Source organism: Diplotaxodon limnothrissa, linkage group LG4 (genome assembly GCF_057381915.1).
Source record: "Diplotaxodon limnothrissa isolate DT_005_m linkage group LG4, D_limnothrissa_male_GT1.1, whole genome shotgun sequence".
In the NCBI taxonomy this organism is placed as follows: domain Eukaryota; kingdom Metazoa; phylum Chordata; class Actinopteri; order Cichliformes; family Cichlidae; genus Diplotaxodon; species Diplotaxodon limnothrissa.
In genome coordinates this window covers 7306238-7378326 of record NC_140599.1, presented here as the reverse complement: position 1 = coordinate 7378326, position 72089 = coordinate 7306238, and the positions used below count along the sequence as shown (strand labels likewise).

Below are 72089 nucleotides of genomic sequence, written 5' to 3'. Positions count from 1 at the left end.
AAACTGATATTAATCTTTTTTTTTTTTTTTTTTTTTTTTGCCTGTCCCGTTTGGCTCTTTTGCCATCAGAATTGTTGTCTAAAGGCAAAGAAAGATGCCCAACGGATTTACTTTACCAAACTGACCATCCCAGCCTTGCCGTAATGGTCCATTTGATTCACCTTTTATTGTTTATTTTATTTTCACTTACTGAATACGGGACAGACTTGACTGGGGGAAAGAAGGGGAGAAAGAAAGAGGGAAAGAGAAACAGCTGAGAAGAGGGACGGGGGAGAAGGGCAAAAGACAAAAACCAACAGAACGGGCAGAGAAAAAAAAATGCATATATCAATCACCTGGATCACCTGCTGAGAAAGAAAAAAGAAAGCAAGCAGAAGAGAACAAGAGTAATAGAATAAACAACATCACAATGATATATGGGAATATGACAGTAAATACTAAATGTTAAACATTATTGTGCAGCACATAAGATCAACAGAACACAGTGTGCTTTGAGGTAGGAGCCAAAAAGGGTGTAGTTTGTGGGTGTGATCACCCGTGTGTACACCTGTGAGCATGGACGCGCTTGTTTTTTGTTTTTTTAAAAGGTTCCTTCATGTAATAATCTGCTAGAGGGTGTGGGGGGGCCACAGCCCCGTCCTCCAGGGCGTGAAGCAGGTGTGGAGGAGATCAAAACTCCAGACATCCAGAGGCCCCCAGAACACAAGAGACCAAGGAAGACCAACAGAGGGGCAGCTGCGCCACTGTCCCGGAAAGAGCTGAGGAGAGTCCCAGATGAGGGCTCACTCAGCAGCCGCGGAGCAGAAGCCAGGGGGAGTTGCAGTGACGCGCCCGTGAGCTCCGCCGGCAGCCAGCTGCGCCTGAGTGACCGAGCCTCAGGCCGAGAGGCCGGGGGCACCCCACCTCCGAAGTGGCCCGAGCGAGCCCCAGGCTCCAGGCCCCGATAAGCGGCCGCCAAGGAGTGAGCCGGTGTGTACCTGGACGCCCATCCCCGGACATAAAGAACCACCAACGCACCGATGTCTGAGGGGGTCCGCCACTGGCAGGGGAAGTGGTGGTAGGGGGAGATAGGCCTCCAAACCTTGGAGGGCCTGAGATGTCCCCAGAGAGGTGGCGCCTGACACCCAACCTGACATATAGACACAGACATACAGGCACACACAGATACAAACATCCATTCCCACCCTCATGCTCTCATATGCACTTACTCCACACTCAACCAACGTGGAGACACGATCACACTCCCCAAGCGTACTCTACAAACCGGGTCTAGGTGCCCCCGCCCCTGGAGGGGGGAACTGCACCCAGACCCAGGTGGTGTTTCCCTTTTCCCTGCAGTGGGGGGAGGCAGACCGCCCCGACTCCGCAGCAGCAGGAAGGCTCCACACTCCAGACCGCAGTCGGACGGCCAACTCCTCCTCCTAGTCCTAGCCCCCCTGCTCCAGCAGGTCGCAGAGAACGGGGGTGAGAGAAGACTCCAAACCTCCCTCCACCCGCTCATTGTAGTGTTGATGCATGTGTGTTCTAAGGTGCATTTAAAACCCAGGAGGGTTTTTAATCTTTAATAGGGCTGTCAAACAAACCAACTGCTGTATAATGCCCTCTGCTATCTTGGTTTAATTGGTCATATGACTGCACGTTGGAGTCTATTAGATAGACTGAACTAAAAACCTTTGCTAATTCTGTGTTATTTGCCATAAGGTTTTCAGAGTCATTCATACCAGAGTAACTTGTTAGGGTAATATATATCTTCAATATATACTTTGCTTAACTTTCTACAGGAATGACTATACCATGATTATGTAAAGGTCCAGAGCCTCTCTACATTATCTGAAAAGGATACAGTGCTTCTAACGTCACACAAAACAAAGGTCACTGTTACTGAGGGAGCCGCTGGTGAAGACTGTGAATCCTGTTTGATCCCTGTCATGAGCTTCAGTCCTCCTGATGTTTCTGAGCTGATGTCAACAAAACATCTGGCACAAGACAGCTGTGATGGTCTGAAATAACAGTGTCTGAAATATTCACACCAGCCTGTCTGACATCATCAACCATGCTATGTGTCATTCTTGAGCTTTCATTCTTTGTGCCTTGAGGGGACTGTTGTTGTGATGTGGCGCTATATAAATAAAATAAAATTGAACTGAATTGAAATTCTTACTCTGATACTCCGTTTGAACTTAAGCAAGCTGTCTTGATTATGTCTATATGGCTGTCTATGCATATAGACTTGCAATTTCTATATGCCTAAATTGCTGATGTGAAAGGTTAATTTGATATTTGGGTTACTGTAACAAGTTATGGAATAGGTGAGCCTAATAAAGTGGTTGCTAGACGTATATAGCGTGACTTAACTGGACTATACAGCAGCGGTCCCCAACCTTTTTTGAGCCACGGACCGGTTTATGCCCGACAATATTTTCATGGACCAGCCTTTAAGGTGTTGCGGATAAATACAACAAAATAAAACTAGTACCGGTACCGAAAAAAAGAAGATTTATTTATAACACACGTGAAAAGACCCAGGAAAACCAAGTTAACGATAAAAACGATGACAAAATAACGCTGAAAACCATACATTTCAGACCTGAGCCTCAACTCTCAACGACTCACGGACCGGTACCGGTCCGAGGCCCGGGGGTTGGGGACCGCTGCTATACAGTATTTGATGTTCTCAGATTGTATATAGCGTCTTTGTCTGTTTTCTGATGCTGAGTTTAAAAGTATAATTTTAGCTTTTCTCAATTTCAGCTGTTTGATAAATTTTCCATAAAATCCACCACTTTTCATTTTTGTTTCTGAACATTTTTACTCTAACTTAGACCTACCTTGTTGCAGAACTCTCCAAAGTCAGTTAGGTTTTGAGGAAAAAAACTAAACATTTTGATGACTTCGTCTTTAAAAGGGGGGTGAAAAATATTTAGTCGTTGAGTGAATTAAAGTCTGAATGTATAGAATGAGAAGTGAATATACTGAGTAAAGTCTGAATATATTGAATAAATCTTGAATATACTGAACCAAAGGCTAAATATTTTACATGAAACTTGAATATATTGAATATATTACATATTGAATACACATTGATGTCACTAAGGCTCTTGCACCATCTAGTGTTTTTACTGTTTAAGTCATATAATGTAGTTGCAAGAAGTTGCACTATGAGCCATTCCCCATAGGATCACTTCCTGAAATCCACAGTAATGAGGAACTAATCAACACCCTGGCAAATGTATGTTCTGGCCAGTAACAATGTCCCATATCACACTAACGATGAAGAAATCTTTTCACTGTTTTGTTGTGGAAGACTAAAAAAACCTCTCAGGTTCATGCAACTCCTGCTTTTCAATCTAACATGCCTTCGACATCACAGGCATCCCCCACAATAGTTCCTATTTATAATCTCTGAACTTTTACTCAATAGGGCAAAAGAGATACGAACAGAAATGCATTGAAATTATTGGTGGAAAATTTTCAACTGCTGGAATAAGCGAAGTAAACAAAATATCATGGAGAGGGTTAGTGTGTGCTAGACTGAAAGCATGTGTTTGTGGAGACTAAACTGTAAACAACAATTACTCATTTTTAATTGTGGAAATGGGCTATTTATTAATACTTGAAACTCCGTAAGCTTCATCCGCTAACATTGCATAAAAGCAAAGCACATCATTCAACTGTTACAATACATCTTTCTTCCATCCATCCATCCATTTTCTTCAACGTATCCAGATCAGGGTTGTGGGGGGGCTAGAGCACACCCCAGCTAGGGAGAGAAGCTGTTAGGTTTGTGTTTATACAAACTGGAGCTCTGTATTTTTTTTAATTACATTTAAATAAATGAATTATTATCTCAATATACTTGGCTTAATTCTCACATCATAAAAACCATTCTCACCACTTTTAATGCAGGTCTCAAAGCAGTTAAGGCATTTTTCAATGTGATGTCATGTGTACTACAGACATTACAAAAATCAAAATGTGTTTTCACATTTCTCAAAAGATGAATAATCAGTCAATAAAACTCTGTGATGAATGAATAAAACCTTCCCACCATCTTTAAAAACTTAGTCATTAAAAACATTTTGATTTTTTCCTCAAATATCTAATCAACCTTTCACATTAGCATCAACTCAAAGCATTTAGGCATGTAGACATGTAGTGACATGTGGTGTCCTGTAGCTCAGGAGGTAAAGTGAGCTACAGGACACCACATGTCCTGTAGCCCACCAACCTTCTATTAATCAGAAGGTTGGTGGTTTCCAGTCTTCATGCCAAATATCTTTGGGCAAGATACCAGTCCCAGGGACTAGAAAGAGAGAGCAGATTTCTCCTGTATTGGCTTCCCTTCATTGGCTCCCTGTTAAATCCAGAATAGAATTCAAAATCCTGCTCCTCACATACAAGGTCTTAAATAATCAGGCCCCATCTTATCTTAATGACCTTGTAGTACCATATCACCCTATTAGAGCACTTCGCTCTCACACTGCAGGCTTACTTGTTGTTCCTAGAGTATTTAAAAGTAGAATGGAAGGGAGAGCCTTCAGTTTTCAGGCCCCTCTTCTGTGTTTGGATTCAGGAGACAGACACTATCTCTACTTTTAAGATTAGGCTTCAAACTTTTCTTTTTGCTAAAGCATATAGTTAGGGCTGGACCAGGTGACCCTGAATCCTCCCTTAGTCATGCTGCAATAGACGGAGTCTTCCCGGGGATTCCCATGATGCATTGAGTTTTTTCTTTCCAGTCACCTTTCTCACTCACTATGTGTTAATCGACCTCTCTGCATTGAATCATACCTGTTATTAACCTCCTGTCTCTCTTCCACAGCATGTCTTTATCCTGTCTTCTTTCTTTCACCCCAACCGGTAGCAGCAGATGGCCCTGTCCCTCCCTGAGCCTGGTTCTGCCGGAGGTTCCTTCCTGTTAAAAGGGAGTTTTTCCTTCCCACTGTCGCCACAGTGCTTGCTCATAGGGGGTCTGTAACTGCTCCTGAAGGTTTTTCATGTTTGAAGTAGAATAAAGAGCCACGCTCGCACTGATGTTCAGCCAGTATTTTAATCTTCTTTTCACCAGCAAACACCGTGAAAAACTATGGTGAAATGATCAATGAAAAACACAGATATTACATCAGCAGAACAAAAATTACAATTCAAATAAAACGTACACACAAAGTAAATGCACCGACATACCGTGTGCGCCTTTCTACTGAACATTCATGAGCAATTGTAGTCCATATCGTCCATATTTCCACCTTTACACAAGCCAGCCTTCTCTTTCTGACTCAATCCTTCAGTCTCTGGTGACATGTGCGCTTAATTGAGCATCACCCCAAAGCATGCGCACCACAAAGCGCCACACTCAGGTCCACCAGTAGGCGGCGACAACACAACATGAATCCAGATTAAACACCAAATTTTGAACATTGCAATCACATAATAATTACATTTCAATGCGACGGCTACAGGGTCTAATGATTGCTGGGTTTTTCTCTGTATCTATTATTGTAGAATCTACCTTACAATATAAAGCGTGTTGAGGCGACTGTTGTTGGCGCTATATAAATAAATTGAATTGAATTGAAGTTGCTATGCAATACATCCATCATAGTATGAATGTGTGTGAATGTTAGATCGAAAGCACTTAAGCATAGAAAATAGTACTTGTATGAATGGGTGAATGAGTTATGTTGTATAAAGTGCTTTAAGTGCTCCGGGAGAGTAGAAAAACGCAATATAAGAATCAGGCAATCCATCAGACATGGTCAAGACAGTCTGCTGAAGTTTAAACAGGCATCAGAATTAGGAACAAAATAATTGAAAATTATATTATAGTGTCTAAAATATTCACACCAGTCCAACACTGTGACATCACACATCGCACACCACACCACATTGTTGATGTCAGGTGGACTGGAATATTTTACACACTTGGGTTTACAGGGAATGATCTGAAATGAGAAAATATAAAATATAGCACAGATCCCCGTGGAAGTCGATAATTAACCTATGATTCAAACCAATGTAAGCACAGTACCTTTAATACCTACGATATGCTATAATCTCTCTAATAAAGTATTATGGTCAAAATTATGGAACGCTGCACTGAGGTCTACTGGAACAAGCACAGAGATGACACAGACTAAAAGTATGTATTTCTATTTGTTGAAAGAAAACCTTTGGCAGGGTGTTACTGTATTTGATTAATATTTAATTGTAAGATGTTACCAAAAAGTTAAACTACTGTTAGTTTTGTTCTTACAGTTGTAATTTCTAAAGAAGTTATCTCAACCATTCCCACTGATAAGACGCAGCTCCATGAATGTTGGTGATGAGATTATCTGGTGTGTTGTTACCCAAGATGTTTACAAAGTTGAATGTTCCATCTCTGGGGACACCCTCACAATGTTGTTGTCACTATTGATTAAAAGGAGTCTTTCTCGAGTGGAACATCTGCCAGTGCCAGTGGCAACATACATGGCTTGTCAATTAGTTCCTCTGCCAGTGTGACACAAATGCCTTCTCTGCTAATAACACCTCCATTTTGTTTAATGGTCCTAGCCAACCCAGTGTATCCATCAGGTCCTACAGGTCTCTCTTTTGTGCATTTTTGTATTATTTTTTTTTTTGAGCTACCCTTCCGCTCTTCATATTTTGCTGTGCCCCTAATGCCTTCCTTAAATAGGGTAAAAAACAAAAAAATGTGTGCCCCCTGGAGCCCAAGTGATGGTAAGGTGGGCCATTTATATGGATACGGATATGGAGCGGTGTGGTTCTCATCTTCTCCACCCCCAGCCGCCGGCAGATCTCCCCGAAGACCTTCGATTCAAAGTTACGCCCCTGGTCACTGTGGAGCTCAGCCGGGACCCCAAAACGGGTGAACATCTCCTCCACCAGCTTCTTGGCCGTCGTCGCTGCGCTCTGGTCCGGCACCGCCTAGGCCTCTGGCCACTTCGTGAAATAGTCCATAGCCACCAACACATACCGGTTCCCTGACTCTGTGACAGGGAAAGGCCCTAGGACGGCCACTCCCACTCTTTCCATTGGGGCCCCCACCAGATACTGCTGAAGGGGGGCAGTGGAGCATTGAGTTGGGCCCTTCTGTGCCGTGCAGGTGTCACAGCAGTGCACATGAAGTTCCACATCCCGTCGACAGCCAGGCCAGTAGAACCGTCCCCTGAGACGGCGGAGAGTTTTGGCATTCCCATAGTGGCCGACCCCCACCGAGCCGTGGACAAGCTCGAGCACCTGCAACCGCAGCGACCGAGGCACCAACAGCTGCAGGAGATCTCTGCCCTGACCGGGGGCCCGCCATCTCCGGTACAGGAGGCCGTCGTGGGTCTCCAGGTTGTTGTACTGGGAGTAGTAGGCCTTCACTTCGGGCTCCTGTCCCGACACCCCCGTCCAGTCTGGGCGTTGCGCCGCCTCCAGCCAGGCCCCCACCTGAACCAACGTCACAGTGGCCTCCTGCTCCCGCTTCAGCTGCTGCGTGGTCAATGTGAGCCATCCCCCTCCGCTGACCGCGGCCTGAGCAGTAGCCACCCCCAGCGCTTCCTGGGCCCGCTCCTCCTGTCGCAGACAGTAGCGGCACTCGACGGCCATGCAGGGCCGTCTGGAGAGGGCATCAGCGTTGCCATGCTGTCGACCTGCCCGATGCTGGATCTCAAAGTCGTAGCCCTGAAGGACCTGCAACCAGCGGGCCATCTGACCTTCTGGGTGTTTGAAGTTCAGGAGCCAAGTCAGAGATGCATGGTCAGTGCGCAGGAGAAACTGGCAGCCGTGCAGGTATGGCCGGAAGTGCCGCACCGCCAGCACTACGGCCAGCAGCTCCCGCCGAGTCATGCAGTAGTTCCTCTCGGCTCGCCCCAGAGCACGACTGAAGTACGCCACCACCCGTTCTCCAGCCTCGTCCTGCTGGGAAAGGACCGCCCCGACTCCTACATTGCTAGCATCAGTGTCCACAATGAAAGGTTGCCGGGCGTCGGGATAGGCCAGGACTGGGGCTCTGGTGAGAGCCTCCTTCAGCTGTGCAAAAGCCGCAGCACAGGCATCCCCCCAGCCAAACAGCTGTCCCTTGTCAGTCAGGCGGTGGAGGGGGCTGGCCATCGTCGCGAACCCCTTGATGAACCGACGATAGTAGGAGGCTAGGCCCAGGAAGTTCTTTGACGTTCGAGGGAGTCGGCCAGTCCCGGACCGCAGCCACCTTTGCGGGGTCGGTGGCGATACCTTGAGCGCTGATCACATGGCCCACGAACGTGGTCTCTCTCGCCAACAGCCGGCACTTCGCAGGGTTGAGCCGCAGCCCAGCTCGTCGGATGGCACTGAAGACCTCGCTCAGGTGAGACAGTGCACTGTCGAAGTCACCACCGTGCACCAACAGGTCATCCAGGTACACAACACAGCGGCTGCGAAGGATGTTCACGAGCACCCTCTCCATCAGCCTCTCAAACGTCGCTGGCGCATTGCAGAGCCCAAATGGCATGACCCTGAACTGTTACAGCCCCTGTCCAATGGTGAATGCAGTCTTAGGCCTTGCTTCGGGGGCTAGCTCCACCTGCCAGTAACCGCTGCGTAGGTCGAGGGAGCTGAACCAGCTGGAGCCGGTAACGTAATCTAGGGCCTCGTCGATCCGCGGAAGCGGGTACGAGTCCTTCTTGGTGACTGCATTGAGACAGCGAAAGTCCACGCAGAACCTCGGGCTGCCATCCTTCTTCCCCACCAGAACCACGGGTGCCGCCCATGGGCTATTGGACGGCTCGATCAACCCAGCCGCAGCCATCTCATGGATCTTCTCTTCCGCTACCTGCCATTTTGTGAGGGGCAGCCGGTGTGGGCTTAGACGGATGGGCTGAGCAGAGCCGGTGTCGATGGTGTGCTGGACCAGACTCGTCTGCCTACAGTCTTTGTCACTGGCGGCAAAGATGTCCACATTCTCGTCCATGAGGCACCTCAACCGCTGGCGCTGGTCGACGTTGAGACCTACGCTGCTGCGCTGCCAAAGGTCATCAACAGCCTCGATGGTCTCGGTCGAGTGAGGTTTGTTGGGCTGAGAGGCTGAGGCTGAGGCGAGTGGAGATGACCCGGAGCCACCAGCATCCGAAATCTGCTGAGCGGCAGCTGCCCGACGCCTGTCTCGTGTGGTCCCCTTCGCTCCTTGCTTTTGGCTGTGCTGGAGGGCAAAAGTCTCTGCGCCAAGAGTGATAGCCAGCTTTGCGGTGTCAACGCAGGCCCCCCAGCGGGTCAGCAGATCAAGGCCGATGATGCACTGGTCCTGAATGTCAGCAAGCCAGAAGTTGTGCACCAGCTCCAGATCCTTCACTCGGATCCGCAACGGTTTCTTCCCCCGCATGTCAGTTCTCTCTCCCGTCACTGTCATCAGCTGGGTGTCGGTGGGTGACCAACCCTTCACAAGCAGCCCGGACGTTCCAGGGAGCACACCAGGTCGTATTAGGGAAATGGTAGACCCCGTGTCCACCAGGGCCCAGCATGGCTGTTCCTCAACACAGCAGCTCAGGTAGAGTCCCTTGAGGTGCCCGACTCGGCCCACCACCGTGCATTGTCCTTGGAGGGGGGCAGGAAGCTGGAGCGGTGGTCCCCTCGCTACACCGGTCCCTCCCCGTTTCCCTGAGGCTGCGTAGTTCTGGTCTTCGGGGCAGGTGCTGGGCAGTCACGCGCCACATGGCCAGGCTCATCGCACCGGTAGCAGCGGTTGGTCGGTCGACGAGGACGCCTCCGGGGCACCGAGGGTTGCAGCTGGCATATCTCCGCGACCTCCCCCTCCCCGTCGCAGTCTGCAGCTCTGATTTGGGGGTAATTTGGGGGGGCACCTGCTGGTTAGGTCGCGAGGTGAGCACCAGCTCGGTCCTTTCAGCCTCAAGGAGCACCTCACGGAGAGTTTGAGGCATGGCCAGGCGGACGTGTTGGCGTAGTCGCTCTGGAAATGAAGCGCCTTGAGGCGACTTTTGTTGTGATTTGGCGCTATATAAATAAAATTGAATTTAATTGAATTGAAAAAGTCCTCGCAGAAAAGCATGCAAGCTAAGCTCCTCATGGGCTGCTGCTGGGAACTCCAGGTAGCCACGACGAGCATACAGCAAGCAAAGGCGCCCAGGCTCTCCCCCGGCCGACGGCTCCGGTTGGTCAGCTGCTCCCTGCTTTGATCAGTGGAGTGCCGCTGCCCGAATCGCCTCTCGAGTGCCATGGTGAGGGCCTGGAGCTCATGCTGCTCTGCCGGGGCTAGGTCAAGGAGTACCTGCAGTGCATCTCCTTCCAATGCTAGTGCTAGGTGTGTGGCAGCCTCTTCATCGCTCCAGCCACTATGCCTCACGGCTAGCCGGACTTGTGAGAGGTAGGGCTCTAGCGGGGTTAGCCCGTTGTATAGCCCGGTACCTTAGCTGGTGTGGTAGGCATAACTGCTCGCGGTTGGGGACACGGTGTGTGGGTCGACAGAGGTAGCCCATGAAGTATTGCCCTAGCATCTGTCCCCTGTCGGGGGATTTACATGGCCGCTCGCTTCCTCTCTCTTCAATCACCAGCTTCCCAAGCAGTGAATGCTCTCCTCGAATGCTTGCTCCAGTCTCGGAATGTCTCTCTCCATTACGGCGAGGGTGAGCAATCCCACTTCTGACACCAATGTGGCGAGCTCAGACAAGGAGGAGACGGAGGTATCGTTTGGTCTTGCTTCCCGTGAGCTAGCCAGGGAGCACAGCCGTTTATTAACACAGGCAGACCAGCACACCACAACAACAACAAAAAAAGGCGCTCTCTCACCCGGAAACACACAGTCGCAGAGAGAGCGTCACCTGTAACCATGACAACAGAACAACAAAACATAACTGTCAAAACAAAACCCCGAACAGCCCTGACCCGCTACAGTATTTAGAAAAAAAGCATGGCTTATATACAGTGTTGGGGAGTAACGGAATACATGTACCGCCGTTACGTATTTAAAATACTAAATATGAGTAACTGTATTCCGTTATAGGTACCGTTTAAAAAGGTGGTATTTAGAATACATTTACTTTGTTGAAATAAATGGATTACACGGCGGTACATTCCTGTTTCATATTGTGGCGGGTCATCACTTGCTACTGAAAACAAGAAGGGGCGGGTCTGGCAAAGTTTTGCCAGGGGGGCCAGGTAGGGCATTAACAGGGAAAGGGGGGCACAAAGAAATACTTTTCTTTCTTATTCTCATTTAAAATGTCTAGCTTTTAAAAAATACTTATCTGAATCTTACAACAAACAATTGATAGACTGTTTTGATGGCATATATACCATCAAAACAGTGTACATCACTGTCACAACAGCATTTGTTTTCATTCAAAGGCTTTATGATTTTTCCTATAATGGCGGGCCGGTCTCTAATCAAAATGCCCGGGCCGATTTTTTGTCCCAGTCCAGCCCTGTATGCAGTTCATCTGCAGTCTAGTGTTACCTACATCTTCCTACTCGGAAGGCAGAATTTCCGAGTTCTGAGTACAATTGAAAGCACCACGACTGCAGTTTTCATTTTGGATGTTTTTCTTTCCCCAAGCCTTGTCTGTCCTGTGTGTAGCAAGTGAAAATAAAATTTTAAAAAAAAAGAAGAAGAAGACGAAACAATGCCCATGTTTCGAAAAAAAAAAAGTGGTCCTAACGGTGCGTTCACACTGATAGACGTGACCAGAGCGTCAGGTTTACATGTAAAGTCAATGGAGAAGCGCGATGACACGCAACTGGGGGTCCCGCGAAAATTCAGAAGCAGATTTGCGTCACGAAAACGTGCGAATAAAAATATGCGCGTCAGTTTGTGTGGTGAATTTTGTGCATTCGCACGTATCGCATCTACCGCTTGAGTTGGAAACATTTGAACTCCAGCGTCAATTCGCGCAGCGACAACCAATCAGGAGCCTGGTGACGTGGCTCTGACCTAGTTCAAAGGGGCAGGTCCAGCCAAAGCCCTTCATTCTTCATTCAATATGGAGGAAAGGCTAATAAACGCGGTTGCAGACCACCCGGAGCTGTACGACACTGTTACGGCCCGGCTCTGCTAGGCGACAGAGGATATAACATAAATGAGCTCAGAGGCAGGAGGGTTAGATAAAAAGAAAAACAGAAGATTTATTACTACAACTGAAAACCGTTAGTGAAACAACTCACTAGGCAATGGGGTGTTTTAAACAAACGAAAAAACCTCATATATTCAAATAACACTAGTGGAACACAAATCATCTAAAAATCAGTAACTAATTACTGATTACTTCCCCAAAAAAGTAATCCCGTTACTTTACTGATTACTTATTTTCAAAAGTAATTAATTGCTTAGTTACTTAGTTGCTTTTTAAAAACACGATTTACAACCTGAAGAGGTGATAAAGCGATAGATCTTTCAGCCCAATTCTACTTTTTCTACATAATCCATCATACAAAATGTAATCAAATGGAAAAGTCACTTTTTTTTAACTTGTTTTATCAGTTTTAATCTTTTAACTTTATGCATCAAGCAAAAATTTAATTATATGCAACATTCTCTGACTTGAATAAATTAGTTTAACATTTAAACCTATTTTCTACACATTCCAGCACATAAAATAAAATATTTTTTGTGTTTACACTCAGTCTTTCAAATAGATGCAAGTAAAACACAGCAGAAAATAAATAAAGTCAAAGACTCAGCGGCCCTGTTGCTCTATTTTCACCTGTAAAGCAGGACTGCGGTAGGCGGAGGTTTACCCTGGTGCAGGTGTGCCGTGGTCAGTTGAAGAATCCGCAAGTTTCTCTATGAATTTCCCATTACGTGGTAGCGCACTCAGTGCTTGCTTGGAAGTTTAGGGGTTTTTTTCGCTGTAAAAAGAAGTTTTCTTCCCATGCACGATGGACGCTAATGTTTTTAGTCAGTACTTCCACGCTTTAAACGCTGCACGCTCATACTCTCTCCCACAATCGATATGTGATCCATTATTGATCTGCACACAGCTGTTGTCACTAACGGCGCACTCGCTTACGTCACTGTCGTGAGACATTCTCGCAAAAAATCACGGTTTTAGTAACGCAGTAACGCAGCGTTAGTAACGGTAATCTAATTACCGTTTTTGCAATAGTAATCCCTTACTTTACTCGTTACTTGAAAAAAGCAATCAGATTACAGTAACGCGTTACTTGTAACGCGTTACTGCCCATCTCTGCTGGTGACCCCTGTTATAGAGTCTGACAGCTGCAGGGATTATATACAAATATTCAACTGATTCTATACCAGAATTAAACCAGGTCTAAATAAAAAAAAAATTAATGTCTTTATAAGATAGACCTTCTCAGTATCACTACAAAGATTACCAACAGTGGTCCTCACACCACAGTTTGATATCAGCAAACACCGAGAAAATACATTGATATGACACCACAGCCATGCTATCATTGCAAACACTGATAACATAGCATAAATCGAATTAAATCAGGACTTGATGAGACCTTCTGAGTATCACTAGAAAAATTATAAACAGTCGTCTCCATACCACAGTTTGCTATCAGTAAACACCGACGGCATTTACTGATAGCATACCACAGCCATGTTTTCAGTGTATAAACGGATAGTTTCACATATATTAGCACAGGCATCAATAAAGGACTACTGTATTAAACACTTTTACTAACCTCAGGCAGACGGACAGGTGCTCTGCAGGTGGGATTGAGCTCCTGTAGTTGGTGTCTAGGCAGGCGATGCTTGGACCAACGCGGGACAGCAGTTCCTTAAATTGGGCGAGGGAAAGTGGCCGTCATCCAGATGCAGCTCCAGGAGCAAGTGGTGAAACTCACCAAACTGCTCACGCTTCTGGAGGACCTGATGGACCCAGGTACGGCGAGGACGTCCTTTACGCCGCTGCTCTGCTCTCCACAGTAAATAGAGAAGGGAGACTCTCTCTTCCAACGCTAGATCGACAGCTGCCATCTTGCAAACATACCGTCTGGCACTACTTCCTCCCACATTTCCGCTTGTAATAATTCGCGTTGGACGCGCATCGAGGTGCGAATGTGCACGCGTCAAGCTAGGGGCATCTGGCGCGTTTTGGTCGCGTCTATCACGTTTGGTGTGAACACACCGTTATAGTTCTTGTTACATGTGCTAACATGGAGGAGGCAAAGTTTGTGACCTGTACAGCCAGAAACCAATGGGTGATAAAAAAATGTTGGGCACCCATGTTTTCTACAGTCATTGCAAAAGACTTTAATCCTGGACCCTCAGATTCAACCTGATGTTCTAACATCTGAGCTACCCAAGACCTGCAAATCAGTTCATAGGTGTAATTTGCTAAGAACATTCCTTAAAAAAGGCAGTTTCTGTGAGATTGCAAGCCTTGATGCTCTGGAAGTTTCATTTGTATGAATTCATCACATCAATATTTATGTTGTAAATGTTTTTTACCTTTTACAGGTTAGGAAATATTGCAAAGTGACTGGTAACATTATTTTATTCACACAAAACATCATCATACCTGAATATTCTTTCCTGCACAGGACATCTATGGCTATATGCAAAGAATAAGTTAAAAAATCGAGTAAACACAGGTGTTTTCAGTGGATAGTTCTACCTTTGAATGAACTAAGACATTATGGAGATCCTTTACTTTTACGAACTTCTGTGATTTGGTTTTTCCTTGACAAAAAAGATGGTGTTGGAGTCCAAACTCGAGTTATGTAAGAAAACAGGGAGTTCACATCTAACCACATTCATTAAAACAATAAAATAAAACCAAATTTAGGGAACAACAACAAAAAAGACCAGTCATATGCATCAGGACTGAACAGCACTTTATTCTATGCTTTTCCAACACTTCTGCACAATATCACCATGCTCAAGACCTGTTGTGAATCCAGGCATTTTTGAACCACAAAAAACACTTTAAGCACAGCACAAGCAAACAAGGATATAATCCCTGTTGTTCCTTTCAGGGCATGTTGAATTGAACATTTTGGCAATCACAAAACTTTGCTAGAAGCAGCTTCTCATAACCATTCGATAACAAAAAGGAATGCCCTATGTTAGAAATGCCATTATGGCAATCAAACAAGAGTCTGACACAAAGCTGAGGGCAGAAACTGACTCCATCAACACTGCAATTAAACACAAACTCTGTAGGACAATGGAAGGCAGAAGATAGTCAAAACACTATAATGTTTTAGTCTAGAGAGATGAATATGAGAGAATGGCCATATGATTTTCTTTCTCCTTGATGATGAGACTTGATCATGAATGTCTGTTAGCTTAGCACAAGCTAGGAAACATGTAGCATAGCTCTGTCCCAATATCATATCCAGTATACTCAGAGCTATTAATGCCCAGATAAATCATGAATGGATTTTATGAAAGTTAGATATTCTCTTAATGGGTGAACTTGTTTTTTCTTCCTTATGATTACAAGCTAAATATCCTACCTACCACCATTCTGTATGATGAAAATGTACAAATGCAGTCTGGTTTGGGGATTCCAATCACAACATTTTAGTTGCTCAGACAGTAAGATGCTTAGCAAGCTGCATCCATAACCTGTGCAAGTGCAATGCTTATTAGTACCAAATAAGAGCCCGAGAAAACAAAGTTTTAAAGAAAATACTAGAATTTCAAACACCCACTTCTTGGATGGCCTGTCCCACAAAGCAGGTGATATTATTTGTCAGATAAATTTCAAGCCCTAAAAGACAAATGCAGGGGAAAGTTCCAATTCAATTCAATTTTATTTATATAGTGCCAAATCACAACAAAAGTCGCCTCAAGGCCTCCAGTGACTAGCATTAGCAGAGGTGATGCCTCAGAGATGCCCTTAACTTCATGCTTCTACAGAATCCAGCACTTTGCCACAGCTCCAAGTTGTGTTCATTTTTAAAACCTGAAGGCTGCAGCTTGATTGTGACAAATAGTTCCACCTACATTTTATGTAGGTTTATGTAGCAATTAAATTAGAAAACACAGTTTTTTTAGTTACAGAAGTGCTGATAACCTTTTAGTCATTACATCTCCACTCGAAGAAAGTGTGACTTGCAACTTTTCCGTTAAGCTAAGCTGCAGGTGGCTTAAGTGTAAGTGATTTTTAATTCTTGTGGATGTGTTGTATTTGACACATTAATGCATGTTCATGTATTGCATGTGAATTTCACCCTAACATTGGAATTTAACTATAACATTACATTTTAACCAGTAGTTGCTGCCTCCACAGTGACAAAAATGGTCAGTATCGTTGGGAAAAAGAAAAAAAAACTTGATTAAAGCAAATATTGCTTTATTGAACAATGGAAATGGCTATCAAAGGAAAGGTTTTGGTAAGAATTTGAGCAATGAAATGAAACAGCATCTTTGTAGCAATCGTGTTGATGTAAAAGTACACATTTACCACAGTCAGAAAAACAACTTCACAAGTTTACTCATGGGACAGCTTAAGAGCACAATGCACCTTCTCATTCAACTCAAAGAACTTTCAAAAATCGCATTTTATTTTTTTTAGTGCCATCAACTTATATGCAGCAGGCACAATGACAAAGGATATCAATATCATTCCTCTTCTTCAGAGCAGATCTTAAAGAGTTAAACTGAAGCTATTACAAGCTGCAGTCATTGAAGTGAAAAACAACTGGGTATCGTTAATGTTACAATAGTTTGTTTTCTTGCCAAGTTGTAATGTGGGTCTAAGTCCTGATACAAACATGGCCTACAGAAAAACACCAATAAACTGTTTACCAGGATGAAGGTGCTCATCTGAAGCATCATTACATTGACCTAATGATGTCCTGAAATGAAGGCTTTTCCGCCACCACACACACATTTCTTTCAGTGCAAATATGAGTATTGTATAAAGACAGAAGGAAAAATCTCAGCATGTCAACCAAGCATTTTCCTCCTCTCTCTGTGCCCCTTTGTTTCCCCAAGAGAAAACCCTCTCGTTGAGTTCAGAGCATAAGCAGCAACACCTGTCACTTTAGTACCTTGTGATTGTGTAACTCCAATGGTGCCGTGACTGTCATTTATTGGTGAAAAGCAGAAACCTGAAATAACAAATGAATATTAGTTCACTGCGACAGCTACCTTCAAGGGTTGGATAATGGAGAAACAACTACCAAAGCATAGAAAAAGCCTGAGAAGAACAAACTGGTTGGGTTAATTCACTGTCCATACAAGAACAGAGTTTTGTATTCCTTCCATTAATTTCCCTGAATTAAAGTTAATCTAGTGAAAGTGTGAGACAATTTGGTTTGAAAAATTGACTGATTAAAAACAAAAAAAACCAAACCCCAGCTAGGATTACAAATAATGCATCGTACATATTTTAAGGTATTGTTAGTCTGATGTCTGATTACAGCAAAGAAAAATAACAAAAAGGCATAATGATGTTAATGAAATTAAAATGTCTCCTTCTCTAAGCACCAATTCAACAGGACAATTAGAGCTGAAAGCTAAACAGAACTTTTTGTAGAGGCTAATACACAAGAAATATTGTAGAAATCCAGAGCTGCTGAATTTTATTTTATTTTATTTTTTTTTATTTATTTTTTTTGTGGCCTGACTGAAGAAACAATTGATGTTAAGTCTGGAAGAGGTCTGGCATGGCTTTACACTTAGAGGAGACAAGGCACTGACTCACAAATCCACTGCAGTCACTTTCTCCATCTTCCGCGTTACACAGGATAACTTTGCCTTCCCTCTTGAAATCAAAGACGGGGAGCACCTTCTTTGATCTTACCCTGCTTCAACCAAATCAGGCCAATCATCCTGACATTCCCAGGATAAGGTCCTTTGATTTTGCTTAAACCAGCTCCAAGCTTCAGGCCTCCTCTTCACAGGTCCCTAACAGACAGTATTTCATTGGTGTGGAAAAGATAGAAAACATGTTTGTGCTTGGGGATCAAAGTGGAACATCATAGAAGGTTCAAGCCGTCACTATAACCTTTTCTTTTCACAAGTATCCAGAATGTCAAATTGAGCTTTTAGAGTCGCAGATCAAAATGTAACTGGCTAGCTACAAGTAGCACAAATCCAAAGCTGCAGGTCAAGCTTTCCAGCACTTGGCTTGCAGATTGCTGTTTTTTTTTTTTTTTTTTATTATTTTCAGCAAAAAGGAACCACCTCTTCTTTAGTTTTCTGTATTATTTATACAATAGATACTCGATTCCAATCGTATTCCCAAGAAAGACTCACATCGTCTTCCGTGATGTTGCTCCGATGCAGCAAAAGAAACAAAGATACACAAAAAAAACAGTTCTCTTGTCTTTAGTTTTCGGCTACAAGTCTAGCACTGTCCAAGAAGTCAGGGCTGTGAGCTGCCCTGACTGTCGGGGTCTGTCCCTGAAGAGCTGGTGTCTGAGTCCGAGTCGTTGTCATTGTGGTTATCCTCTGCCAGGTTTTTCTCTCGCAGTCGTCTGTGGGTTGCGCCGAGACGAGCCAACAAGCCCTGGTAGTCGAAACGGCCACGCTTCTCCCCAAATGGGTCCTGGAAAAAGGCAACGTCATGTTTGGAAGAGGAAAAGATTGCCATTTATAATCTTTACTTTCCCGGCTCACACAGTGCTGTCACAAAGTCATGTGATATTGCATTATTGACATTAAGAATGATTTTATACTGAAAGCACTGTTTGATTAGACAAAAATAATCCAACAGAAAAAAAAAAAAAATACTCACCTGCATGTTCTGCCCCTGCAGATGCAATCTCTCTTTGCAAACGCCCTCGTAGAAATCATAGTATTCAAGGAAGGACTTCTCCATCACACTCCTAAAAATAAACACATTCACACGCTTGATACATTTAGTTAACAGCTAGAAAACAAAGATGGAATGCAAGTGATAAAGGAAAATAGAAAGAAGAAAAATAAAAATAAGGATCTCACAACAAAGCTTCAGGACAAAGAACTTTTCCCTCCAGCATGTCACACACAGCCACTCTCATGGTTTCATGGCGGATGCACTCATTGTAATTCTTACTGTCCCCTGGGTGACGCTCCTGTGAAACAGAATGACAAGGTGTGATGGATTGGTGGCGACATAAAACTCTCATATATCTATATCTCTTTGTTGACTGTACCTGTTCAAAGCCAGGTTCATTGTGATAGGGGTTCTCCGTCATCAGAGACTGGATTGAGATGAGCACAGATGAGATACTCTGAGCTGGACTCCATGCCGGCCCTGTCCATGTCCTACACGCAAAGATCACAGAAACAGTTTGTTGCATTCTTACAATGGGTTCTTACATAATTTAAAAAAAATAATCTAAATCATTGATGTAAAATGACTTATTTTAAGACCTAAAAATTATGAATCACAAATAAAGTTGTAAATTTTTGATAACATATATTTACAAACAAACCGTGGACATCTGACTAGTTTTAAATTAATAACATGTATTCCTCACTGTGAGGATCTATTTCTTTTTATTATTAATGTGTAAAGGTCAGTGTTCTAATTATGTTCACCATGTCTGGTGAACATAATTAGAGTGAAATTGCATGACCAATAGTGGGAGAGAGAGAAAGCATTTCCTTTGTAGGATCTTTTCAGTTTTCAGTCACACTTTAAAAGAAAGAGAAAAAGTCCATCTAATGCAGGGGTGGGCAACTCCAGGCCTCGAGGGCCGGTGTCCTGCAGGTTTTAGCTGTATCCTTGATCCAACACAGCTGATTCAAATGGCTAAATTACGTCCACAACATGTTTTGTAGTTCTTTAGAGGCCTGGTAATGAACTAATCATTTGATTCAGGTGTGTTGACCCAGAGTGAGATCTAAAACCTGCAGGACACCGGCCCTCGAGGCCTGGAGTTGCCCATCCATGATCTAATGGCTCAGACCAAGGATTTGTCCACTGTCACAAACAGACAATATCCAGCTTTTTGTCTCAAGTGTCTGACCAATAATATTGGACTAGCACATGCCTAATGTACGAGTATTCGACAGACAACAATCCCTACAAATAAGTATTTTGGGTTGCTAGTTAGACAAAACAAGGCATTCTGAGATATTACTTTGAACATCGAGTTTTAACTATAACTAATTCGAGGTTTTGCTAGTTTACTCACTGATCACTTGCTGGTCTAAAAATAACCTCTGCATTGGGCAATGTTTTTGTTTGAGGAAAATAAGCAAAAATGCCCAATCTTTTAAAAAAAAAAAAAAAAAAAAAAAAAAGGAAAAAGTCTGGGTCAACATATTCAATTTGCACTCTACATGGGATACAATTTTTTTTTTTTTTTTTTTTTTTTTTTTTTTTTTTTTTTTTTTTTTTAAAAATAGGCTGCTTATGGCCCAGCTGATGAACAGAAACGTATGCAGTGAACATGGTAATTCTTCATGAGTTCCCTTGGAGACTAAAGTTAGAAACCATGACTCACCCCAGGATGCTGAGGCATACTTTGCCATTGCGGTAGAAGTTGGGATTGAAACGGACAGTGTTGTGCCCAGTGGTGATGAGCTTGACCCGTGGTGGATGAATTGGATAGTCAGGGGGACAGCGGAACAGGAAGAGGAAGAAGCCACCCTCATATGGCGTGTCAAATGGCCCTGTGATCAGGGCATGGATCTGAAGTCATGAGGCACAGGAGTGGGATTAAAGGATGAGAGAAAGACAGGATGGGGATTCATAAGGTGGTCTAAAACGATGTCTATAGGCAGAGAGGAATGCTAGGAAAGAACAGACCAATTAGCAAAGAAATTTAATCTAGAAAACAAATGACTCGTGCTGAGTCATTATCAATTTTTTTGACTCTGATCTAAAGGTTTTTCTCCATTAGTAAATGGTTGCTGTCAGCACCGGTACAACTCCAGTTGAATGGAAAACACCACTGAGGTAGTCACAGTTTAAAGGACTCTTCACTTCGCTGTTTTGCACTTTTTACAGCTATACCACTTCTTTCATTTTTTATTTTTTTATATACAGCGCCAAATCACAACAACAGTCGTCTCAATGTGCTTTCAGTACTCCAGAGGAAGTCCAGTGCTGATCCTGATTTCCATCAAGCCCAGGAATAAGAAGCCTAGTGAAATCTGATTGGCTATCAAGTTAACATGTTAATGATGTCAAAGGTTGGTAAATCTTTCAGACTGTACTTTGCCTTTTACCTTGGTCATGTCCTGAGGATCAGGGACCACGAACATCCCTGGTGGAGGTTCCTTGTAGATGGACATGATATCCCTACAGACAAAATAAACAGATGAGGTTTGTGAAACACTGAAAACTGGAGAGAGAACCCACAAAGAAATATGCCCCTAAACATTCCAGCAATCCACTAGTAAAACAGTATGTCCTGGAGGTGAAGGATCTTAATATTTTCAGAAATCTATTATAAAAAATACATTTAAGTACAGTACTGAACTCTAAAGTTGCTCTAATGTGAATTTTTCGAACATACTAACGCAGTCATTAAAAAAAAAAACCCAAAAAACTACCATAGTCAAGTTGGCAATTACATGCAGTGTGTTTCTGATAATACAGCAATTAACAGCGATAAACTGCATCATACAACCAGCTGAGTCGAGTCCTCTCGACTTGTAACAAAGACTCATTCAGACTGATACCAACATGTTGGCAATCTGTTTGCATTTATATATTAGACAGGAATTATTTACCAGAGTTGTCATGATACTAGAATTTCCAGAAAAAGACTCAAAGGAAACAAGAATGTTCAAGCTATCCAGCTGCTTAAACAGGTAAATTAAGTGAAATAGTACATTTCATTAATTTGGGTCAAGTGATTCCTCAATAACTTTATTTTTTGTTTATTAAGCAACAAATTAATGACATGTTAAAAATCAAAGAAGTGTGTTCATGTATGTGTGGGTCAAACTAAAGCAACATCTTTAAACATAGGCTGAGTGCACTATCGTCTAAAATACTGCTCAAAGGGATTTCAACATACCCAGGGTATCTCTCAGTTTTCTGGATTTGTTTACCGTAAGATTGGTAATCGCAATAAGCCGTCTCAAAAATCAGGTTATCAACTTGCAAAGTTAAGCCAAAGTTTTCCCTGCATGTTTGTGTAAACCAGGTGGTGTTGGCAACATCTTATCTAAAACAGGAGTTTCAAAGGCCATATGACTCTTATTCCACAGAAAACAATCCCTATAAATGCCACCAATTCAATCAACAATATTATTAGATGATGATAAAATTGTGATAACAAAAATATATAAAAAGCATTGAAATTATACCAGTAACCAACAACTGCGAAGAAGACACATGGTTAATGCTGCAGAAAATTATTAATCTGGTTATTTAACACACAAAGCCCTATAAATAAACTTTTAAATTACAGTTAATTATTTATCACTGAGTGCACTCTCAGTGCTGGTGTTTATTTCTGAGGTGATGGCTACACATTAGAGCTCTGAAACTTTGAACTAGTCCCACTTAAAAACCCAGGCTTAGTTTAAAACGGCAAAACATGCCACAAATAAAAGACTGAGTGAAAATGTGGTGGTTTCAGAAAGTTTTAGTTTTTATTCTTTCAGCTACAGACACAGGGGTGTTGAAGGGTTTGAAGCAGAGCAGTTTAAGTAGTGTTAAGATCATTAATCCTTCTAGAACAATAAAATTGCTGTAAAACTCTCTGCTTCTAACATAAAAAAATAAAATAAAATAAAACCATGGAATAAAGCTGTATCTAAGAATCTATATTTATTACTGATGCTCATCAGTGAAAGCCAAAGACTTTACACGCTATTAAAACAAAACAACAACAACTTCAGACCCTCTGTGTGACCTTCTAGGGAATGGTCAATTTTCTCGATAACAGATTCCTCAGAAGGCAACGATTTAACACCTGCTGGTCTCTAATCTCGAACTTGACCTGCTCTGGGGGAGGTTAAATTCACATCATAAATTACCATGGCGACAAATTCTGGTACGAAGTTAACCCGAAAACAGATAGTGAACAGAAGAGCCAAGGTTAACCCTGTAGTTACCTGGGTCAGACGAAATCTCGCTTCTTATTACAGACCTCTAGTTTCCCAAATGTCTCCGTCAAATGTGACGTTTTAGATGCTGTTAAAAACTTTACGGAAAGATTTCACTTTCGATTGCAGGTCTAGATTACGTAAATATGCCCACCTCCGTCAGAGTTCTGTGTTTCCTAGAATTACCTCTTTATCCTCAGGATGCACTGCTGGGAAGCTTTTTCGTTGTCCCAATCCGTGCTAAGAGTTGGGTCCCAGGAAGTGGCATTGATTTGAGATAGGAGGCCCGCTCCTGCCGCCCCTAGCCCAACACCGGGGAGAGGCGAGGAGGCATGCAATGTGGGAGACACGGCCACGACTGGTGGTGAAGAGCCGGGAGTCAATGTGTTCCCAAAACTGACCGGGGTAGCAGTGACAGCGGACATAGGGGCCACCACAGCTGTTAGGCCACTCTGCGCGGCGACAGCAAGAGGCGGAGAGGTCGGGTTGGAGCTGGAGTGCACACCGCCAGTTGCCGACATTCCCACCGACAGAGAGTTAGACAAAATCGGAAGCTGTGAGGCTCCGCTCCCCTGTCCCGTAGTAACGTCTAAGCCTAGGGCACTGCTGCTGGACTCATCTCCAAAGCTGTCCGCCATGGCCCACAAGCTAACAAGCTACAGTAAACCCGTTGGTGTTGAGTAATTTATATTTTTCTCCCGCGCAGCATTGACAGTAGAGTTTCAAGTTACCTGCTTCCTTTGTTGCCCAACGCAGATCAGACAGCAAAGAAACCGGGCAGAGGCGAGGCCAGAAAGCAAGGCAATTCTTCCCAAGACATAATGGATATTTATCGTTAGCTTGACTGTTAGCTTTACCCCCAGGCCTCCAAAAAACTGCTCGGTCTTCAGCAAAATTGCCACGTCACAGTGTTACGGTTACTACTGCCCTCTGGATACTGGTTCAAACCATTAAATCCCCAGAACATTTGGTTTATTACCAACCACATCCCTACTAGTCTTTTACCATCGCAACTTTAGGAGCTTGTATTTGTCACCAGTTAAGAACACGGAAATAATAAAGCCACGGCACATCCGGGCAAAAGTTTTCAAAGTAAAATTCCTGAAAACAATAATACAAAAACAACAACAACAACCCACCATCATTTCAGCTTTTGCAGCTAGCGTTTAAGCAAGGCCCAGCTCAAAACTTCCAAAACAATGGGAAGTTATTGTGCCCTCACAATCAACTGACCGCGGTAAAGTGAGCCGTCATTTGTGAGCCGCGGTCAAGCCAGCCGCCTCCTATCCGCCGCATAAATTTCCTTGCGCTTTTACACCAGTCTTTACGGTAGCGCCTTTTCGCTTTATATCCTGATTGAAAGCCTAGACTCGCGCACACACGCACGCGCGTGAACAGTCACACGCACTCGCGCACACAAATTACAATGGAACAGCCCAATACAGCCATCGTGACAGTCTGGTTGCATATTCAAAAATTCATTAAAAATCATTCTTAAAAGTTGATGCCAAGCTTTCAACACAATCCTCTTCTCGGACACCTACTTTACCTCTGGGCCAGTTTTTACCCAGATTTACTGTAATATTACTCAGAAATCACAGTAAACTCATATTCAGTGCAATACAGTCAATGCACTACAATTATGTTTATTTCAAAAATTCATTAAAAGTCATCCTGAATAGTTGAGGTCCAACTTTCAACACATCCCTCCTCTGGGACACCTACTGTACCTGTGTGCCAAGTTTCATCCAGATTTACTGTAGAATTCCTCAGAAATTAAAGGGTACTTGTATTCAATGCAATACAGTCAATACAATAGAATTATGTCAATTTTCAGAAATTCATTAAAAATCATCCTGAGTAGTTGATGTCCAACTTTCAACACATCCCCCCTCTGGGACACCTACTGTACCTGTGTGCCAAGTTTCATCCAGATTTACTGTAGAATTCCTCAGAAATTAATGGAAACATTTATTCAAGCTAATACAGCCAATACACTACAATTGTGTCAATTTTCAAAAATTCATTAAAAATCATCCTGAGTAGTTGATGTCCAACTTTCAACACATCCCTCCTCTAGGACACCTACTGTACCTGTGTGCCAAGTTTCATCCAGATTTACTGTAGAATTCCTCAGAAATTAAAGGGTACTTGTATTCAATGCAGTCGGCCAATACACTACAATTATGTCAATTTTCAAGAATTCATTAAAAATCATCCTGAGTAGTTGATGTCCAACTTTCAACACATCCCTCCTCTAGGACACCTACTGTACCTGTGTGCCAGGTTTCAGCCAGATTTACTGTAGAATTCCTCAGAAATGAAAGGGTACTTGTATCCAATGCAGTCGGCCAATACAGTAGAATTATGTCAATTTTCAAAAATTCATTAAAAATCATCCTGAGTAGTTGATGTACAACTTTCAACACATCCCCCCTCTGGGACACCTACTGTACCTGTGTGCCAGGTTTCAGCCCGATTTACTGTAGAATTCATCAGAAATTAAAGGGTACTTGTATCCAATGCAGTCAGCCAATACAATATAATTATGTCAATTTTCAAAAATTCATGAAAAATCATCCTGAGTAGTTGATGTCCAACTTTCAACACATCCCTCCTCTGGGACACCTACTGTACCTGTGTGCCAAGTTTCATCCAGATTTACTGTAGAATTCCTCAGAAATTAATGGAAACATTTATTCAATCTAATACAGCCAATACACTACAATTGTGTCAATTTTCAAAAATTCATTAAAAATCATCCTGAGTAGTTGATGTCCAACTTTCAACACATCCCCCATCTGGGACACCTACTGTACCTGTGTGCCAAGTTTCATCCAGATTTACTGTAGAATTCCTCAGAAATTAATGGAAACATTTATTCAATCTAATACAGCCAATACACTACAATTGTGTCAATTTTCAAAAATTCATTAAAAATCATCCTGAGTAGTTGATGTCCAACTTTCAACACATCCCTCCTCTAGGACACCTACTGTACCTGTGTGACAAGTTTCATCCAGATTTACTGTAGAATTCCTCAGAAATTAATGGAAACATTTATTCAATCTAATACAGCCAATGCACTACAATTATGTCAATTTTCAAAAATTCATTAAAAATCATCCTGAGTAGTTGATGTCCAACTTTCAACAGATTCCTTCTCTGGGACACCTACTGTACCTGTGTGCCAGGTTTCAGCCAGATTTACTGTAGAATTCCTCAGAAATTAAAGGGTACTTGTATTCAATGCAATACAGCCAATACACTATAATTATGTCAATTTTCAAAAATTCATTAAAAATCATCCTGAGTAGTTGATGTCCAACTTTCAACACATCCCCCCTCTGGGACACCTACTGTACCTGTGTGCCAGGTTTCAGCCCGATTTACTGTAGAATTCCTCAGAAATTAATGGAAACATTTATTCAATCTAATACAGTCAGTACAATAGAATTATGTCAATTTTCAGAAATTCATTAAAAATCATCCTGAGTAGTTGAGGTCCAACTTTCAACACATTCCTTCTCTGGGACACCTACTGTACCTGTGTGCCAGGTTTCATCCAGATTCACTGTAAAATTCCTCAGAAATTAAAGGATATTTATATGCAATTCAATACAGCCAATACACTACAATTATGGAAATTTCAAAAATTCATTAAAAATCATCCATAATAGTTGAGGTCCAACTTTCAACACTTTCTTACTCTGGGCGTCCTACCGTACCTCTGGGCCAAGTTACATCTCAATTCACTGTAATCTTTATCAAAAATTGAAAGAACAATTATATGTCAATGCTGGATGTGTGTCCTTTCAAAGTGACACTAAATAACAGAACTCAGGCACATCAGGGAATAATCCAAAAGGCGGATTTATTAAACAAAAACAACATACAAAATATCTCTAACCCATACTACATAACCTAAAAAGAAACAAAGGGACACTTAGAAGCACAAGGAAACAATACTGAAAGGGCAAGAGACACAGTCCAAACATAATCCACAACTAAAATGCCAAAAGAACAAGTCATCCCACATAGCAGACGGGTCTTGCCTGGATCTGGTGTCAAGCCGGCACTGCTGGCTGACTTCTGGCATGGTAAGATGGAACTGTTTATGTGATGGCATGCCACATTTGGCCTGATTGGGTGAATGTGACATGTTGTATAGAGCACTTTGAGTAATATGGGTGAGTAAAAAAGTGTTGTATAAGAATCAGTCCATTCACTGTCTGAACAGAGTTTCGTCATGTTACTTTTGCACTATTATGTTCCAGCACATGTTGTTATTACATGGCTTACATGGCTAAGGTACACATTAGGCTGACATCTGGGGCCAGAGCTGAAACTGTTCTGGGCCAGCACAGGGCCAGCAGTGTGTCTGCAACTGGCCTTGTGCTGGCTCATGTGTGGGCCACCTCTGGTAAACCAGATCTGGGCCACCATAGGGCCGTCATTCTTTGCGGTACGCAGGCCATGTGTAAGCACATTGTGTGTGACAGATCCAGGCCATACCAATTTTGCTATGTGGGAGGAATTATGTAAAAATAGAAACATCATAAAAATGAAAATGAACATAAAGTAAAATGTACTGAAAAGAACATCAGTATGGCCATCATTATTTGCTTGGAAAGTCTAAAGTTCCATGGCTTTGAACAGCCAGAGAACGCAATGCCCAGCTTAGAATGACTAAAAGTAACTTCTTTTAACATTCTGTCATTCTGCTTCTATATCAAAAATCCACTAAAAATAGTCATTTGAAAAAAAATATTCGCCACTTTTCATCAGTTTGGGTTCCTCTGTTTATAGCAATTTTTAGAAAAGAACCCAATACCTTTGTCACTATACAGTTGTACAGTGAGATACAGAGCATCTCCTACTCATTGCAAACATGCTGGGAGGGTGGCTCTATCCGCCTTAGTGCAGCTGCTGTACCATACTGTGATGCAGTAAGTTAGTAGGCTCTCAATGGGCGAGTGGTGGAAGGGTGAGCTGTAGTCCACAAAGAGCATTCTGGCGTAGCTCTGCCGCTGTTCTAGGTGACTCAGCACCGAGTGGAGGGTGATGGCATCTTCTGTGAATCTGTTTGCACGGTATGCAAACTGGTGGGGGTCGAATTCTGGGGGGGGGGGGGGGGGGGGGGGGGGGGGGGGTAATCCTTGGTGTGCTGAAGGACTAGTCTCTCAAAGCATTTCATGATTACCGGTGTGAGGGCCACAGGCTGGTGATGGGAGACTTCTTTGGTACTGGGATGATTGTGGCTGATTTTAGACAGGATGGGATGGCTGCTTCATCCAGTGAGAGGTTGAAGATTCTGGTGGAGATGAGGGTGAGCTGGTGGGCACATGGTCTTAGCACTTTACCACGTATTCCGTCTGGACGCCTTCCTGGGGTTCACTGCTAGGAACACTCATCTGACATCGTGCTCCGTTACAGTGAATGGAGCGGTGCAGGAACCAGGTGAGGATGAGGATGGGAGCAGGGCTGAGGCAGATGAATGCTGCTGTTGTGGTGTTTCAAAGCGGGCAAAGAAGCTGTTTATGTCCTCTGCTAGCTGCACACTCAGGTTTTCTGTTTTCACAGTTCTGCCTCTGTGGTTTATGATGTCTATTATTCCATGCCATGTGTTGTTGCTGGACAGGTGGGACCCCTTTTCAGGTCAGCTCGAGCAGACCTGTACAGAGCTCTGTCAACAGACCTACAGGGAGTGCAGAATTATTAGGCAAGTTGTATTTTTGAGGAATAATTTTATTATTGAACAACAACCATGTTCTCAATGAACCCAAAAAACTCATTAATATCAAAGCTGAATGTTTTTGGAAGTAGTTTTTAGTTTGTTTTTAGTTTTAGTTATTTTAGGGGGATATCTGTGTGTGCAGGTGACTATTACTGTGCATAATTATTAGGCAACTTAACAAAAAACAAATATATACCCATTTCAATTATTTATTTTTACCAGTGAAACCAATATAACATCTCCACATTCACAAATATACATCTCAGAATCAGAATCAGAATCAGAATCGTGTTTATTGGCCAAGTATATGTGCAGACACATACAGGGAATTTGGTTCCGGTAGATGGTGGCTCTCAAGCACAGCAATGTAAATCTTACACACACACACACACAAGTGTCTATATATACACATTACACATACATACACAAAGCTATGTAAACCAACTATAAATAACGAATCTAAACTTATATACATAAAATACAGAAATGAATGAGGTGGAATGAATACTACAAAATGTACATAAGGTGCAGTTGCAGTCTGGCAGTGGGAGCAGTGTGACAGGTCAACTGTTAAGAAGGGAGATGGCGAGGGGAAAGAAACTGTTCCTGTGTCGGGTGGTCCTGGTCTGCAGGCTTCTGTACCGTCTGCCAGAGGGCAGCAGATCAAAAAGTCTGTGTGCAGGGTGTGAGGGGTCTGCGATGATTTTCCCTGCCCGTTTCCTGGTTCTTGAGAGGTACAGATCCTGGATGGAGGGCAGGGGGGCGCTGATGATCCTTTCTGCTGCCCGTACAGTCCGCTGCAGTCTGCTCCTGTCCTGTTTAGTGGCTGCTCCATACCAGACTGTGATGGAGGAGCACAGGACAGACTCAATGACCGCAGTGTAGAACTGGATCAGCAGCTCCTGTGGAAGACTGTACTTCCCCAGTTGTCTCAGGAAGTACATCCTCTGCTGGGTCTTTTTGAGGATGGAGTTGATGTTGGTCTCCCACTTCAGGGCCTGGGAGATGGTTGTACCCAGGAACTTGAAGATCTTCACAGTCGACACAGGGCTGTCTGATATGGTGAGGAGGAGCAGAGTTGAGGGATGTCTCCTGAAGTCCACTGTCATCTCTACAGTCTTAAGAGTGTTCAGCTCCAGATTGTGCTGACTGCACCAGAGTACCAGCCGCTCAACTTCCTGCCGGTATGCAGACTCATCACCATCTTGAATGAGGCCAATGACAGTGGTGTCATCTGCAAACTTTAGGAGTTTGACAGCAGAGTTATTGGAGGTGCAGTCGTTAGTGTAGAGGGAGAACAGTAGTGGTGAGAGGACACATCCTTGAGGGGCACCAATACTGAGGGACTGGGTTTCAGAGGTGATCTCCCCCAGCCTCACTTGTTGCTTTCTGTCTGTCAGGAAGCTGGTGATCCACTGACAGGTAGCTGGTGACACGCTGAGCTGGGAGAGTTTGGAGGAAAGAAGTTCAGGCACAATGGTGTTAAAAGCCGAACTAAAGTCCACAAACAGGACCCTGGCATAAGTTCCCGGGCGGTCAAGGTGTTGCAGGATGTAATGCAGCCCCATGTTCACTGCATCATCCACTGACCTGTTTGCCCGGTAGGCAAACTGCAGAGGGTCCAGCTGGTGGCCTGTAATGTCTTTCAGATGGGCTAACACCAGTCGTTCGAAGGATTTCATGACCACAGACGTCAAGGCGACAGGTCTGTAGTCATCCAGTCCTGTGATGGTGGGTTTCTTGGGAACAGGGATGATGGTGGAGCGTTTGAAGCAGGAGGGAACTTCACACAGCTCCAGGGATCTGTTGAAGATGCGAGTAAAGATGGGAGCCAGCTGTTCAGCACAGGTTTTGAGGCAGGAGGGTGAGACGCCATCTGGTCCGGGGGCTTTCCTGGGCTTCTGTTTCTGGAATAGTCGGCTCACATCCTGAGTGTGTATTCTTAGTTTCAGGGAGGAGGAAAGGGGGGTGAGAGGTGTGGTGGAGGTCGTTGAGTCTGGGTTGGAGAGGGTGGTGGTGGTCGTTGAGTCTGGATTGGGGAGGGTGGGGGTGGTCGTTGAGTCTTGATTGGGGAGGGGCAGGGTGAAGGGGGGAGAGGTGGAAGGTGTGTTGGGGGTCAATGTCTGAAGCAATGTCCCTGGGGAGGGGAGGGTGGGGCGTGGGAGTCTGTCCGTCTCAAACCTGCAATAGAAAGTGTTTAACTCGTTGGCCAGGTCTTTGTTTGCTTCAATAGTGGGTGGGGGGCGTCTGTAGCTGGTGATTTCCTGCAGGCCCCTCCACACTGATGCAGGGTCGTTGGCTGAGAGCCGTTCTTCCAGCTTCTGGGAGTAGATCCTTTTAGCTGCTTTGATCTCCTTGGTCAGTGTGTTCCTGGCTTGCTTGTACAGGACCCTGTCACCACTTCTGTAGGCGTCCTCCTTGGCCTTGCGAAGATGTTGGAGTTTAGGAGTGAACCATGGTTTATTGTTGTTGTATGTGCAAAAGGTCTTTGTTGGCACACACACGTCTTCACAGAAACTGATGTATGATGTCACAGTGTCCGTGAGCTCATCTAGGTTCTCAGATGCAGCTTCAAAAACAGTCCAATCAGTGGAGTCAAAACAGTCCTGCAGTTCATGCTTTGCTGCGTTAGTCCACTTCTTCACAGTTTTGACTACAGGCTTGGCACGTTTGAGTTTTTGCCTATAAACTGGAATAAGATGGACCATGCAGTGATCAGAATGTCCCAAAGCTACCCGAGGCACAGAGCGATAGGCATCTTTTAGAGTGGTGTAGCAGTGATCCAGTATGATGTTGTCCCTGGTGGGGCAGTCTATATGCTGTCTGTATTTAGGGAGTTCGTAGTTTAGGTTTGCTCTGTTAAAATCCCCAAGAATAATTGTAAAGGAATCCGGGAATTTCCTCTCCAGGGTAGTAATCTGGTCAGCCAGCTCGCACAGTGCGTTGTTCGCGTTGGCCTGTGGAGGGATGTAAACTCCGACCAGCATGAAGGAAGAAAACTCCTGCGGTGAATAAAAAGGTTTACAGTTGATGAGAAAACTTTCCAAGTGTGGGCTGCAGTGTTTCTGTAACACTGTGACATCAGTACACCAACCTTCATTAATGTAGAAGCAGACTCCACCACCCTTTGTTTTCCCTGAGAGCTCTGTTTCGCGGTCCGCCCGGTGAAGTTGGAAGCCCGGCAGATTTAAGACAGCGTCTGGGACTCGCTCACTGAGCCAGGTTTCAGTGAAGCAGAGGGCAGCAGAGTGTGCAAAGTCCTTGTTAGTCCGGTTTAAGAGCAGTAATTCGTCGACTTTGTTTGGAAGAGAGCGGAGATTCGTGAGGTGAATGGAGGGGAGTGCCGTGCGGAATCCTCGCCGACATTCAAAAACAAAACAACAACAAATCAGCGACCAATATAGCCACCTTTCTTTGCAAGGACACTCAAAAGCCTGCCATCCATGGATTCTGTCAGTGTTTTGATCTGTTCACCATCAACATTGCGTGCAGCAGCAACCACAGCCTCCCAGACACTGTTCAGAGAGGTGTACTGTTTTCCCTCCTTGTAAATCTCACATTTGATGATGGACCACAGGTTCTCAATGGGGTTCAGATCAGGTGAACAAGGAGGCCATGTCATTAGTTTTTCTTCTTTTATACCCTTTCTTGCCAGCCACGCTGTGGAGTACTTGGACGCGTGTGATGGAGCATTGTCCTGCATGAAAATCATGTTTTTCTTGAAGGATGCAGACTTCTTCCTGTACCACTGCTTGAAGAAGGTGTCTTCGAGAAACTGGCAGTAGGACTGGGAGTTGAGCTCGACTCCATCCTCAACCCGAAAAGGCCCCACAAGCTCATCTTTAATGATACCAGCCCAAACCAGTACTCCACCTCCACCTTGCTGGCGTCTGAGTCGGACTGGAGCTATCTGCCCTTTACCAATCCAGCCACGGGCCCATCCATCTGGCCCATCAAGACTCACTCTCATTTCATCAGTCCATAAAACCTTAGAAAAACCAGTCTTGAGATATTTCTTGGCCCAGTCTTGACATTTCAGCTTGTGTGTCTTGTTCAGGGGTGGTCGTCTTTCAGCCTTTCTTGCACTGAACATAAGTTCCCTGCAATTTCTGAAGAATATTACAGTAAATCTGGCTGAAACTTGGCCCAGACGTACAGCAGGTTTCCCGGAGGAGGGATGTGTTGAAAGTTGGACCTCAACTACTCAGGATGATTTTTAATGAATTTCTGAAATTTCCATAATTGTAGTGTATTGGCTGTATTAGATTGAATAAATGTTTCCATTAATTTCTGAGGAATTCTACAGTAAATCTGGATGAAACTTGGCACACAGGTACAGTAGGTGTCCCAGAGGAGGGATGTGTTGAAAGTTGGACATCAACTACTCAGGATGATTTTTAATGAATTTTTGAAAATTGACATAATTATAGTGTATTGGCTGTATTGCATTGAATACAAGTACCCTTTAGTTTCTGAGGAATTCTACAGTAAATCTGGATGAAACTTGGCACACAGGTACAGTAGGTGTCCCAGAGGGGGGATGTGTTGAAAGTTGTACATCAACTACTCAGGATGATTTTTAATGAATTTTTGAAAATTGACATAATTCTACTGTATTGGCCGACTGCATTGGATACAAGTACCCTTTAATTTCTGAGGAATTCTACAGTAAATCTGGCTGAAACCTGGCACACAGGTACAGTAGGTGTCCTAGAGGAGGGATGTGTTGAAAGTTGGACATCAACTACTCAGGATGATTTTTAATGAATTTTTGAAAATTGACATAATTGTAGTGTATTGGCCGACTGCATTGAATACAAGTACCCTTTAATTTCTGAGGAATTCTACAGTAAATCTGGATGAAACTTGGCACACAGGTACAGTAGGTGTCCTAGAGGAGGGATGTGTTGAAAGTTGGACATCAACTACTCAGGATGATTTTTAATGAATTTTTGAAAATTGACACAATTGTAGTGTATTGGCTGTATTAGATTGAATAAATGTTTCCATTAATTTCTGAGGAATTCTACAGTAAATCTGGATGAAACTTGGCACACAGGTACAGTAGGTGTCCCAGAGGGGGGATGTGTTGAAAGTTGGGCATCAACTACTCAGGATGATTTTTAATGAATTTCTGAAAATTGACATAATTCTATTGTATTGACTGTATTGCATTGAATACAAGTACCCTTTAATTTCTGAGGAATTCTACAGTAAATCTGGATGAAACTTGGCACACAGGTACAGTAGGTGTCCCAGAGGAGGGATGTGTTGAAAGTTGGACCTCAACTATTCAGGATGACTTTTAATGAATTTTTGAAATAAACATAATTGTAGTGCATTGACTGTATTGCACTGAATATGAGTTTACTGTGATTTCTGAGTAATATTACAGTAAATCTGGGTAAAAACTGGCCCAGAGGTAAAGTAGGTGTCCGAGAAGAGGATTGTGTTGAAAGCTTGGCATCAACTTTTAAGAATGATTTTTAATGAATTTTTGAATATGCAACCAGACTGTCACGATGGCTGTATTGGGCTGTTCCATTGTAATTTGTGTGCGCGAGTGCGTGTGACTGTTCACGCGCGTGCGTGTGTGCGCGAGTCTAGGCTTTCAATCAGGATATAAAGCGAAAAGGCGCTACCGTAAAGACTGGTGTAAAAGCGCAAGGAAATTTATGCGGCGGATAGGAGGCGGCTGGCTTGACCGCGGCTCACAAATGACGGCTCACTTTACCGCAGTATCAACTGTCCTAGTCTCTGAGTTTTGTGATTCTTCATTTGCAGAAAATATCTCAGTTTGTCTCCTCCTTTCCCTCTGTAATCTAAAACAGAGATAATATGTCTTGGATAATTTGTAAGATATTTTTGTACTTTTTAAATATACGTTTTGTTTTTTGTTTCTTTAATTTGGAGTTGGAAAATGAGTTGAGCCGAATGCTTTGTGTCAAAGATGGTTGCCCTTCCAATGCATAGACTCAGCCCTGTAATAAAATCAAGACTTACATTTATTCTAATGGTCAGCACCTGTGAAGTATTGTAGTTGCAAAAGCTAAGTCCTATTCTATAAAAGTCAGTTTGGAAAACAGCCCTCAGCTCCCTTGACCTATAATCAGAGTAAACACTTACTGATGAGTAAGTAAAAAAACACAGTAAAGAGCTTAGGCAATAAAATTAGATCAGAAAATGAGCTTTGTCCAAAAGGTGGCTAGGATTTCCCTTAGAAATACGGTGAGGAGATTAGTATTTGGCAAGGGTTAGGAGTGGAGCCACTGCTCCTTCACATCAAAAGGAGCCAGCTGAGGTGTGTGCCTCCTGGGTAAGGTGTTTCGACCGGGCCTATCCTAACGGCAGGAGGTCCCGGAGTAGACCCAGGACCCACTGGAAAGAATATATCAATTATATGGCCTGGGAATGCCTTAATATTTCCCCAGATAAGCTGGAAGAAGTATCTGGTGAGAAGGTCTGGCGTTCCCTGCTTAGGCTCCTGCCCCCATGATCCACTGTCAGATAAGGTATATTTTCAATGTTAACTTTTATTGAAGTGGTTGTCATGTGTTTTCAAACAGTGTGCATCATTCACAATGCACGGCACATAGTGCCACACCTTTCAGTCGCATCTTATTTGCTTTTCGGATGTTAATTTTTCCCATTTTGATAATATATTAACATGTTTTGTAGTAACATGTTTTAATATCATTGGAGACGTTTATCATCAATGGGCGTCTCCCATTTTGACCTCAGGACTTCCAGACCATACTCGGCACAGATGTTTCTGTACACTATGCTAGCATCTTGCACCCTGCTGTTATGTGCTGGATTGTCTCAGGGGCATCTTTACATAGCCTGCACCTGGGATCTTGTCTTGTGTGAAAGACCCCAGCCTCTATGGATCTTGTGCTCAGAGCTTGTTCCTGTGCTGCCATGATTCGTGCCTCTGTGCTGTCTTTCAGTCCAGCTTTATCCAGTCACTGGTAGAGGAATTGGCTGACATCCAGAAATCCTATCTGGTGGGGGAGACCGGGGATAGTTGTAACGTGGGTCAGTTGTAACACTTCCAATTTCTCCAATCAGGGCTAAGTTTCAAATAATGTGACTCATCCTGTGCATGCCCAACTCAGTTCTGCTATCACATGTGAAAAATCAGCACATTTTGTCAAACACAGACAATTTAACACGAAAAAAAGTAATTTGTATGCCAAAAAGTAAGTTTTTCTACTTTATTTCAATTTCTAATAGCATTATCTGCTTTGCAGTTAAACTCATCAAACTTAAATTGTGTTATTTGTATGTCTATGGGGATATATTCTGTGTAGGTCTTTAGTGCTAATGTTTTAGCCGTTGGCTGTAATGTTAGCTAGTTCATGGCTATAGGAGTCTGGGTCAGTTGTAACAGCAACAGTCTGGGTTAGTTGTAACAATAATGCAGATGTTACAACTTACCACACTTTTACTTTAACTTATATTAAACAAGTTGGGGCAGCGACATCAGCGAGAGAGGTTCACTGGTCGCATTTGTATATGCGGTTAATGCCATTGGCAACACAATTCCTCCACTGTTTGTGTTCCCACACATACATTATGCAGACCTCTGTGTCAGAGATGGACCAGTAGGAAGTACTGGTAGTGGAAATAAGTCAGGATGGGTGCAAGAAACAGATTTCCTCATCTTTCTGAAGCACTTTGCAAACCACACCAAGGTAAGCCATGAAAAAAAGTAATGGAATTGCGATGCTGGTGAACAACTACATTTTTTCAGCTTCATTGTTATGTTCAAAATTGGTGCAAGAGTTGTAGGTTATAATGCCCACTGAGCCAATGAGGCCAAACTCAAGGAAGACCAACCAAAATTAATGAAATATTCAGTTTCAGAAAATTTTATAATTTGTCTTTTTTGGGGGGCTGGAATATGTTCAAAAGCTAGATTTCTGCATTCTGTCACACACACACACAGCTACATAAATGGATGTAAGTGCATTCATGTGTTGAATAAACAAAGATTACATGTTAATGTTTTGTTAGTACCCTTATTTCATTGTGTTACATTTTACCCCGGGATATGTTACAACTAACCCAGACTATGGGGTTAATTGTAACATTTCACTCTTCGTGTTTGAGGCCATACCATGCAATGGATAATTGTGCTGCAGAGAAAATAGCTGCACTATTTAATAGCAGAGACATGTAAATACTTTGCATTACATTTTGAATCCACTACCTTAAAAGAGCTTTAATTTACAGACAGAAATGTCAAAAATGTTACAACTATCCCCGGTCTCCCCTACATATTGTGCAAGGGCTTGTCCTCTCATGATGGTTCCTCCTCTTGCTCCTTTTTCTTAGGTTTCTACTGCCTGAGGTATTCACTGACAAGCTTCCTGATCCCAAATGGTTGAATTTGTTCATCTGGATGTAAAGTTTTCAGTGGGAGAAAAGTTTCATCACTCATCCAAGTGACTTCTTCAGTCTCAGCTGACTGCAGGTTTCCCCAACCTTAGAAACAGTACGTTTGCAATGACTGAAACTGGCCCACTGAAGGAACAATGTGCTGTGACAGGAAGATGGCGCCTTTGCTCGGCTTGACGTCTACCTGCCTACGCTGTATTGTATTTTATGCTTTTATATCAGCCCTGACGTTTAATATATGGAGCTATGCTGCTGTGATTTACGACCGTTCTTCCTTGCTCCACATCAAAGAGTCTATGGAATGTCTTTATGATGACTGGGACAGTTATAGAAAAACTTTCCCCCCACCATTTGTGCACTCTTCCACCTCACCGGATTACTTCTTGCTACCGGCGAAACGTGCCCTAAGCAATTCCAAGAAGAAATCGAGGAAAAGAGGCTGTAGGGCCGGCATCCAGGTACACATCAGACGAGCCTACAGATCGGAGATCTCCCGACTCGTCTGGAGGCGTCCCCGGTTTCTGCTGCCAGTTACCCTTCCGGATTTGATTGGAAACACGTACTTGCAGCCACTACAGCGTGGATCCTGCCAATCTGATGCTCTGGATTTTGCCGATTATCCCCCCACCACTGTGGCCTCACAGCCCGCATCGCACAACCGGTGGTTGGCCCCGCCGGTTCCGTGGCGCTGCTGGAGACCTCGCGTGCGGACACGGTGTTTGCTGTCAATTCCACTCCGACAAGCTGATGGGAAACCTGCGCCGCCAGCTTTTAATCGGATTGCGCTCTTGAACGCCCGCTCCATTGCAAACAAATCCTTCTCTCTGAATGAGCTCTTCACAAGGAAAAGCCTGGACTTTCTGTTTCTCACCGAAACATGGCAGAGGGAAGGCGAATTTATTCACCTAAACGAACTGCGTCCTGCAGACTGCTCTTACTTGAGCGCCCCCCGTTTAGGTCGCCGTGGTGGAGGTATTGCCGTTGTCTTTAAGGACAGTTTCACCTGCAGAGGTATGCAAACTGAAAACTATTCTTTCTTTGAGTCGCAAACAATTAAGGTGGGCTCTTCGAACATCTTTTATTGTGTTTTAGTCTATCGCCCTCCTGGCCCTGCTACTGAGTTCTTAAAGGATTTTATGGACTTCTTATCTTCTATTATCAAGCTGGAGAAAGTTTTAATTCTTGGGGATTTTAACATTCATATTGATGATGCCTCATCTAACTCTGCAGCTGAACTTCTATCTATATCTGAGTCTTTTAATTTTGTCCAACATGTCTCCGGTCCAACCCATTTAAAAGGCCATATCTTGGACCTTGTTTTTTCCTTGGGCCTCAACATTGGCAATGTGTTTGCTGAGGATGTACATTTGAGTGATCATAACTGTATCTTTGTTGAACTTAATTTTAGCTCTAAACAGACGCCTGTGAAGTTAAAAACTCATAGACGCATAATAACTGAGACTACTGCTGAGAGGTTCTCCATTATGTTTGACAGGTCTCCACTTTTTACCGGAAACGATGTAAATGTTCTTATTCAGTCTTTTAATAGGGAATGCACATCCATTTTGGATCAAGTGGCACCTATTAAAACAAGCTCGGCTTTACAAAAGAAGACATGCCCTTGGATAAATGAGTCTATCTTAAACTTAAGGAGAATATGCCGCAAAATAGAACGACTATGGAAGAAAACCAAACTTGACGTACACAGGCTCCATCTTCGAGATCTCATGCTCTCCTTAAATGACACAGTGAGAACTGTTAGATCTGAATATTTTTCTAGACTCATAAGAAAAAACAAGAGAAATCCCAAGTTTCTTTTTGACAAAGTTAGTGCTATTGTCTCCCCAGATGTGGTACCTTTAGATGTACACTCTAAAGTAGATAGTAATAAACTCCTCCGATTTTTTGTTGATAAGATTAATGACAACAATGCTAAAATCTCCCCAAAGCTTTCTTGTTCTCCGAGTCAGGCACTCCCTTTGTACTCCTGGTCAACTTTTACAACTGTAACATATGATGAAATAGCAGCCCTGGTTGACAAAATGAAGCCATCCGAGAGCCCCTCAGACATTATCCCCACTAAGCTTTTTATTAATGCCTTTGACACCATTGGTCCTTGGGTTGTGAACCTTTTTAATGTTTCTCTTCAGACTGGGGTGTTCCCCAGTTTTTTTAAACATGCCATTGTGGAACCAAGGCTCAAAAAACCCAACCTGGACCCAACACTACTTCAAAATTTAAGACCTATCTCCAAACTCCCATTTATGTCAAAACTCCTTGAGAAGGCAGTAGCTGTCCACCTTACGGCATACTTGGAGAAATAGACCGTTTTCAATCTGGGTTCCGTAAATTGCATTCCACTGAGACAGCACTACTGAAAGTTACTAATGATATTATGATGTCAGCAGACTCCGGAGAATACACAGTCCTGGTCTTGTTAGACCTTACCTCAGCCTTTGATACAGTCAACCATACCATCCTGATAAACAGACCGAGAGACCTGGTTGGGATGTCTGGCTCTGTTCTAGACTGGTTTTCATCTTATATATCTGAAAGGAGTTTTAGTGTGTCTGCAAACCAGATCATGTCGGAATCTACAGAGTTGTTGTGTGGAGTTCCTCAGGGCTCTGTGCTGGGACCTATTTTGTTTTTAATATACATTCTTCCTTTAAGTCAGATAATACAGCAGTTTCCTGAAGTATCTTATCATCTTTTTGCTGACGATATTCAGCGATATTATTCGTTTAAGCCTGCTGAAGCTCATAAGCTCTCCAATCTGATTGACTGTTTAACCAACATTAAACAATGGTTGAACAATAACTGCTTACAGCTAAACCCGGCCAAAACAGAAACTTTGATTATTGCACCAGGCAGTGCAATACCTGAAAAGGATAAGCGGAAGCAGATGGATGGATGGATGGATGGATAAATAGACAAATGGCACCCTTACAAACTCCAGCTACAGCAGCATCTCAACGAGGATGACCCAGATCGGCGCACAGAATTTGCAGAATGGGCAAAACAAAAAGTGGAACAGGACCTTCAGTTCACGCAGAAGATTTTGTTCAGTGATGAGCATGCTAGCATGCTCTACCAAAAATAGTGCTTTGTTGTGTATCTGACGATCGAAAGCTAAACCAGTTCCCAGAGGTGGGTCGAGTATCCAGAACTTGTACTCAAGTAAGAGTATCATTACTTTAAAATATTATTACTCAAGTAAAAGTGAAAAGTAGTCGTCAAAAAAGTTACTCGAGTAAGAGTAAAAAAGTACTTGGTGAAAAGGCTACTCAAGTACTGAGTAAGTAGCGAGTAACTGTTTGAAATGTCCGATTTATTTTATAAATAAATGCTATCAGACAAAGAAAAATAAATAAATATACAAATTTTAGTATTTTCAAAAGGAATATATGTAAAAAGATCCACAAAATAAGGCACAACAATTCTAATTTCAAGATTTCAGTTTTTCACAACGTAAAGCTTTTTCAAGCAAAACCCACAGTAAATATATTCGCATTTACAGCAGCCTCAGAGAAAACATTAGAACGAGGCAACTTCAACATAACAGACTACAGCTGATGCGCCAGAATGTCATACTAGGGCAGGGACGTGCAGAGGGGGGGGCTAGAGGGGCTTGAGCACCCGCCCCTTTCCCGATGAGTGCCCAAAGTGCCCTTTTGTTGAGGCAACTTTTAAATTTTTTTAATTAATTAATTAATTTTTTTTATGTGTGTGTGCGTGCGGAGTCCTGTCTGTGCCCCTCAACAATAATATTTAACTATTAATCATAGTTTTGCTAAATAAAAAGATCTGGCTTGCATCAGTCACATGATCACATTTAACCAATGATCGCCCTCGACGGCAGAACACGCTGGTTACGAGCCGGGAACGAGCTCACAAAGAGCACGCGCATTTTTTGCGGTCCGGAGCTGTAGGAGAAACACAAGTTAACTCAGAGACACAGACTGATGCGACAAACCCAGTAAGTAGGTGTACAGCGTACACTGTAGTGTGTAGCACCCAGGAGTATTAGCTTATTACGTACACGTTGGTAAGCTGTCTTGTTGCAACTGACGAACTGAAACAAACGAGCGTGCTGTGTGTGCAACAGCGCGACAAACATTACCTGTCCTTTTATTAACTGCACAAGTAGTGCTGGTCATAGCTGCTGGCTACCTGGCTGTCATGGGTCTGTAGCTCTGTCACCGTTTTAGGGAACATATTTAGTTTTAAAGTAAGTTTCTGGGCATTTCCTGCCTTTCTGGAGGGATTATATTTCACTAAAAAACGATCTAATATGCATGTCCACATAATAATTATTATAATTATAATATATTAAAAAACACACGCTGTATTTTAAAGAACATACATTAAGAAGCAGATTATATTAGATTTATATTTTAAATAAGACAAAAGTTGGATTTTACAGCAGTAAAATGATTGTATCTCTACAGTTTAAAAATGTAATAAGCTTTGCCCTGCACAGAGTGGATAGTGAAACAAATGGAATCATCATAAATACATTATTTCATATTTATTACTTCCCCCTCCTCATTGCTTTATTATTGTAGCTCTAGTAATAAATAATAATGTAAGGATGCCCATAGTATATACAGTATTCTGAAGAAGGTCTAAAATGTCACTGTGTGTGCATGTGTGTGTTTTATTTAGCTGGATTTAAAAAAAATATTACTCATGATATAACATTGTGCAGACATGGCTGGTAAGGACATGAGGAGGAAACAGTAGGAGCTGTATGAGGCTACTAAAGGCAGTGCTATAACATTTTTCTGTCATCATTTTATTATAGATTAAGTGCAAGAGTTGTTAGGTGTGGATAATTAGATTATAGTTTATTGCAATAGCAAGTTGTGCCTTGTTCTCAGATAGACAGCAAGTGGAGAGTGATATATGAAATGATGGGAAGGAAGGAAGAAGAGAAGCAAAGAGTGATTCACAGTAGGGCTGCTCAATTAATCGAATTTTAATCACGATTACGATCTGGGCTTTCAACGATCATTAAAAATGACTGAGCCGATTATTAGCCCCTCCCTCATTTATCCGCGACACCTTAAAGGCCGTCTGTGAAAATATTGTCGGGCATAAACCAGTCCGTGGCGCAAAAAAGGGTGGAGACCGCTGATTAAGAGGACCCGAGGGAAGCTCGGAAAGCTAAGCAGAAGTTATTTGGAGAGTGACTGCCGTTGGTTGAAAAGAGAGTTTAAAAAAAAAAAAAAACTTCAGTGGTGTTGCACACTATTTTATATTATTTTTTAAAAGTTATTGTTAACCCTTTAAAGCCGGTCAGAGCAGCACGCTCTGTTTTGCGTAACTATTTTTAAATCCCTGTAGAATCTGAACCGTGTAAGCTAGCGCAATAATTTGTTTTGCATATGAAACCGGAGGAGTTGTACTTACATCTGATGCCATCAGCTTGTCCTAGGTCACGGTTTCGTTCCACATATAGCTTTGCAAAAATTGCATAAAAAGCGCTTGCAGGAACAAAAACATAATATTCCAGAAACACGCTTTGCCGTTCCTATCAGCTGTTCGTAACACTTCCCACAGTAAAATGATGCACATGCTGTTTTCTTTGCAAATTTGCATCATAGGATTGTTTTTTGTTTTTCCTGCAGTATATAAAAATTGCTGTATCTCCAAAATAAAACTATGAAGACACTCAAAATAAATTTCCTGTGGTGGGAAACTATTTTTTTGCAACTTTATTGTATTTAAAGTTTTGAGGGATAAACCTCTTAAATTTCTCCAAGTAGAAATATATGTAAACAAAACAAAAGCGATTTTCAATTTTTTTTGTAGTTTATTGCACTTTTTTGCAATTTATGTAATTACTATGGACTTAATGCATACATATTATTAAAATATGGGCTATAACAGTTGTATTGATGTATAGCAACTTGAAATGCTCCCACAAATGGCACTACAACATGTAAAAAAAATAATAATATAAGCTCTGGTGGACTTGGTTCTATGGTAGGTCTTAAAGGGTTAAATAAATATCGTCAAATAATCGTGATCTCAATTTCAGTGAAAATAATCGTGATTATCATTTTTGCCATAATCGAGCAGCCCTAATTCACAGGCAGAGCCGAGTTTATGTCACAGTTTTTCGTTGCCTTATGGTTCCAAGCGCTGTCACCAATCTTTGCATTTTGTTATTATCTCATGACACTTGTTTAATCAGCTACCATCTCTCCTGTGGACTTTTTAATGTCTACAGTCTCAGATCAACACAGCCCTGCCCTTCCCATATTAGATTCTTGATGAATGTGTGTTGTTGTTATTCAGCATGGTTCAATGTGCCCCTTTTTAACTTTGAGCACCCGCCCCTTTAAACCTCTCTGCACGTCCCTGTACTAGGGGTGGTTCTTTTAAATACAAGGAGGGATTAAGTAAATCAGAAACAAATGACACAGAGATGCAAAAGGTACACAGCAAATCCAGCATGTCCAAATTAACACTGTCGGATTTGATTTCAACACTATTAAAGTGTCAATTTAACACTTGGTGTTAAGAGTTTATATATTAACTCTCAAAGAGTATTTTAGTTTAACTACGTAAGAGTTATCTTCTAATTCATTCTAAAAAGCGGGAATTTTACTGTTCTGAACTTCTATAAATTTCTTTTGGAAATAAACATTTACTAAAAAGATGCAATGGTTTTTGAAAAACATTTATTCTGAACTGTGCACCACAATTTCAAAACATTTTCTGAAAGATGTAACAGTATACATAGGGCTGCTCGATTATGGCAAAAATGATAATCACGATTATTTTCACTGAAATTGAGATCACGATTATTTGACGATATTTATTTAACCCTTTAAGACCTACTATAGAACCAAGTCCACCAGAGCTTATATTATTTTTATTTATTTTTTTTACATGCTGTAGTGCCATTTGTGGGAGCATTTCAAGTTGCTATACATCAATACAACTGTTATAGCCCATATTTTAATAATATGTATGCATTAAGTGCATAGTAATTACATAAATTGCAAAAAAGTGCAATAAACTACAAAAAAAATTGAAAATCGCTTTTGTTTTGTTTACATATATTTCTACTTGGAGAAGTTTAAGAGGTTTATCCTTCAAAACTTTAAATACAATAAAGTTGCAAAAAATAGTTTCCCACCACAGGAAATTTATTTTGAGTGTCTTCATAGTTTTATTTTGGAGATACAGCAATTTTTATATACTGCAGGAAAAACAAAAAACAATCCTATGATGCAAATTTGCAAAGAAAACAGCATGTGCATCATTTCACTGTGGGAAGTGTTACGAACAGCTGATAGGAACGGCAAAGCGTGTTTCTGGAATATTATGTTTTTGTTCCTGCAAGCGCTTTTTATGCAGTTTTTGCAAAGCTATATGTGGAACGAAACCGTGACCGAGGACAAGCTGATGGCATCAGATGTAAGTACAACTCCTCCGGTTTCATATGCAAAACAAATTATTGCGCTAGCTTACACGGTTCAGGTTCTACAGGGATTTAAAAATAGTTACGCAAAACGGAGCGTGCTGCTCTGACCGGCTTTAAAGGGTTAACAATGACTTTAAAAAAATAATATAAAATAGTGTGCAACACCACTGAAGTTTTTTTTTTTTTTTTAACTCTTTTCAACCAACGGCAGTCACTCTCCAAATAACTTCTGCTTAGCTTTCCGAGCTTCCCTCGGGTCCTCTTAATCAGCGGTCTCCACCCTTTTTTGCGCCACGGACCGGTTTATGCCCGACAATATTTTCACGGACCGGCCTTTAAGGTGTCGCGGATAAATGAGGTAGGGGCTAATAATCGGCTCAGTCATTTTTAATGATCGTTGAAAGCCCAGATCGTAATCGTGATTAAAATTCGATTAATTGAGCAGCCCTAAGTATACATGTTCTCACTTTCATTAGAATTTTGTTTATCAAAAGGTCTGACATGGTAAATGCAAATAACAGCATTCTCATCACTTATTTCTTCAATACAATATGCATGTCCTTCATTCATCCCTTTGTGGAACTTCAACGCACTTCTGCTCTCCCCCATATTCCATCTTCACAAGCATATCCTGTGCGGAGATCGAATAAAAATTAGTTGACACTAATTAATGGCACAAATAATCCAGTAAACAATTGCAGCACAGTAAAAAAAAAAAGGAATCCTCTTTGAGCCATTACTTGTGTAAAGTATTTTCCCAAAAGACAAGGACACAGGCAACAGGTAATACTGAACTAAATGTAAAACCTCAACCTTTTTAATTTTTACCTAAACCGTGTGCACAAAACTCTGGAGGGATCTAAATGCTACCGTAGAATCGAGTCAGGACGTCAGCTACTGCTGTTTGCTCGTTTTTTGTTTTTTTTTATGGGCGATCGTTTTCAGGCTTCAAGTAGCACCATTATACCAACATTTCACATTCTAGACATTGTTTTAGGTGTATTTGACCAAACGTTTGACTGAAAATTCACATGCAAGCTTTTTTCAAGGCTGTGGTATTTGCCCGCAAACAATACCTTTCAGCTAGCTAAAACAGAATATTATGCTATCAGCGAGCAACATGGCTAATGCCTTTCACACAGCTTTGTCTCAACTCCAAATAGCCACAGAAGTAAAAGCTAATAACAATTGAAACAATCTTTGAAAAAATACTTACCAAGCATGGCAAACAACTCAAATATGTAGAGCAAAATGTTCTGAAACGGCTACACTTCAGCTTCGATTGGAGCCGTGCTGAGGGCGGAGTCTGCGAATTTACTCTGTTGGTGTCATAGCCCCTCTAGGAGTTCAGAGTTAAGAGGTCAAGAGTTAATGTTTCCATTGTAACACCTCCAGATTTGACACAGAAACACTCATTTTTAACACTCAATTTTAACTACTATCATTTTACACCTCAGAGTTACATTAAAAGAATGTGACTCTGCTTAGAGTAAAATTAACTCTACTTTTGCAAGGAGACTATTAACACCAAAAAATTTAACACTTTTGAATTTGCTGTCAGGAAAAGTTTATTCCCAAGGCGGACAGCAGGAATTAAAAAAAAAACAAAAAACAAAAAAACACACACACACACACAACACATCTGTGCTAAAATTCCACAGGAATAGACATTCTAACAAAACTATAAAATGTTCTTTGTATACTAAAATACCCTGAAGTATAGACAGTGGATTAACACAATGTAATATGAAAACACTAAAAACATGCAATACAAACATCAGAATGAAAATATTTCAAATAAAAACTACACTCAACTACAAAGAGCTGTATTGACTTTGACTGACAGCTTCTTGATCCGAGGAAAGCCATGCAATACATCCATACCTCCAGTGAATGGACATGAAAGGTACCTCTCCAGCTCCACTGCTTCTGGATTTCCTGACCCCATGGACCCAAAGAAGTCATCTTCATCAGATAGGCTGCTGTTTGTGCTGGCCTCACCCAACTCTGTGTCTAGTTGTTGTCTGATGAAGGTCAGACCTGTGGAAAGATATATGGTTAAGTCTGTGCATTAGTCTGCTGTATAGACTGCCGAGCTGCTGATGTTTGGCATGAAAAATTTTATCACACCGGAGATGTTTTTTTCCCCTAACTTTTGTCAGCCTTTTTTCCCCCCAACTAACACTATAATCCCAAATCACAGTAACAAGAAAAGTCATTATAAGTCAAAATCTAGTGGCTCACAATTTAAGAGCTCAGGGTCTTTCATCATTTCTCCAAAACGCTTCTGGATTCCATCCCGCAGCGCATCAACAAGAGGTCTACACATTTTGCAAGATGACTCCAGCTTCCTCAGCTTCTCCAGCAACTGGTAAAGTGTTGGCAGCAAGAAGCCCATGTGCACAGATGATTCCCCTTGGAGGATATTAAGGGCCATGGCAACAGGCTTCATCACAGCAGTGTACGCAACCAAAAATCCCATTTCAGCAGATTGAATCTAAAAAAAAGTGTAAAAACAGAAATAGATCATAGCCATTTCTACAGCAATGTAATAACTGTCTTTAAAATTTGCAAATGATTGCAAAATGCGACAGTAAAACTATAAGTAATTGATAATATTTACATTTTTCAGTGTCAGTCAAAGTCACTTAAAAAAAAGGGGTGGATTCACACATTAGTCACAATTTAATATTTAAAAACAAGTTCCATCAACTTACATCTTTACCTTTAATGCCGTGCAAACATTGCGGATTGTTTTCTCTCCTTGCTCTTTATGAATGCGCACAAATCTTTCCACAGCAAGGAACAGGGAGCTCCAACGAGTTTGATTGGGTCGAAGAAACTGCAACTTGCACTCACGTTCCACTCTTTCATAAGCCATGATTGACCTGCTGGTTTTATTCCACAGAGCATGACATTTTGCAAAAGCAGACCGAGACAGTCTCTTGTATGTATCATTGGTAGCTTCTGCAGCAGTGGCATCAACTGTTGATATAAGATTGAGTAGATGACATGCACACTTTTGGTGCCTTGGAAGCTGGTACTCCAGACCTGTGTTATCATCCAAAACGGCAAACACATCTTGATACTCCACCTCTAACTCACTGTCTTCTGCATCATCAAGGATAGGCCCACTATCCTCCTGCCAATTGGTTGTTCCTTCCTCTTTGTCCTCACCATATAATCGAAAGGCCTTCAAGAAGTTTGAACCACTGTCTGTTGTCATCCGGGTGACCTTTTCTCTGATGTGATACTCTGAATGGATTTCCTCTAATGGAGCAGCAAGAACATCAAATGTGTGTGAACCTTTAAGAGGTCTACAAGCCAGTGCAGCAGAATGCCTTTCTAAAGAGATATCATCTATCTAGTGACAAGTCACTCCTAAGTAGCTATACTGTCTGGCAGACCAGCAGTCTCTTGTGGTAGCAACATAGTTCATGCAGTGCTCAGTTTTTTGATGATTATGCTTTTCATGTTCTTCACAGCGTCTTGTATTTTTGAACACATTTTCCTTGTCATTACTGTACACTGAGGTTGCAAGGTTTCCATCATAGTCTTGAAGGATGATGTCTCAACTATAGAAAATGGTTGGTTGGCCTCACATACAAACGTAAGCAGAAGCTTGTCAAATGCTGCTTGTGTTATTCGCCTAGAGCCAGTGAAAGAGTCTGTAAGTTTTGCGTTCTCCATAGGTAGCTCGGTAGAAGAGGATGACTTTCGTTTTCTGTGGCTGTCCATTAATTCCATATACATCCTCAATTTGTTGGAGTGAACCCTCTGTTGGCAGAAAAAAATAGACCATGAAATGACATGTGACTAAGCAATTTCTATACAGTTCTTAGAAAAAAAGAGGGAAAAAAAGATGATCCCGTATTTTTAACCCTCCTGTCATGTTCAACCCCCCACCCATTGACTGAACGACCAAATGAAAGGCCCCCTGAACGACCCACTGGACGACCAAATGAAAGGCCCTCTGAATGACCCATTGACGCACCCACACAACTGAATTTAGTGGTGAAAACTGTTTGTTATGGTAATTTAAGAGCTGTTAAAACAGACCAGTCAATTTTGACAGGGAACACTAAAGTGGGGGGGTGAATGCGACCGGAGGGATAAGTGGGCCATTCAGTGAGTGGATTCCAGTTTATTTCCTATGGCAGTTACTTTTGTCCAGGAACACCACAGGTGTAACAATGCTGATTAAAACACTCAAAATTCAATGAAAGAGGTGATCATTACTTTTATATGTTCAAGTGCATAGTGCAGAGGATATCATTATGCAATCAGATGTAAAACACAATATTTATGAGTGCTTTAAGTTGTGAATTGGATAGATTTGACCGGAAGACTACAGGAAGGAAAGAGAAACAAAGTCATGCCTACATTACATGGGTTTCCACTTAAAAAAGAAATTCCAGATTAAGTTCAAAACAAGAACGTATGCAAAGCTTAGCAGTGCTAGTCAATAGATTTTCCTTCAAAAAAAACAAAACAAAAGAAAAAACCTTTAGCTTTCCCTCATAAACTTCGACACCTTATAACTGTACTTCTCTGAAGTAAGAGTCAGGACAAAAAGTCAATTGTGGAGAAAAGAAAAATATTAAAACTGTCACGGTTTGCCGGGGCAAGCCGTGTGGAATATGAAATAGGACCCAAAATGCAGACTGCTTAAGTGGAGGATGAGCTTTATTTACAACCGGATAAGAACAACAAAAGGGGTGGCGAGAAACAGAACGGTAATAACTCTAAACTGGGAAAACTAAACTAAACACGAAACCAGAACACTAATGAGGGTACCTTGCAGGGAGAATGACCAGGAAGCTGGAGGAATAAACACAGAATGGCGGCGAGGAAAATAACGCAGACGAACCAGCAACTACCATGACAGAAGACACAACTTAAATACACCCAGAGAACACAGGGAGATTACACGCAGGTGGGGAACACAGCTGGGAGTGATTATCATGACGAGACTAGGGAGGCAAACTGAAAACACTCACATAAGACGCAGACCTTCACAATAAAACAGGAAACACATACACGCAATGACATAACACACCAACTTAACACAGACTGGGGGACACAGAACATAGGAACATGAACAAAAGAATACAAACACCCAAGGTAACCAAAACCACAGAATACTAATAGACTAAACATAAACACGGAGTCGCAGACTCCGGACCATGACAAAAACGGCTTAATTACTATTAGATTATTCTGTTATTATATGTTACCTTATATATGTAATCAAAGTAGTTGAATTAGAATACTGCTGTAGATCATATTATACCCTTTAATATAGAGTGTGTGAGCTGTATGTAGTTTAGTTCTCGTTATACTTTTGAGTTAACAGAACATATTCACTTATTAGTTTATTAGATAAGTGTGCATCACTCTGTATCCTTGATCTGCTGTGAATGTGTTACATGCTTAATTGTTGAATCATGAAGAGAAGATTGTAAGCAGGAGACTCTGTGTCTAAGATAGGGGAGATAGACAGACCACATTCCACACCCCCACCTTACAGAAAGCAGAGAGACAACTGCCGAGGTCATAACTTAGGCGCTGTAACAGAGAAAGAATGTGATGTTTTGGCTTTTACGACTAGATGGGGGCCACTAGAGACTATAAAAAGCTGAGCAACCCGTCACCATTTTGAGACTTGCTGTGACCCTCTTCAGGCATGTCTCCCCATCATGATGGTCCTTATGCTCTTAAGTGTTGAATTGTATGGAAATAAATGATTGTTGATTGAGCATAAATACACCGAGTATTGTCCTTCCTTCAGCCCAAAGATTCAAAGAATTGGGAGATTTCAACAACTTGGTGCCGTGACCCGGATCTTTGGTGTGCTGAGGAAGTGCAGATTTGGCTTTTGGTGAGATCGTGGGGCGAGGTGAACAGAGGACCGGTCCAAATATAAAAAGGTAAGCACAGCCTGTTGTATTTTAAATACCAAATGTGCATATTGGGCTTTCCAAATTAATCTGTTCACTGAGTCACATGTATTTTCACATTAAATTTGTCGGTGTCTGGTTTTTGGCGCGAGATACTAACAACATAAGTTGAGGCTGAATTCCAGTGTGTTAAATAAACTGCTTCTACCGAGAAACTAATAAGACACTACGTTGAGCTAGTTGCAGTAAACTGCTTCTACCGAGAAACTAATAAGACACTACGTTGAGCTAGTTGCAGCCACTTTACCTTCCACATTTAATTTTGTCTAATACTGGCTTCTGTAGCAATAATACATTAGAATTTCTTCTGAAGACGCGGCCATTAGTTCAGTACATTGAAGTCGAGGTTTGAAGTTTGTTTATGGTGTCAGTTACGTCCTGGCTCTTGCCGGCTATGAAATAGAAGTTGATTTAAGGAAAAGCAGATGCTGGCTCACGGTGCAGTTGAACGCTGGCAACGCGAGAGCGAAACACGTCCGTAGGTTTGGTTTATGATACGGCCGTGTTCCGGTGGTGCGGCCGTGAAGTGCAGTAGTGGTTGGTGCTAGTTTTAGTACATTGAATAGAGGTTTGACGGTGGTTTGTGGCGTCAGTCGAGTTTTTTAAGGGCTGCGGTCATAAAACAAAGTAAAATTTTACTTGCCAAGAAGTACATAGAGCAAAACCTGGTTTATGATGTCAGGTATAACTTCGGGGATGCAAGCATCACTTTTATGATGCGACTTTGCCCCGTTGTGGCGGTCATAAGCGCAGAGAAAGGGGTATTTTGGTCTATGGTGCAGTGTGCTTTAAGAAGATCTAACAGTTGAGCTCAGAGGTTTCTGTGCAAATTTCTGCTGATGAGAGGCGCTCTCTGTGTGTCTCACTGATGGTGAAACGCGCTGTGTGTGTAAGGCGCGCTCTGGCTGTGTGTGAGGCGCGCGCTGAGTGTGTTTCTGTGTGTGAAGTCTGAACACAGTGACAGTGACGGTTGATGTGTTTGATTAGGAGGACGCTAGAGCAAAGACACATTTTAGGATCAAAGGTTGATGCCTAGTGTACCTGTGGAAATAATTTTGTTCAAGGTGTGGCGACCCTCCTGGTCGTGGACGCGCGGCCAGGCCCAGCGGCGTCTGGATGCCAAGGTGGCAACTTGGGAACTGAGGACTCCCGCATTAGCTACGGAAATAACACTGGAACAGCCGTGTAATCACGGGTTCACATTTATTCCGGACTAGAACAAGACACATTTTGCGAACAAAGGTTGAGTCTAGATTAGTAAAGAAATATAAAAAGGTTGAATTCCTCGTTTCAGTGGTTGAAATTGTTGTGTGCCTGTCCCCTGACGAGTGTGAAATTAAATAAAGAGGGAATTTGGAGCCACATAGAGATAGACGGGCATAATTGGGTGTATTACTCTGTGGTGTAATAAAAATTAAAAAATTAAAAAAGAGAGATAGTAAGAGGTGTGTAGTGGAGAATTATGACGCTGTCAAGGTAGGCATGTTGCCTGCTTATCTGTTTAACAGTGATGAAAATGAAATTAAATAAATCTCTTAGTGTGTTAATACAGGAAGCTGCGGACCTGGACCAACTGCCCCCACAAGCACAGCGGCCGAAGCAAAATTATAGGTAATGGGAACCACACCCAGCACGAATCAGCAGCTGTGAAACAGACAGCAGCAAGGAGAGAATTAGAGGAGGAATTAAGAGAAGTTTTTAACACATAAAATTGGGGCCAACGGACTTGTGGAGGTTGGGAAGGCGTCCGGAGCATCACAACAAAAAGGTGAAACAAAAACACACACAAGCAGAGAAATCTGAGAGAAAGGCTCCTTTTAAGGTAACGCCTAGTTTGAGAAAAGATAAAATTAACCTGCCTGCCTACAAATGCACACACATGCAATGAAGAAACAGCTTACACTCATGAACATGTGAAGATTTTCCACCAAGGCTAAAGCAGCGAAACTTAACATACATCTGTTGTTAAAGGATAAATACATTACTGACAAATAAACTCTCTGGGTTGCAGGACAACAATTTAACTTCAAAGAAAAAGACACTGGTCTGACCAACCAGTGAAGACATGACAAATTTAGGGGTTAAAAGATTCAAATTGTGACATGTTTTCTGCTGATTGATTGATACAAGTGATTACTGAATGAAAGAAAATTTCTTTTTGGGCTTTTAAACATGATCTTAAGAATTTTAGCAAGGTGCATGTTGTCCTGTCAGCTTGGTGGGTCATGAGTGGATTATATGGTGAGAAAAAAAAAAAAAAAAAAGGGGGAGAGAAGGCTGACACAGGGCCTGCCCCGTTGTTTCTCCCCTCTCGTTGTAATACAGCCAACACAACATCATTTTCCTGTTCGTTTGCTTTTGTTTTTGTCTGTTTTTGTTTTTTGTTTTTCTCTATATATGTTTAATTACAGGCTGCTTTGCCGGCCCTGAAAGCCGAGGCTGACTGGACTCCTGCTCTCCCCATACGTGACCCTGACCAAATGCTGCAACAGCTGGACCCACAACAACGACCTGAAAAAGTCAACAGTGCTGCAGGAATGTGATCTCATGCAGCAGAGACAGAGGGCACTAAACCTAAGGCCCGTTTCACTACACGGGGGAAAATTCCCAGACTGCGTCAGCTGACAGAGCTGTGACAAGACGCCCGCCAAGCCCGAAGGAAAAGTAAGGCCGAGCAAAAGAATGCTGACCTTGATAACGCTGCATTTACACTGTGCAGGACAGTGATGGACCAACACGGATGATCGGGCAGCAAAAAGGGCGTGACCGACACCGGAGGAGTAACTGAGGTCGGAAGGCACCTCAGAATGGACAAAAAACACAGAAGAAGATGCAGGTTTCACCTGCGGTGAGCATGGACACTGGAAAAAGGACTGCCCCAATTGGGGTCAGAACCAGGACGGACTGAACTTTGAGCAGCAGCAGCAGCAATGGTCGCAAACAAACTGAAAAGGAGGAGGGCAGGACCCCAGGGCACGCTTCAGGCCGTGGTTTACCCAGAACACCAGAACAGGAAAGTGATGAACACACACACACACACACACACACACACACACACACACACACACACACACACACACACACACACACACACACACGTCTACAAACACACAGATTCAGAATGAAGTGAAATACACACATGAACACGTGCACTCGTTGAGTGAGTGAGAAATGACACACACACACATACACACACACACACATTGGAATGCTGATTCACTGAGAAGTGATGCACACACATACACATGCACACGCTGATGCAATGAAGAATGCTTTGCTTATGCTGATATGCAAAATGCTGCACACAAACATCCCAATGCATAATTTTTATGAGGAGCCATTGATTACCATTGATTACTTAGAATGTGTTATATGTCACTCAGAGGGCATTTATGTAGATTTTAGGAATAAGGTCTAAAACGGTTTGGTTATGAAAACAATGTCTGTGCGTGATGTCTGTTTATGGCTCAAGGCCTTGACTGAATTCTTTGCTGTGCTTCACACAGCCCTGATGAGGAACAGTGGCACAGAGTGAAAAATGATGAATTAATAGTGTAAGTTTAGGTTGGAGTACGGCATTTTCTGTGATTGAAATTTAATTCAAGGAGGAACAAAAGGTGTTACGGCACCTGAGCTTCTCATCCCCACACAATATTGTCCCGGCAGGAAGCAAAACGTTCCTGTGAATTTCTGGTTGATTTTTTGGTTTTGCTTAGCGCTAGCTTGATGTTATCAGTGAGCTTTGGCTTGTGTTCTTTCTCGTAAGCGAGAGAGGGATAGTTTTATGCTTGGACATGTCTGCAACGGGCCCTAGTTTGTGTTATTTCTATTAGTATTTTGTTGGTTACGTCTGTTTTCGTTTTTGTTACAGTGCACTGAAGAAAAAACATCTGAGAGGTGTGATCCACCGGTGGTGATATGTTGATATTTTGTGAGTTCATGATTTAACAATCCGCTCTTTAAACCAGGCCTGAAAGATTGAAATTTAAAGCGCTATGAAATATTATTACTGTAAACAGTTGCAAAGTGTGCTTCTCCATGATTGTAATTGGCTTGGGAGAAATTCACTTATAGGGAACACTGATCTAAAAGGATTGCACCGAGTCAATCCGGTCAAAAAAGAAAAAAAAAAAAACAACAAGGAATTGTTTTCCTTTTAAAATAATGACGTCATCTTGCTGATGATGGATGCTCGAATAGGGTGCGCGAGAGACTCCATTATCAGCAAAATCTGGTATGAATGGGTGTGGAGGTATGCATGTGAATGGACTGTGATGGACTGACGACTAAAAGTTTTGACTGACTTGATACTGAGACAATGACTGCATCAACTTTAGGATTAATAAATGCCAATAAACAATTCACCCAGCGGACAAGAGAAGGGTGGATGCTTCGCTTTGTTTTGTTTTTTCAGGAGCAGGAGGATAAGAGAGGCTGGAGGAGGAGACTGTGGCTTCACATGAGAGTGTGGAACTGCAGACTTAACTCTTGGGTTGGTAATGCTGAGTTACTCTTGTTTGCATTAAGAAAACTGTGCTATATTAGCTGTGTTTTGATTAAGGTATCATGTTATATTATTGGGAATGCCAAATGTTACAGTGGAGAAAACTATTGATATCACTCATGACTGGAATATGTTACTATTAACCATAGCAGGCCACTGTAAAAAGTCAATTAAATTTTATAGAGGAAAATCGCCAAAACTTTAACAATACCTATGAATGACTGGCCACATTCAGAATAGAGATATGCAATAATGAACATTGGTCCACGTGATTTAGGTTCTCACTTGAAATAGTAAGTTATTAAATGTAGAATATAATTGACAGGGACATTTGATAGGATGTGGTACTGCAAAAGAACAAGAGCAAAGTAAATAAAGAAAATATTGTGTTTAGTTTGGATAAATTCAAATTAAAATGTACCATTACACTCAGAGGATCAATATGAAATAAAACATATGCAAAATTTGTATGAAGTACATGACTGATAACTGTTCTGTCCTGAGCTTTTGTTTCTATAGCACCCACTTGACCACACCAACAGTTTCTCGCCACCAACAGGGGGTATTTGCAAAGAATAGGGAGGAATATCATCACAACTGGGAAAGGTAAGCCCCGACGGGGGTGATGACACCATAACTTTCACTTATGGTCAAATTCTTAAAATTTGACCCCAAACTTGAAAATTCTTCAAACATTTAGAGACAGAGTGGATAAACATAATGTCGCAAACCACATAAGGATGGAGCATTTGAATCAATAAGATGGTGAAATAACACGCAGTAAAATGTGGATCAGGTTGATTATGTTTATTCCAGTGTGCAGAGGAGTCAATTCCCTTCACAAAGTTTATAAATTCACTTGAACAAAACTAGGAGCACCCGGTGCTGCAAGAGTTAATAGTCACAATATCCAAGGACAAGCACAAGAGCATGACTGATATGATGGGACTGGGATTTTGCTACACTTAATTATTGCAGACACAACTAAAACTATAACTGAAACTAATCAAAACTAAACTAAACTAGCAAACAAGTGGTAAAAACTGATTAAAACTGATATAAAATTGAAAATCTGAAGTCGAAGCTAAATAAAAATAAAAACTAATGAAAATTGCAAAACTATTACAACCCTGGTCCAGACTAAGATGGCGTTGGACATCTTCAGGGCAGAAAAGGGTTGGTGTGACCAAGGTGTGTTTTGGCTTGTTGTATGTACATTTCAAAATGTTACAGCTCTGGATGGACCAGTTACCAGGGCATGGAAGGATGTCAGACTTTATTACATGAGGAGAAGGGAAATTTCCGGGATTGAGGATCCTCTGGGATGACAAGGCTGGAGCAACGGTACTCGAGAGAAGAATTTCTGATACTTTCTGAGATATGATGTCACTAACCTTCTCTTTTAATTGTCTAGCTCCAATGAATTGACACATGGGAGTGTGTCAAAAAGGGGGAAGTTGAGTCCGAACATCAAACAATGGTTTTATGAACATCTTATGACGTTATTTGAGTGTTTAATAATTTAGCTATGGTAAAACTTAAGCATATAATGTGTTAGACTTAGAAATGGTTCACTAATTTTTGATTTCTTTTACACACACATAGATCATGATTAGAATAAGTCCCTGGGTCAAAGAGTCCTGAACATAATATTTTAAACCAAATTTGAATCATTAGAACAACAATGGATAACAATATTAGATTATCAAGGCTAGGGAGAGAGGTGTTTTGGTTTTCTGTCTCTTGCAGAGAAAGGAACAGACACCAGACGGGGACACGGAGATGTGAGGACCCTTCACAGCAGAGACAGATGTAGGGACTGCCGAGACAGCAACTGGGGTCAAATGTCATGGCGTTTGGGCTCCTGGAGAAGATGGATCCCATAAACACAGCAATAACCATGAAGGGGTTGGCGAAAACCAGGAACACCAGACCAACGAGGTTCAAGAGCCTCTTGGCAAAAAGGGGGACACGGTGGTGACCCCAAAACACACAGATCCTTGTTTGAAATCGGGGCAGAATAATCCCCAGAACTGTGCAATGACTAAAGGGTGGTCTAACCCCGGAGGTCGAAGAAAGAAGCTGAGAATCACCCAACTGGAAGACACTGGTAGCTGCAGCAATAAAAATAAAGGTTAAAAGCTCCTTAGACAGAGGTTCTAGTCTAAGTACGTTTGAAAGGTATAAGGTGGCTTTAAAAAGGGGGTGGAAAACTGGAGCACCAAAATAAAGCTGTGGGAGAATTGGGGAGTGATGGGAGTGTCATCTGTAACTGCTGTTATGGTCGTAAATCTAACTTTGCTTGCATCTGAACTGCGTGAACACAGAGGTCATCCCACATATGGTCCACCCGTTAAAGGGGGACAGAGGGCCTCAGGACCAAGAAGAACTGGACCTTGCGACCCTGGAGTGCATGTTATAAGTGATCTCTTTTAAGAGATCAAAAGGGGGAATTATTAGATTATTCTGTTATTATATGTTACCTTATATATGTAATCAAAGTAGTTGAATTAGAATACTGCTGTAGATCATATTATACCCTTTAATATAGAGTGTGTGAGCTGTATGTAGTTTAGTTCTCGTTATACTTTTGAGTTAACAGAACATATTCACTTATTAGTTTATTAGATAAGTGTATCCTTGATCTGCTGTGAATGTGTTACATGCTTAATTGTTGAATCATGAAGAGAAGATTGTAAGCAGGAGAATCTGTGTCTAAGATAGGGGAGATAGACAGACCACATTCCACACCCCCACCTTACAGAAAGCAGAGAGACAACTGCCGAGGTCATAACTTAGGCGCTGTAACAGAGAAAGAATGTGATGTTTTGGCTTTTACGACTAGATGGGGGCCACTAGAGACTATAAAAAGCTGAGCAACCCGTCACCATTTTGAGACTTGCTGTGACCCTCTTCAGGCATGTCTCCCCATCATGATGGTCCTTATGCTCTTAAGTGTTGAATTGTATGGAAATAAATGATTGTTGATTGAGCATAAATACACCGAGTATTGTCCTTCCTTCAGCCCAAAGATTCAAAGAATTGGGAGATTTCAACATTACTAATGTGGTTTCTAGGAGAAAGGGAGTGATTCTGGATATGTGCATATTTTTTTTTTAAATCATCTCATTTTTAATATGGGCAAGACCTAAGACTGTGGTTCTTTAACCCACGGGTGTCAAGCTCCAGTCTTCGAGGACCAGTGTCCTGAAACCATTAAACATGTCCTCACCGCGAAACGCCGAATTATTGCTTGTTAGGACATTAGCAAGACTCTATGGTACTTGACTGCATACTGAGGTGGCAAAATTCAGCCATTTAATTCATGTGTGTTGGACTATGGACACATCAAAAAGTTGTAGTACACCGACTCTCAAGGAATCAAGCTCGACACAGCAGCTGTAAGACTGACATCCACTTAACCACAGCTAAAAAAGGAATTTAAAGCAAACTTAAAACATGTTTCCTCAGGTTTGAGTTGAGTTGAGCTAGATGTTGAGTTAGATGTTGAGCAAACCGACACTGAAACGTCGGTTTGCTTTGGCTCACACAGAAGACATCGCATTATATAGCTGTCCTTTTGTACTCCTTTAAAGCGAAACATGCTTTGCATATGCGGCCAAGGGTGTTTGTCCTGTTCAGTGTTAGCGGAGACGGTTGCCATTTTTTGATGTATTTCTTCTGTCCGTCTTTGGAAGTTGAAAGGCTTGGGCTACTTGGCCTGCCATTTTATATCTGGTCATGTGACCGCATGGCTACGTCTGATTGGTGAAAGAGTTACCGGTAGCTCCAGTGGCGGCATGATCCATAATTTATATTAGTAGTATTATCCAATGTGTGAAATTAATTATTAAAAAAAAGTAACGAGTCGAATTTTGCAAATGTAGCGGAGTAAAAGTATCGTTTCTTCTTCACAAATGTACTCAAGTAAAAGTAAAAAGTATCATGCAAAAAAGGTACTTTAAAAGTACATTTTTTTTCCAAAACTTACTCAAGTAAATGTAACGGAGTAAATGTAGCTCGTTACTACCCACCTCTGCCAGTTCCACACCACTGAAGCTGCAGCATTTTTACAAACCACTTCTGGTTCATCCGTTTCATTCAACGATCCTCTTTCGCCCTCCTCATTCTCCGTCGCCGCCGGCACACTTTTTCCGCCATGTGCGTATGAAAACAAAGGCACAGCGCCTGGCGTTTTACCCAAATTCTATCGCAATATTTAATTTTCTTGTCGTTGCCCAACATTATACCGGTATTACCGTGAACGGTATGATATGGCCCAGTCCTAATGGGCAGCACATTGAACACATTTTATAAGTGGTCAGAAACTTGTAAATAATTTATGAAAGAATAAAGTTACGTTGAAACCAAGCACACCATTGTTTTTCTTGTGACATTACCAATAAGTTTAATGTGTCACATGGCCCTCTTCCTATTTAAAAAACAAAAGTTGTATCCAAGATGGCCGACTTCTAAATGGCCCCCATGGTCACCACCCATCTTGAGGAGTTTGCCCCCTCACATATACTAATGTGCCACAAACAGGACTTTAATATCACCAACCATTCCCATGTTATTACGGTGTATCCATATAAATGGCCCACCCTGTAGAAAAGCGCTGTATAAGAATCAGTCCATTTACCTTCCCATCCTGATTCCCAAATCCTTTTTTAAATCTCTCGCTTCCTTAATAACCTCATTTATTTGAAATGGTAAACATCAATTTTGAGAAGAGCTCTTCTTCAAAGACTTAAGCTGGATCTCCAATCCACAAATATCAGGTGTATGTTGTAATGGAGACACTACTACCTTGAACCGTCATTGCCATTTAGTCTCATTCAAACAGGAAGATTTATTTACCTGCAACTTCAGGCTCATCACTTCCTCTTTCTTTGTCTTTATGGTAAATGGTAAATGGCCTGCATTTGTATAGCGCTTTTCTAGTCCCTAAGGACCCCAAAGCGCTTCACACTACATTCAGTCATTCACCCATTCACACACACATTCACACACTAGCGATGGCAAGCTACATTGTAGCCACAGCTGCCCTGGGGCGCACTGACAGAGGCGAGGCTCTCTTTACCTAGTAATAATAATAGTAATAGTAATAATAGCCATCATACTCTTAAAATTTGGTCTCAGGTTAGGAAGAGCCTTGGTCTGCGGGCTCACTTCTGGCACTCTAAGGGTCTCAAATCTTTTGTGCAATTATATGCAGATGGACAATTTGCAAGTTTTTCTCAATTATCTACCAAATTTGGCATTGCTACTGCTCAGTCATTATGTGCAGACTATGACAGTATAATTGTTCATTCTGCTGACTCATGACTGTGCAGCAATGCACAGTTCGAATCACATGATCAAGTCTGACGACTGTGGTGGGTCTCACCAGCAAGAGCGATGAATACAGAGAGGTGAACTGATGGAGGATCACAGACTATTGTAGATTCAACAATTTGTCTCTGAACGTGGACAAAACAAAAGAGATGATTGTCGACTTCAGGAGAGCACAGAGAGATCACTGTCTACTTAACATCGATGGACGCTCTGTGGAGGTCGTCAAGAGCACCAAATCCCTTGGTGTCCACCTGGTGGAGAACCTCTCCTGGTCCCTCAACCCCAGCTCCATAACTAAGAAGGCCCAGAGGTGTCATTACTTCCAGCGGAAGCTGAGAAAAGCCCATCTCCCAACACCCATTCTCATCACCTTCTACAGAGACACTGAGCAGCTGCATCACTGTCTGGTATGGTAACGGCACCGTATCAGATCGCAATACCCTACAATGGATAGTGAGAACAGCTGAGTAAATCATTGGAGCCTCTCTTCCCTCCATCACAGACATCTGCAAAGCCACCAGCATTATGGAGGACCAAACACACCCCTCACACACACTCTTCACCCTGCTGCCTTCTGGAAAGAGGTACCGGAGCATTCAGGCCCTCACTGCTAGACTGCAAAACAGTTTCTTCCCCCGTCAGACTCCTGAACACTCAGTGACTGACACACACACACACACACCCTCATACACATCACTGCACAGTCTCACACACACACACACACACACACACACACACACACACACACACACACACACCTTCAAACATCAAGTTACTTTTTGCACAATGTTCAGTCTTTTCGCACAACCCACTGTCATTGTTGCACTTTTCTTTTGCACTGTTGTGTCTGTATTGTTCTGTTCTGTCAGGTGTTGCACTATAATATGTTATATGTAGGGAGGAAACCATAACATGAAAATAATGTGAAAATTCTGAAGTACTCTGTTTTGTACATTGCACTAAAACTTTGTAAAGTTAAAAGTAAAAAGAATTTTTAAAGAATTTTCTCAGGTTATGTGAAGATACTTCAGAGAAAGTACTCTAAAGGTTACACACACCTAACCTCTAGAGGCCTTTCTCAGAAGGTTAGTGTTGGCTGGAAAATGTGATGGGACACTGGGACCCCTAATAACACACCAAAATGAAAACCACCGCTTGACAGTATCCTTCTCACAAATCCAAGATCCCTCACCAACAAGGTGGATAAACTAAGGCTGTAAATATCAACAAACAAGATGAGCTGGGACAACTGCATTCTGCTGTTAATGGAGACACTGTGATTATCTTAACAGGCTACACAACAGTTCAACATGATAGGAGTAAGGCATCTGGTAGGAGCAAAGGAGGTGGGATATGCATATATATATATAAACAGATGATGCACCAGTGTAATTGTGATAAGTAGGCACTGCTCAGATGATTTGAGTGTGTTTATCAAATATAGACCCATAAATCTGCCACAGGAGTTTACTGTCATACTTCCTACTGCTGTAAATATACCACCAGATGCCAGTCCTAGTGCAGCCATTGGCCATCTTTATAACACCATCACCAAACAACAGAGTACATATCCTGAAGCTGTCCTCATCATATCTGGCACAAAACCAAGACAGCCTGCAGAATGCTCCTCATGGATGATAGCTCAGCTTTCAATACCATCCTCCCTCACAGACTTCATGAAGTTTGTGATTGACACCACAGTGGTTAGACTCATGTTTGGCCGGGGTGAATCCCCTTATAGGGATGAGCTGGAGCAGTTGTCTATTTGACATCTTCAAGACTAAGGAGTTAGTATAGATTTGAGGAAGAATGGGACAACCATACAGCCACTTTTCATCAGCAGGTAACTTGTGAGGATTCCTCCAGTGGTGACTCTTCAATAGAGGGCACCACTTGTGGAAATCTTTTGCGCAATTGATTGAACAATTTAGTGCTATTGAGACATTGTCACAGCACAGGCACTCTTGTCTTGAAGAATAGTCTTCTAGTACTACTGTAATACTTTAAAAACACATATCTGCACTGTAGATACCACACAAATATTTGTGTAATCACAGTCCCCTTAGACTTGTATACCTGCAGTTTTTTAATTGCAAAACTTTAAGAAATATGAGTGTTTGTGTTGATTTTAGATTTGCATTTATTTTTTAAAATCTGCATGTTTTACAGGCACCCGTCTTCCTGACTGATCTGATTACATTACAAAGGTGATAAAGGCACAGCCGTGTCCGTAACGTAATAAGATTTACCCTGGTGCTGCTACTGGCCTTCTACTGCTACTACATTGAAAGCATACTCACCTTTTGTATGTGTGTGGTACAGCAGTTGCACTACAGCACAGAAAAGAAGGCACTTCAAAAAGGTTACCACCATTGCCTAAGGAAGTACCGGCCACCCCATCCCGACCTTGCAAGAACCTCTCAGTGTCTGACAAGGCAAAAAACATCAAGGACCCAACTCATCCAGGCTACTCCGTCGGAGCTCTTGCCCTCTGGCAGGAGCAAAACAGGAGGCAGGGACTAACAACTTTCTCCTCTAGGGCAGTAATGGCACTAAGTGCTCAATCGAACTATAACGTTGCTGCTCTGAGACTAGCTTTAGGCAAATATGCAATAGCAGTGTAATTGCTCTGTTATTTTGATGGAAGGAGTTATTATTGCAGGAGACTCAATATGATCCAATTCCATTGTTGTGCAAACAACAACAAAGATTCAGTGGTTGTGTATCCAATGCTTTGCTCTTGGTGATGTAAGGCTTGGGTGCAGCTGCCATTTCATGAAGCTCCCCATGCACGGTTCTTGATCCATCTGAAGGCCAAATTAAGTTTGGAGATCTGCAGCTATTGATTCTACAGAAAGTTGGTGACCTCTGCACACTAGATGCCTAAGCTTCCACTGACTCTGCCACAAAGTGGTAGGCCACACAAAAACAGCAGAGTTCCTGTTGTTCTCAATGGCTTCCACTTTGTTACAATGCAACCAGCGGTTAACTCCAGAATAATTAGTAACAAAGAAATATCACACCTAATTGTGGCACCAGAGGTGTCCTATCACGGTACCATGGTGGAATCAACTCTACTTGTGGTAGCAACCCATTCTTTGACAAATGTTTGTAGCAGCCCGCATGCTTGACTTTATACGCCCGAGTTCAATGATTTGGATCGGTGAGTGAATATTTTTGACAATATAGTGCGAGTACGATTGACATACAAGTCCACAAATAGTCGATGGAAATGGCAAGTGTTGCTGTTCATTCCCTTGAGGTAAAGGACTGCCTTGCCAGTTATTTCTGTCCACAGGGCAGGTTATTGCTAGTACATTCATTTAATAGTTGAACGACTCATAATTTTTTGGGTTGGCTCACTTCTTTTAAACACCATGAGCTAATGAAATAAAGCTGCCATAGACAAGTAAAATAATCACCTTTTATTTTACTATGTGATTGAGGACATAAAATTCTGAGATTATGCATTTTATTTTAATTTTACTCATTTAGTAACTATTTACTCAACTTTCCAGGTTGGCATAATTTTATCTGATAGGGTCACTCACATTTGGTAGTCAGACTTTAAGGACTGAGATGGATGAAATGTAATGACACTGTTGTATAACAAACTCCTTTTGAATCACTGATGCAAATAGCTACAGTGGTTCAAATCACGATAGAGCTGACTGTGCTTAAAGTTCAAGAAAACTTGCATTAAATCTTAAAATTTGATACATTTAAGGGTTGCTGAGGGAATCTTACCATGAGGGGTTTATAATTAAGAAGTTGATCATACAAAGTTGGTTCCAACTTAAACCATGTGCCTTCTTTCATACCATAATGAAGAGATGTTGAGAAGGGAAAGGCACTGGAAATTGGCAGATGTAAACCAGAACCTCCACTCAGTAAGGTCAGAGGATGTGACATGATTTGACAACTGTTTAAGCATCCATGTCATTTTCAATCTAGCGTTGCTCTAATGGGCTGCATCATGGCTGTATGGACTCCTGTTAAGTCAGTGATTTCCATTTTTATTTTATATGTTGTTTCATTTTAAAACATATTTGACCTTTTCTTCCCTATATGGTCATAATGTGTCAAGAGCCTAATAAAGTTGTATGAAATTAAACACTTTGACCCATGTACTGCAGACAGCTCTTTGAAAGTTGTGTGCTGCTGATGAAAGACATGAAATGCAAACAAATCCTGCATGACAGAGCATCATTCATCCTATAAAGAGCTGACACTTAGCAATATTAGATTAAACCCATTTATTTTTGAAGGACAGTGTCCCCCCCCCACCAAATGAAGCCTTATATCAAAAACAAATAACTGTAGGAACATAAAAATGTTAGACTTTAGGCTCAACCTCAGTTGTAAATATTTTCCTTTAATATTTTCTGTTGATTGGAATGGCCTGGGAGCTTGTTCAGAGTTCTGGTTCTGAGAAAGCCCTCTTCCCTTTGGAAGGAAGGTAGTGACAAAGCAAGGAAGTGGAGAACAAGGGGTTGAAGTGAAGGAGGTATTGGGTGCATTTCCAGGTTTACATGGCAAACAGAATTAGGAATGCCACCATCAGACAGAAGAGGCCCATAGCCTCAGATAGAGCAAAGCCTAGGATGGCGTAGGAGAAGAGCTGCTGCTTCAGGGAAGGGTTCCTGTGAAGGAGAGCAGACAGGTACAAGGATACATTCAGATTCTGTTCCATTACAACTAAATACATGTAGGTCATCTTGCAGGGTCACTTTTACACCCCCTCGAACAACAGACCTGTAGTACCAATTTTAGCACAAAGTTTCACCATCTACAACAAGAAATGTACCAGTTACACTCTTTGCAACATTTCTGACAGATTTTGGTCTAAGAGCTTATAGTTATTTATGGAATTTTCAGGGGTTTTACTGTTAGTAATAAAATGGACCATTAATTTCACATTGACACATCTCAAAGTCTAGTTGGGGATCGTGTTAGTATGCCACTTTTAGCTTTTCTTCCTGCATTTAATGTTAACGACTGCAGTAATGTAGTTAATCCTGGTGGAAATGTATACACAGCCTTACCTACAAGACAAAAACTCCCTGATTCTGTCACCAGCAGAGTGATAATGCACCAACTAACATTTTAGTACAAAGTGCTTCAAGAACCCACTTTCCACATAAGCCCACAGATTTATGGGGGTTTTTTTGTTTTTTCTTCCATCATGCAACTATTTATACTACAACCTGATTTTCAGTTTGTTCTGAGATCAAGCAGCTCTCAGGCACATTTTCTTGGATGGGATTTCAAAAGTTCAATTTCCAGACTGATTTAACCCTCATAATGTCCTCCCGATTTCCATACACCTGTGGTCCTCAGGGGTCAAAAATGTCCCCACTTCATTTGAGTGTTTTTTTTAAAAGTATAAATTGTCAATCAATTCAGTGTTACACCATAGTTTTACTTAAGACCAACACATTAACACAAAATTTACCCTACATTATACATTTTAGGGCCACCAGACCTTGTTTACATAAAGGTCTGGTGCCCACCAGAAAACACAATGTTTTCGAGTGGAAATAAACAAAATAAAATATTTAATTGTTTAGATAATTTTGACTAACTACAGAGTGCTGTATGTTGAACTTTAGTGAGAAAGTTTTTTTGAACCATTTAAATTTTTTTTTTTTTTTTTTTTTAAATGGCAGCACATAATCACACCTGTGGTCCTCAGGGGTCAAAAATGTCCCCATCTGGTTTGATTGATACTTAATTAATATGAAGTGGATTTTTCCCCCACTTAATTAAAAATGGTAAATGGTAAAATGGTAAATGGCCTGTATTTATATAGCGCTTTACTAGTCCCTAAGGACCCCAAAGCGCTTTACATATCCAGTCATTCACCCATTCACGCACACATTCACACACTGGTGATGGCAAGCTACATTGTAGCCACAGCCACCCTGGGGCACACTGACAGAGGCGAGGCTGCCGGACACTGGCGCCACCGGGCCCTCTGACCACCACCAGTAGGCAACGGGTGAAGTGTCTTGCCCAAGGACACAACGACCGAGACTGTCCAAGCCGGGGCTCAAACCGGCAACCTTCCGATTACAAGGCGAACTCCCAACTCTTGAGCCACGATCGCCCCACTTAATTCAAACATTTTGATACAATTTCTTTTATTCCATTTCAAATTTAAGTCTGATAAAAACATCATAAAAATGAATTTTCTTTGTTTTCGGGTAAAAAATAAATTAAATCATCAGTTATTGTGATTATTGTTTCACAACCAGAGTCTGTTGCTTTAACAGATTATCACAGACGAGTTTATGTCAAAGTTAATTTAGAAAGCTGTTTTTAAACTACTTCAAGTTTTTTACTGGCAGCAAATAATCACATCTTTTGTCCTCTGGGCTCAAAAATGACCCCGTTTGCTTTGACCGTTTATAAAGCAACAAGTATAAAATATCATCCATCTCTGTGTTTCAAGGTTTTATTCAACTTTATTCCAACTCATTACCTGACAGTTTTCTATATTTTGGCATGGTAGGACACCACGGCATGGGTCTGAGTGAAGGCAAACTTTCATGAGGACAAAGGCGTGTCCATATTTGACACAAGTGCAGGAGGAAACTCATGTTTATTCCTCTGCACTGGTCCCATCATGGACAGCATTCTTTTCTGCAGTTGCAGGCCTGCAATGTTAGGGACAACTCATGTGTCCTGGCTACAGGACAGACTGTTTGCCATTGTGCACTAGCATGTTCCATGTACAGCTGGACCTGGCATCATATACTGCCCATGGTTTTATCTCATAGTTCCCTGGTTTACTTGGGATGTTCTGTTGGAATGGACAGAGTCCTCTGAAGGGGACTTGGTGCTCATACAGTCACATCAGTACCAGGATCTCACATCACAGCAGGAGAAACACCCACTTGTTGCATACACCTCAAATGGGAGCACGTTTGTGTCATGAACGATCATCTATTGTGTCTTTATCAAGAAATATAACCTTTTTGTGCTTCTATGATTAATATTGTGTTAGTATGAAAACTTCTCTACCAGACTCAGGATGTCATAAACTGGCCGTAGCGACTCTACTGGATGCACGGCCGTAAGAATCAACATACCCACATATGCCTACAGCTGCATTTGATCCATTTTTCCTTCCTCTCTCATTGTCCCTCCTTTGTCATTGAGTTGGCTATAGAGCAGGTCCTCTGCTAATTCTGCTAAGCCCAGTCACTTTCTTTCCAAGCTCCTCAGACTACCATGTCCTGGATGCCTGAGAACCTACTTGAACATAGTTCAGATTCTTCATCCACTTCTGCAGGTGGGTGATGTGCTTTTTCAGAGAAAGGGTAGCATGTGCTCTAAAAATGGACAATATTTTCTTTATTTTCTAACCCTGGATCTTCCTGAACAGTGATTCTCCCTCATTATACTAGAGGACAATATATGCTTTTGTCTTACTGGTCATTGCTTTGATGAGCATACTCTTATTTTACCATGTTGTGCAAAGTATGCAAATCTTCAGTGCAATGGAGGCTTGTGAGCATACTTTGTGTATGTATTATTGTAAGGTCTACCTTACAATACGAAGCACCTTGATGCGACTGTTATGATTTGGCGCAGTATAAATAAAATTTCATTGAATATAGAGCATCTGCCTCCTCATTGTGCTGCCTGTTGTTGTGACCAGTGCTTGACCCCACACATCAGTAATCCAAGATCAAAGAGGTTTGAAAGCAGTATGGTGTGAAAATACAGCTCCTTGCAACACTTTGTACTTCTGATCATTTTGTCCACGAGGACCACAGGTGTTATAAAATCCAATAAAAACCCCATAAATAAATCAAACTACTTAAAATTTATTCCAATCATGCATAGCATGAATATCTTCTATTTTCAGACCATTTGATTAATAAAAACACATTTTTGATAGCAAAAGATTTCTTTAGAGGACAAAAATGACCCAAGGACAACAAGGGTTTTAAAGAGAATTTAGCAAGCCAGCATATTCTGTCCATTATTAGTTTTATTCAATGGCTTGAAGCAATCAGCCATTAATAGTATGTGTTGCTGCTCATTTTAGTGAGAGAAATGAAGCATTCATATGTTGCTATAGATGTAAAGACAGAGCGTTAGTCAGATGCTTAAAATGACTCTTCCAATGTCTGTCGATGCAAATAAGGAACTGATGACAGCTTGACCAGCTTTCAAGTCTTCAAATTAGTGAAGTTTTAAAACAGACACTACTGGTAGTCTCCCCTCCCCCCCAAAACAACTATGCAACCCTTCAAGCTGATGCATAAAAACATTACCTGGCATAGCCAATGATAAGGCTGCCAAACACTGTTCCGATTCCAGCTCCAGAACCAGCCACACCAACTGTGGCAGCACCAGCACCAATGAACTTGGCAGCAGTGTCAATATCACAGGAAATGGTGCTGGTCCGGAAGGAGCGGGTCAGGACTGCAGATTGGCTGACTGGCAACAGGGCCTGGGTGAAGACAAAAGAAAATGCATGTTTATGAGTATTACATTAACAATTTGAAACATTTGCAGCCTTTAACTAACAAACTGATTGCATCTAAACAAGATAAACAAGATCCTTGAAATTACTTTTGGAAACCACCACTCAGTGTAAAACTATTAAATTAGTTTTGAGTCATGTCACTCATCCCATAAGCACATCACAGTACTGATTTTACATGTTGCAAGTGAACAGTGCAGTGATTCAGTTAAAGTATTGACCTGTTGCTCCACTGTGCCTTCAGGTCTGTTGAAGAGAGAAACTGTGACTGGCCGTGTCAGGACTCTGGAACCCCCACGCAGCTGTAAGCAGACCAAAACATTACAAGTAAACAATCTGAGCAACCAAGAGAAGAACCAAGCACCGGGTTAAGTGATAATGAATATATTTGTGTTTAATTTAAAGCTCTTCACAGCATTTTCGAAACAGCACAAGTGTTATATTTTGGCGTGAACATCAACACGCAACAGCATGACTGGACTATGAAGCAAATCGCCCAACCCAGTTGGCACAGTGAGTTTTGCACTGTACATCAAGATGCCGTTAAAGGTTTTTAGCTGGCAATGCCACTGTTCAAGCTGCATGATTTGATCATATTATGTTAACACTACTTTCACATCCCTGTGGTAAAATATTCCAAGTAACTGATAAGTCTTTGCATGAAAATAAAACCAATTGAAACTTGAACGGTTTATGTTTCACCCCAAACAATTAAAACATGAATTAATGAAGAACATGATGATTTAACTATCACGTTATCAGGTAACATACCACAGCAGGAGAAGTGACAAACTTGGTGCAGAGATACATGGCTGGAATCTAGAGAGAAAATTTTTAAAGTTAGTGTTCCGACACATTCATTTCTAGATAGTGAGAAGGATTCAGTCCAAGGTGACACAGTATCTTCAGTTAGAGAAGGCAGAAGTGACCTTCAAAAACTTGGCAGGTATGCATTTAGGCAAGCCACAATTAATTTGGATATACAACAGTCATGGTGATGTGGGAAAGTGGATAAACATTTTTTGGGGAAAGATGGGATTTAACAATGTTCATATTTGTTTCAAAGAATAAAAACCCCAAGAACTGACAAGGTATAGATCCCAGTTCTGCACCCTTTTACTTGCACATCTTGAAAGACATACTGTGGATAGTTTCCATGTGCAAAATTGATCTTGTAAGTTGTTTTTTTAAATTTAATAAAGGAAGAGCCATTTCAAATACAGGACGGGTATGATAGCAAAAACTGATGGGCTTGCTGTTGCCTGATGCACCTCATCTAATCCAATTTGAATGCTTACTATCAGGGTCAACTCTAAACAAACTAATAGATGTCCACTTACGTTGCACAACGAATGGCTTTGAGACAATTCAGGACATTTCTACTTACTGTGAACAGAGCCGTAATTTTTTATTTTTAAAGGCCAGTTTACTGAGGAAAAAAACCAACAACTTAGTTTCAATCCTTTAAGTCCCCTGCTTAGACAGGGGTCTCAGGGGGGTTGAATTATTGTCCTAGAGCAGCACCGGAGCTAAGCTACTTAGCACACAGCCCTGAAGGTCAAAAGTGGACAGCAAGCAGGCACATAAGGCCAAGACGACAAGCACGGCGCACGACACTAAACCATTTCAAGCCAGGCTAAGATGCAGTGACAAAAGGTTATGTGACACCACTCGTGTCCACAGCGGCGTCCTTGCATGCGCGTACTGATTCAAAGCTCGGCAGGCCCAGACTGTCAGACACTTTACGTTTAGCTTCCTGTCATGGTAGCTTGTCCGCGATAAACCCGGCATAGGACCCGTTGCTTGAGTGGCGAAGCAACAACCACAGCAAAATTGACTCTTCATCTTAATACTAGCCTAAGTTCACGTATATGAATGCAGCTAAAAATACAATTCTGTCATTCATCAGAACCACATCATTCAATAAACGTCCTAGCATGCTAGCAATCCAATGCTACCACTAACAATTAGACATACGAACATAAGATATACTACGCCATTTAAATGCCAGAAAACAAAAATAATAAAACGCCTTAACTGAGTAGAGACGAAGTGTATGAAGTAATACAGGCAAATATTACCGGTTAGATACGGATTTCAGGGACTCCTGAATTAGTTGGTCTTGTGCACAGCTGCAGTCAAAAAAGGCAGGACGCGTTAAACCGTCACCTTGTCATTTATAAGCTTAGCGTCTACGTCCTAAACGCTCATTGGTCAGAAACATCCACTCTTCATTCATAACTGACCCAGCTTGTCAGGCTAGCTAGCCTATCAGATAGAGCTTTGTTGAACCACTAATGCTGTGACTGGCCGTTACTTTTAAGAAGGTGGGACCAAAGGAAACTTTATTATTTTACTGGACAATATTGCCGGGAATGTCGAATCTACGTGGAGCGATGTTTTAAAGCACATTCAATCCTATAAATATATATTATTTTTTGGAAAGTCCAGATCGCTTGAGTAAGTCAGGGTGCGTTCTATTCGTCCATTTTGCTTAGGAAACTTCTTTGACACGTGACCCGGAAGTATCTCTGTAGAGGCCATGATGCGTTCCGGATGAAGTCGGAATTCGTAATTTCCGAGTTCCCAGTCGGAAATGTGAGATGTTTCAATTCTCAAAAGCTAAGGAAATTAGGTTCACTGTTCCTTTATTACCTCACTGATTAAAGGATAGAAATAATAATAATTCACAATTCATCATAATTCATTTCGACCATTCATGAAAACATTTCAAATTCAAATTTTATTTGTCACGTACACAGTCATACACAGTACGATATGTAGTGAAATGCTTGGACAACTGCTCGTGACCTAAAGAAAACAAAAAGGAAAAGGCTATGAATAAGATAGGAAATAAATATGAAAAATTAAAAAGGGTAAATTTAACTAGGAAGGAATAAAATATAAATTAAGGTTAAAAATGAAATAACTGTACAACACAAATTAGAATGAAGGGTAAATTTAACTGGGAAAGAATAAGATAAAATATATAAATTAAAGTTGAAAATAAAATAACTGTACAGCACAAATTAGAATGAAGGGTAAATTTAACTGGGAAATAATAAGATAAAATATATAAATTAAAGTTGAAAATAAAATAACTGTACAACAAAATACACAATATAGAACTATATAAGAATGTATGAAGAAATATAAATAAATATATACACAATAACAGCAGCTGTACAAGTATTAACTGGAAATGGAGAATGTAGTGACCAGTGTTGTGCAATCCACATTATGTCTTGTGCAGTGTAAATATGCTTAAAGTGATTTAAGTGATGAAGTGAAAACAATGTCCAGAATGTCCAGT

At 41.8% G+C, this 72089-nt stretch overlaps 2 protein-coding genes across 2 annotated transcripts; both read right to left on the bottom strand.

Moving 5' to 3' along the window:
- Positions 1-14770: 14770 nt before the first annotated feature.
- On the bottom strand, positions 14771-23933 carry ube2z (ubiquitin-conjugating enzyme E2Z). Its single transcript, XM_085352039.1, has 7 exons — positions 23081-23933; positions 21062-21134; positions 20335-20522; positions 19036-19147; positions 18842-18954; positions 18636-18726; positions 14771-18446 (listed from the first exon to the last, which is right to left on the bottom strand). The coding sequence occupies exons 1-7, from the start codon at positions 23530-23532 to the stop codon at positions 18264-18266; spliced, it is 1212 nt and encodes a 403-aa protein (XP_085208165.1). The 5' UTR covers positions 23533-23933; the 3' UTR covers positions 14771-18263.
- Positions 23934-63729: 39796 nt separating this feature from the next.
- LOC146633159 (ATP synthase F(0) complex subunit C3, mitochondrial-like) lies at positions 63730-70938 on the bottom strand. Its single transcript, XM_085352038.1, has 5 exons — positions 70858-70938; positions 69548-69595; positions 68998-69078; positions 68565-68743; positions 63730-64919 (listed from the first exon to the last, which is right to left on the bottom strand). Exons 2-5 carry the CDS (start codon positions 69584-69586, stop codon positions 64805-64807), a joined length of 414 nt encoding a protein of 137 aa, XP_085208164.1. The 5' UTR covers positions 69587-69595; positions 70858-70938; the 3' UTR covers positions 63730-64804.
- Positions 70939-72089: the final 1151 nt, after the last annotated feature.

Excerpts from the sequence above, each read along its gene's own strand:
- LOC146633159 (XM_085352038.1), bottom strand. The coding sequence starts at position 69,586 with ATGTATCTCTGCACCAAGTTTGTCACTTCTCCTGCTGTG. Across the intron at positions 68,744-68,997 it reads AAGGCACAGTGGAGCAACAG|GCCCTGTTGCCAGTCAGCCA; the intron begins GTCAATACTTTA and ends GTCTTCACCCAG. Across the intron at positions 64,920-68,564 it reads CTTATCATTGGCTATGCCAG|GAACCCTTCCCTGAAGCAGC; the intron begins GTAATGTTTTTA and ends TCTCCTTCACAG.
- ube2z (XM_085352039.1), bottom strand. The coding sequence starts at position 23,532 with ATGGCGGACAGCTTTGGAGATGAGTCCAGCAGCAGTGCCCTAGGCTTA. Across the intron at positions 19,148-20,334 it reads GTATGCCTCAGCATCCTGGG|GACATGGACAGGGCCGGCAT; the intron begins GTGAGTCATGGT and ends CTTTGCGTGTAG. Across the intron at positions 18,955-19,035 it reads ATGAACCTGGCTTTGAACAG|GAGCGTCACCCAGGGGACAG; the intron begins GTACAGTCAACA and ends TCTGTTTCACAG.